We start from the raw sequence: 72,089 nt of genomic DNA, 5'->3' as shown, positions 1-72,089 counted from the left end.
ATAAGAACAAACCTTACCATCTTTAGAAACAAGGATTTCAGAAGGCAAAGAACTGTTTCGTTCATATTTATTCATATGCACACCCCCTGCTCCTTCTCAGTAGGTATTCAAAAAGAATTCCATTTATTTTACTCATCCTTGCAGGGATGGGAGGGACCCTCACTCTTCAGAAGACAGGATAATGTCTGCAATCCCAGAACCCCCATACCTTGGGATTAGCCCAACTGCACAGAAGGTGACTTAGTTATGAGTTTATAGGACTTGGGGTGGAGAAGAAATTCAAGTCAGCATGCATTTAAAGATGAATCCAGCAAATTTGCACTTTCCAAACGATATGTGAACCAAAGCACAGCTATCCTTTTAAAATTTGCACTTACCTCAATTTTGCAATGCAGTTAACAAGCCCATGCATATATTAGGGGGAAATGTGTATTAAAATGAAGATATTAGTAAAAATTATATGCCAAAGTGCATTATGTTCGGGGAAATCGCATACAAAAATGTCTATGTGAGTCAACACTGCAAAAAAAAAAACACGTGCTTATCAGAAGAAATTCACAGTTAAATTTGGCCATTGAAAATCTGCATGAAAACATGACGGGATGGACTTGTCCCTTTCCCCATGCCGAAGTGGCACAGCGCAGCCCTGAGTGGGTCTCTTCATCCCTTCCTCATAGGTACTTTTCTTCACGTGCGTCCAGACTCAGTTCTAGTAATAAAAACAGACGCCTAGGGAACTCAAAGCCCACCCAAATTAAGCTGGGAAAGGAGAAGAATAGGCAAAGAAAGCTTGCCAACAAGAAAGAAGGTGTGTGTGTGGGGGGGGGAATGTGGAAACCAAACAATCCTGACTAATTTTGTGAAGAATGGCTGGAGGAGGAAAAAAATGAGTGGCGTCTTGGCTAAAGGAGGGGAACAGTGGAGGCTGGTCTGTTCAGTGCCCCAACAACCTCAGTTTACCATGAGTGAGGAAACAAGCCAGTGGAGGCAACTCAGTGCTCCAGCTGGTGCATTCACACTATGCCGACTGTCCCCCATCAAGGTATGCAGCAGAGACACTCATTGGAGGGAGGTCAGGTCAGTGGAGCAGCTCCACCATGCTGTCCACTACTGTTTTCAATTACAGAGTGCATTTGAAGGGTTCAAAGTGCTTAATGCGCATTGTCTCGTAAGGTAGGCCAGTATGATTGCCTCCTTAACACAGAGATAGGTTGACTGAAGCTGAGAGAACAGAAAGCAGAGCTTAATACTGCCTGCTGTGGTGATATTTGACTTCTCAGCTCATACTCTTAGCTGTAATGATGCACTAACATGAGGAGTATAACAATATATGGCTTGGAACACCATGTAGGCCGTAAGTTGCCTACCGTGGTCTGTGAGATAAGTGCTTCAGAATGCAAAGGCTGTAAACTTTGGTTTCTTCAAATTATCAGGTCATGCTTCTTTGTTTCTATATTTTATTTTCATACCAGAACTGTTAATCTTTTCAGCTGTGCTGTAAACCTGTCATTGCTAAGGGCCTGTTTTGGTGGAATTCTTTATGCAGCACAGCATAGCACGGAATATATTTTGGTTTCAGATTATTAATTTGTCAAAACGTGAGCCAAAGTAGGATGTCCTCTAAAGGTTTCTGATGCTTTAACGCCAATGCATTTGGATCAGTTTCTTTTATACCAGACCAGTGCCTTACATGTGGAAGAAATCATGGATGTTAGAGTAGGGTGCTTTTTCCTTTGGTACATAAACTTGAGCAAACCTTTGACAATGACAGGACAATCAAAGACGTAGGGTTTCCAGCTGGGCAATTAATCCCAGCCAACCTTACCATACAGTGATCCTCAAGAAAATCCTCAGATGCCAACACAAGCAAACTGAGGGCCAGTCGTTTTCCACGTCAGAGCCTGCCAAAAACCCAGATGTTGTGGCTTTAAATAAAATATTATCAATGAAATGTCTAGGCTCCTAAGCCATGGCAGTTTGTTTGTAGGATTCCCTTGAAGCTCAGGTAAACACATGCTTGGTGATGAGTTCCTTTTAAGGGCAATTTATTGTTGTTTGGGGGGTTGCTTGTTTGGGGGCTATTTACAACCACTCTTTTCTCCCTTTAGTGCAGCTGCAGTGGACTCTTGTGTCTGTTTCATTTCTTCTTGAGTGAACCTAGACAATCAGGGACCATGCACAAAACATGACAATATCACGGGGCTATGTAATAATAATATATTTATACCCCGCCCATCTGGCTGGGTTTCCCCAGCCACTCTGAGCGGCTTCCAACAGAAGAAAAAAAAATTCTTAAAGATTAAAAGCTTCCCTAAACAGGGCTGCCTTCAGATGTCTTCTAAAAATCTGGTAGCTGTTTTTCTCTTTGACATCTGATGGGAGGGCATTCCACAGGGCGGGCGCCACTACCGAGAAGGCCCTCTGCCTGGTTCCCTGCAACTTGGCTTCTCGCAACGAGGGAACCGCTAGAAGGCCCTCGGCGCTGGACCTCAGTGTCTGGGCTGAATGATGGGGGTGGAGACGCTCCTTCAGCTATACTGGATTGCGGCCATTTAGGGCTTTAAAGGTCAGCACCAACACTTTGAATTGTGCTTGGAAACGTACTGGGAGCCAATGTAATGTAGGAAATCAAATTCAACTGTGAGTAGACACCATTAATTCTATTAGACAAAGGAGAACATTTCACTTATTGGTGACATGCTTGATCCAAGTCATATAGAGATACGGTAATTAAGAATCAACACGATAAATCGTGTCCTCCATCACGGAGAGCATGTGTTGGTGGGGCGGGGAGCCCTGGAACTACCTCCCTGTTGTTGGGACGGGTCTGTTTGGGCTGCCACAACTCCTTATTGGTTGTCCCTCAGGTGCTGGGGTAGAATTTGGCTTAGTGGGTTTGCAATTGGCAGTTGAGGGGCTATTTATACCGCTGCACATTGTGTGGAGACGCTTCTTTATCACGACGTACATTGGATCTCCCACCCACCCTCCCTATTTTGGGATCATTCTTCTGACCTTGCTATGCCTGTCTAGAAGTTGTCTGTTTTGGAGCAGGGGCCCGGGAGGAATTGGCTGGTGCCACTTGGTTTTTGCTTACCTTGTAGCAAATAGTCACAACTTTGTAAGGTTGGCAGTTAGGCATTGGTTCTAGGTTTTCTGGAGGGGATGTGGTTGGCTGTTCCTGCCCCGCCAATGCTTCTGCTTGGGTATTCCATTAAAGGAATCCAGGGGCTCGCCTTGCTTTCGTCCAAACCCCGTCTCGGGGCTAGGGCCATGCCAGAGCCCCTGGAAGCATCTGGGGTGAGCTGAGGGACTGAAGTCAGTTCCGTGCTCCCCTGAATGTTTTCCCTTACTGACCTCTGCAAGACTGCAGTTGTCAGTCCTGTTCCTGCCCCTGTGCAGGTCCAGGTAGTCACAAACCAATGGCTAAGCAACCACTCACAGTCTGTAATCCATAAAGTTGTGGCCAAAATTATGCCAAAAACCTTAAGCAAATGTCTGCTTCTATTGTGTCTTCATTCCTGGGGGTGGTTTTGGGGTTCTCAACACAGAGCTGAAGAATTGCTGGAAGAGGATCCCCTTTTTAACTTTATTGAATATTTTACAAAACAACCCCATCCTTCTACATTTTAAACTTAGCACAAGTTTAAATCTTTAATAGTTAGCCCCCCCCCCCTTGGGAGCTAATTGAGATCTGTCAGACACCTGAACTGAAAACTTTAACACAACAATGTATTACTCATTGTCCATTAATGTCTAGAATATGGCTTTGGATTGGTCAATACATCATGGAACCCTCAAGAAATAGTCTTCATATCGCCTCCAAGTGAGCACCTTCACATGGAGAATCTCTGACTATGTTGCATTTGACCCATCCCAGGACTTTAATTCCTGAATTTATTCACATTGAAAATAGATTTGCATTTTTATTTTGTAACTCTTCTGTGTTATTGCTTGGCTTTCTTCACTGTTTATAAGTTTTTCTATGCTAGTTAATAAAACAGCCTAAAGAAATACTAAATAAGCCTGTAAAGGTAAAGGGACCCCTGACCATTAGGTCCAGTCGTGACCGACTCTGGGGTTGCACGCTCATCTCGCATTATTGGCCGAGGGAGCCAGCGTATTGCTTCCAGGTCATGTGGCCAGCATGACAAAGCCACCTCTGGCGAAACAGAGCTGCACATGGAAACGCCGTTTACCTTCCCGCTGTAGCGGTTCCTATTTATCTACTTGCATTTTGACATGCTTTCGAACTGCTAGGTTGGCAGGAGCTGGGACCAAGCAACGGGAGCTCACCCCGTCACAGGGATTCGAACCGCCGACCTTCTGATCAGCAAGCCCTAGGCTCAGTGGTTTAACCACAGCGCCACCTGGGTCCCTAAATAAGCCTGTAGATGCATTTAAATACTAATAGAATGTTTTTTCTTGTTTTCTTGGAAAAGAAATTGATTATTTGATATGGACAGATGTGGAGTTTTGCATAAAAGTCCTCTGCAGTCTTGAAGAGCAAGGATAAATATTGACTGCAAAATGTCTAATTGCTTTTTATTTCATTCTGTTCACATAATTGTCCTTCCTTGATCTGATTTACATAACAATTTCTGAATACTGGGTAGAAATCAGCTGTTTGAAAAAGAAAAAGCAAGAGACTAGTTGTTACTAATCTGTAAGCAAATGCTTTAGGGGGGGAAGCCAAACCCTGAGATCTAGACATACATGTGTGCACAGCAGTAAGCTGTGTTAATGCTACTATTTACTGGGTCTTAAGGCGCTTACTGGGCCAGGTGGCACTGCGGGTTAAACCACTGAGCCTAGGACTTGCTGATCAGAAGGTCGGCGGTTCGAATCCCTGTGACGGGGTGAGCTCCCGTTGCTTGGTCCCAGCTCCTGCCAACCTAGCAGTTCGAAAGCACGTCAAAATGCAAGTAGATAAATAGGAACCGCTACAGCGGGAAGGTAAACGGCGTTTCCATGTGCTGCTCTGGTTTGCCAGAAGCGGCTTTGTCATGCTGGCCACATGACCTGGAAGCTATACGCCGGCTCCCTCGGCCAATAATGCGAGATGAGCGCGCAACCCCAGAGTCGGTCACGACTGGACCTAATGGTCAGGGGTCCCTTTACCTTTAAGGCAGCTTCATATGTCACGTTGTTAGAGGAATACCTAAAATGTTTTGTAGATGTATAAAATATAGTCATATAAAATTAGTGCAGGTCACAATCATGAGAGCAGTATGGGTGATTTTCTGAGAGAGGATGGATTTCAGAAGTGCATGGAGGAAACGGCTAGCACTCCTTCAGTCTCCTGTCAGATGACATATGTTTCTTTCCCAGAATACTCCAGCCTCTCCAGCCTGATGTCCTCCAGTTATTTCGAGTCTCTCATCAGTCCTGCTCTTGAGAAACATGTAGCATCAACATGTAGCATCATTCTATTGTGCCGACCTGTGAGAAATGGTCACTTCCACTGGTAGCTATGAATGCATGGCTCTGCTCTACTATGCTAGCTATGTTCTGCCTCCATGCTAGGAGTCAGTAATGCTTCTGAATAACAGTTGCTGGAAACCACAGGAGGGATGAATCCTTTTATTCTCAGCTCCTGCTTGCAGGGTTCCTACAGATATCTGTATGGCTACTGTGGGAACAGGATGCTAGATGAGCCATTGGCCTGATCCATCAGGATCTTATTAGGTTCTTATGAAAAAAGAAAAGTGTATTATACAGATATCCTCATTGCAGAATAGGATTACCTGCAGCTTCTTGGTGAGTGTATCCTGTGTATGAAACAACCTGTTGAGAAGGAGCAATGTGACTTCCAAAAATAATTAATAAAGGACTACAGCTAGAAAAATGATTAGTTACCATTGTATTCAGATGCAGTGCAAGCGGTTGAGAACATTTCGGGACTACAGATTAAAAGAGCTTTGCCAGCCTGTCTCAACTCCATAACTAAGTCATCAAAATTCTCTTTCAGTGCTGCCCCATGAATCTGATTATTGCCTTACCTCTTATCACAGAAAGACATTTTTCATCATATACAAGCATGTTGGGATGATGGATACAACAGTGCTGTCAGAAACCTAATTTTAGTAGAGATATATGGCTTGAGAAGTTTAATAGTGAGATCATCTAAACTTCTTGAATTGCCACTTGATATGTCAAAAGCTGTTTTGACACCTAAATCTGTCTAGTTATTTTTTTTTAAAAAAAATGCCATCCATTAGAGTAGTATTGAGACATCACAGCATTTACTGTAACCAGTAAAATCTTGATGAACATTCATATCTGTCAAACCTTCCTTCCCACAAATCCCACACTGTTTAGGTTAAATGGTAGTTCGGTGTGACCTTGAGTTTGTTTTAGATTCAGCTCAGAGATAGTAGAACCATTGACCTCAAACTCCCTCATGCATGCAAACAAATAAAACATGTACCCAAGACTCATTGAATTTTTTAAATAAAAAGGTGGGAAGAATAAAACATCCAACAGACAAAAATAATCAACTGTTAAAGTATTTTCCTATTCACACAGTAAATGTACAGATCCAAAGAAGTGTCCTAAGTGTCATTTATGAGGATAAGTCACATTTCCTCAAGTCACAATGACAGTATTTGTCTCTTGAGGATGCCATGTCCCTTGCATATGAATGGTGGTTCCGTCCAAGGACCTTGAAGCTGTCCATCAAGAGTTAGCACCTGGGCAACAAGTTGAATGGGCACATGTGTCACTTGGTCATAGTCTTCATCATATTGTGCAATGCACATTGGCCACCCGTAGGACATCAGTTATATTCTGAAGGATCCCTCCACTCTCAAGATGAAGTACGTGTGCCAGTGTGGTGTAGTGGTTAAGAGCGGTGGATTCGTAATCTGGGGAACCGGGTTCGTGTCCCCGCTCCTCCACATGCAGCTGCTGGGTGACCTTGGGCTAGTCACACTTCTTTGAAGTCTCTCAGCCTCACTCACCTCACAGAGTGTTTGTTGTGGAGGAGGAAGGGAAAGGAGATTCTTAGCCACTTTGAGACTCCTTCGGGTAGTGATAAAGCAGGATATCAAATCCAAACTACTCTTCTTCTTCTTCTTCTTCTTCTTCTTCTTCTTCTTCTTCTTCTTCTTCTTCTTCTTCTTCTTCTTTGTGGTGTGGGGACTGAGAAACATGTTTCAGTGGTAATTTCTCACATATGAAACTCCCTCACTATTGAGGTGTGGCTTCATCTCTTTATAGTTTAAGGCAACTGGTTTTTGGTGGGTGTTTGGACTCGACCTATTTAGGCAAATGGACTGATTGTTATTTAGTGATTTGTTATGACTTACCGTGCTGTTGTAGAAAGGATTGTGTGGTTTTATTCCCTTTGTCCTATTTGACTTGGTTGTAAATTGCCCTGTGACTTATGCAAAGGTCAGTATATGAACAATCTAAATTAATAATAAAATGGTGGCGTTGGTGGCACAATAAACTTTCAGAAGTCACAAAATGTGGCCTGGGTGATAGGGTTGATTTCACAATGTGCAAAAGTGGCATAAGTCCAGATGATTTGTCATTAGCATATGTACCACCTACTTAGCATTTTCCAGTGCTTTGTCTGGCATAATGTTTTATGGTGCTAGTTTATAGAAATCTGAGACACTACCATCCCAAGAACTTTCTTTTATTGTCACAAGCACTTTAAATGTCTTTTAAGTATGCTGAATGTGACGAGTCAGAGTGGGGCCTGCAGATACGTTCTCCGCTGATTGCTAAACTCTGTAGATTTACTATGCAAGCTCTCATTAAATACATCACAGTGCACATGGGACACTTTAAAGGATCATTATTATTGCTGTTTATTGGTGGTTTATATGCAGCATAATGTACATGCACATTGGAGTAATTGCTTTCAAAAGGGAAAAAAAGTCCCACTCCTCTTTAAGGGATTTTTTATAGGGAAGTGAGTTGCTTAAAACTAACAGGCAGTGATGCATTTCCCCTCTGGGTCCCCCCAATGTATTTATCTCATCTCCACCCCCCCCCCAAATTTCTAATGCTTGATGGTTGTTGTTTTTCATGCTAAACTTGTCACAACTTTAATCGAGACAAGCTGTAAATTTCACTCCATTTATTTATCACAATATTTCATATTCAGCTATTTTTATATGACTCTTTGATGGGGCAAAACAAATGTGTACCAAAAAAACCCCCACCCTCATTAACTCTAAGAGGCACTAGTAAATCAAACTCTGATTGCTCAATATAGGTGTAGTTTTGATAGCAATAAAAGTCTGAGTTACAGTTCCAAAGACTGTAGAATTCCAACAACTAGAATAAGGCTATCAGTGCCTATTGACCAAGATGGTGATGTGCTATCTTCAGTATTGGAGATGATATGGCTCTGAATGCTACTTTTCGTGGAACACAAGTGGATAGAAGGCTGATGCACTTACTTCCTGCTCACAGACTTCACATAGGCATCTAGTTGTCTACTGTGGGAACAGAATGCAAGATTAGATGGAGTGCTCATGAGATCAAGAAGGGTTTTTTAATTGTTGTTGTTCTTATGTTTTGTAAATGCCCCCCCCCCTCCAATTGCATAATTAGTGTTATTAGCTGTGAGGGGGAAATGAGCACACAGACTAGAGGGGGAAATGAGCACACAGACTAGATTTCAAACTGTATGGTCCATCAGAAGGAAACTGATTCCAGACATAATCGCAGGAGGACATAGAACATGTCATATCAAACCAAGGGCTCATTTAGTCTTGCTTTTCATTGTTGGGCAGAATTGCTGCTATTAAGATGAATGTTTTACCCAAGATGTTATTTCTTTTTCAAATGATTCTGATAATCAGAGGAACAGGACAATTCAAAAAGAGTGGCAAAAAGTTTTATCAAAATTTGCCTGGCAAGAAAAAAAAACGAGAATAAAGCATAAACCAGGCTTCCCCAAACTGCGGCCCTCCAGATGTTTTGGCCTACAACTCCCATGATCCCTAGCTAACAGGACCAGTGGTTGGGGAAGATGGGAATTGTAGTCCAAAACATCTGGAGGGCCGAAGTTTGGGGAAGCCTGGTATAAACTATTAATAGATAAAAAAGAAAGAGGTGGATTCTCTATGTCAGACTTGAAGATTTATTATGAGGGGTCCAGTTTGTGTTGGTTGAAAGAGTGGATAACATTGGAGAAAACAGATTTGTTGGACTTGGAAGGTTTTGACAATAGATTTGGGTGGCATTCATACTTATGGTATGACAAAGTGAAAGTGCATAATGATTTCTAAACCATATGATAAGAAAATCAATTTATGACGTATGGGATAGATACAAAAATTTGCTGGAATGGAAAACACCTAGGTAGTTATCCCCAACAGAAGCATTGACTGTTAAAAAATTAAATATGGAAGGGAAATGGTGAGATGTACCTATGGTGAAATGCTGATAGAAACAGAGAAGGGGTGGAAACTTAAACCATATGAACAAATGGAGGAATGGTTACGGGTTGGTTGCAATATCATCAAATAAATGATATATTTAATGCTGACAAAAGGAATTGTGGATTTGAAAATAATAAATCTAAATTCCAAATTGAGTTACTGGATGGAAAAGCTAAATTGTTGTCAAAGATGTATATTTTTTTGCTAGAACGGTATATTAAGGATGAGGAGGTGAAAAAAGTAATGACGAAATGGGCTATATATTTTGGGCATAATATCCAATATGAAGCATGGTCAAAATTATGGAATCAGAATTTAAAATTTATAGCATGTACGGTCTTGAAAGAAAATGTTATGAAAATGATTTATAGATGGTATAGGATGAAAACAAACTATGCTGCAAATGTAATAACAAGGATGGAGATTTTTACCATATGTGGTGGACTTGTGATAAGGTGAAAACTTTCTGGTAAATGGTCTATAATGAGTTTAAAAAGATGTTAAAATATACCTTCCCAAAAAAACCAAAAGCATTTTTGCTTGGGTTGATGGGAGAAGAGATTGCTAATGCAGACCAAAGACTGTTTATGTATGCTACCACTGCAGCAAGAATCTTGTTAGTCCAAAGATGGAAATTTAAAAAATTGCCAACGATTGAGGAATGGCAGATGAAGATGATGGACTATGCAGAACTGGCCAAAATGACTGTGAGGATTCGGAACCAAGGCGATCAGAAATTCGAAAAAGATTGGAGTAAATTTATTGAATATTTAAGAGACTTTTGTAAAAGTTTGAAGACACTAACAAGACTGACATAGTTCTTCTTCATAGTTCTTGAAACATAAGGCAATAATTAGTCTCTGACCATAAGCAATAGAAGGACTCAATATGTATTAAAAGACAGAAACTGACATGAGGAAACAGAAAACCAGCTGAAAGGAGGAAAGGAAGTCACGAGCTCAATGTATTTAATTGATTATTGTAATGTGGTGATATTTTATGTTTTATTAATTTAAAAAGAATAAAAATTAGATTTTTTAAAAATAAAATAAAATGCAACTTCTTTTCTCATTAATTGATGGAGAACAGTAGTGGAAAACTCATAATGCTAATCACAATTGCCCTCTACTATAGTTTTTCTTCTGGTTAACAGTTAAAATGAAAGGAGGTAGAATCTGAAAGGAGAAAAGTAACATCCTAACAGTGTGAGGGGACCCAGGTGGCGCTGCGGTTAAACCACTGAGCCTAGGGCTTGCTGATCAGAAGGTCGGCGGTTCGAATCCCTGTGACGGGGTGAGCTCCCGTTGCTTGGTCCCAGCTCCTGCCAACCTAGCAGTTCGAAAGCACATCAAAGTGCAAGTAGATAAATAGGAACCGCTACAGCAGGAAGGTAAACGACGTTTCCATGTGCTGCTCTGGTTTGCCAGAAGCGGCTTTGACATGCTGGCCACATGACCTGGAAGCTATACGCCGGCTCCCTCGGCCAATAATGCGAGATGAGCGCGCAAACCCAGAGTCGGTCACGACTGGACCTAATGGTCAGGGGTCCCTTTACCTTTTACCTTTAACAGTGTGACTACTCTCTGCTAAGATACGGGTAGCCAATGAGGTGCCCAGCAGAGGTTTTGGACTACAATTCCCATCATGCCTGATTATTAGCTTTGCTGGCTCCGGATGATGAGTGCTAGATGACAACAGCAACTGGAGGGCACCATGTTAGCTACCCTTACTCTAAGCAAACTTACTGTAGTTAAAGACGGAATTCAGGAAAAACCCAGCAATATAATAAGACAATCTTTTAAAATAAATAAATAAGTCTGTTCATTTTTCATATGAAGCATTTAATAGATTTCAGGGGAAAGTGAATAAGATAGGAGGAGGAATGAAATGATGCTGGGAAATTGTTAAACTGCTGGTGACAGCATTCTTCGAGACTTCAAGGTCATTTATGAAGCTTGCCACCTACTCAGGACCACATTATCAAGGAGGCCATCATTTCAATAATGTTGCTTCCTTTCAAACAAAATGAAAAGGATGCTTTTATTACAGGCAAGGGAAGACAGAATAGAGGCAAGGTAAGATCATAATGCATAATAATCATGCTTATGTGGATTAGGAATTGTATGCGACAGAAAGCTGCTACTGTTTCCTCCTGCTTGTGAAACCTGCACAGGATCCTCCTCTGTGTTCTGTTCAAGGTGCTGTTAAGACTCACTTGATGACTCGAAACATTGCAATTCTGTGAAATATGGCAGAGTTGGAAAGGATCCCAAGGGTCATCTAGTCCAACCCCCAAGATGCTGCTTATTGAATGTTCCTTCCAATGCTCTCTAATCCTTCTCAGAAGCCCTGCTCTTGGTAGTGTTGCTTATTAAGGTGCAGCCTGTTGGTCCTCTTGAAACCTGGCAGGGATGCGGGTGGCGCTGTGGTCTAAACCACTGAGCCTCTTGGGCTTGCTGATCAGAAGATTGGCAGTTTGAATGTGCACAACAGATTGAGCTCCCATTGCTCTGTCCCAGTTTCTGCCAACCTAGCTGTTCAAAAGCATACCAGTGAAAGTAGATAAATAGGTACCACTGTGGTGGGAAGGGAAGCAGTGTTTCCGTGCACTCTAGCACTTGTCACGGTCCTCCGTGTGCCAGTAGCAATTTAGTCATGATGGCCACATGACACAGAAAGCTGTCTGAGGACAAATGCCTGCCTTTGACTGGACTTAACTGTCCAGGGGTCCTTTGCCTTTTCCTTTTTACCTTGAACCAGGCTCCACGAATCAGATTAGTAACATAACTAGCCTTTGTTCTTCATTGCCCTGACACCTGAAAGGATCTCTATCAGTGTAATCAATATATTTCAGGGGGTTAAGAAGTCTCCGGAACACCTTTCCTCTGCCTATTGTATTCCACAGGTGCATGTTGAAATTAAGAAAGTAAAAAGGGTATCAAGGGAAGAGTATCAGGCAAAATAGAAACAGAAAGCTATCTCATACCACTGTCCCTCTAGCTCAGTCTTGTCTCATATACCTGGCTCTGGCTAGCATGTGGCTCCTGAACCTCCTACCAACCTCCATTTTGCCATCAGTACCAAAAAGGTGGGAAACTCCTACTTTAGGGAAGGAGTCAGAACTACCCCCTTTCCCACATGAGCTGGGTTCCAGAATGTGTGCGTGTACAGTTTCCTGTTGTTTAGTCGTTTAGTCGTGTTGTTTAGATCTTCTTGCAGTCCATGGGACTTTCAAGAGTCTCCTCCAGCACCATAATTCAAAAGCAACAATTCTTCAGCGATCAGCCTTCTTTATGGTCCAGCTCTCACTTCCATACATCACTACTGGGAAAACCATAGCTTTAGCTAGACGGACCTTTGTCGGCAAGGCGATGTCTCTGCTTTTTAAGATGCTGTCTAGGTTTGTCATTGCTTTTTTCCCAAGAAGCAGGTGTCTTTTAATTTCGTGACTGCTATCACCATCTGCAGTGATCATGGAACCGAAGAAAGTAAAATCTCTCACTGCCTCCATTTCTTCCCCTTCTATTTGCCAGCAGATGATGGGACTAGGGGCCTTGATCTTAGTTTTTTTGATGTTGAGCTTCAGACCATATTTTGCACTCTGCCCTTTCACCCTCATTAAAAGGTTCTTTAATTCCTCCTCACTTTCTGCCATCAAGGTTGTGTCATCTGCATATCTGAGGTTGTTGATATTTCTTCCGGCAATCTTAATTCCGGCTTGGGATTCATCTAGTCCAGCCTTTCGCATGATGAATTCTGCATATAAGTTAAATAAGCAGGGAGACAATATACAGCCTTGTCATACTCCTTTCCCAATTTTGAACCCATCAGTTATTCCATATCCAGTTCTAACTGTAGCTTCTTGTCTCACATAGAGATTTATCAGGAGACAGATGAGGTGATCAGGCACTCCCATTTCTTTAAGAACTTGCCATAGTTTGCTGTGGTCGACACAGTCAAATGCTTTCGCATAGTCAATGAAGCAGAAGTAGATGTTTTTCCGGAACTCTCTAGCTTTCTCCATAATCGAGCGCATGTTACTCTTGATTTATTTAAAATGTTATTCTTTTAACATTTTAAATACATTCCAGTAAATCAGTATTTGTTTGTTCATTCCTTGAGGTTATCCCCCGTCTGTGATATATTGTGGAATAGCCTTCTTCCTTTTCTGATTCTCTATGGTGTAATTCTACACATGCATTCCTTTGATTCTACAAGTAAGAAGTTGTGGTCATAAAATATATCACATATATACTATTTACTTAAGGGCCAATTGTTTGTTTACTGACTGTGAACTTGTAAGTGAAACTGTTAATCCTGGGATGCTCTAGTAAATAAACCAGATCTGAAAATAAACAGATTTTAATGAATAAATCTATAACGTTTGAGGAATTACTGTGGATTCAAAGCTTTTTATGAGGCACTGGAAACGAAAAATAATGGAGTGTTTATCCACAGTTAACCCAACAAATAAGGTTTACAAACATCTGATATGTGTGGAGTAGATTCTTGGTTACTTAAAAATTATGGGACTTTGGGGGAAGCTATGGATGTTTGCTAAAAGAAAAAGAAAAGCATTAATAAAATGCTACTTTTCTTGGAAATATATTTTATTGGAAAAAGAAGAGGATGGAGTTGCCAGTTTCAACAACCCATGAAACAATTGAAGCAGTTATCTTGGGCGGTTTTTTTTATTTTTAAATGAGAATAGAGTTCAACAAAATAACTCTCACTTGGAAGATCAAGGAGGAAAGGAGGGGAGAGGACCAGGTGGCTGGTGGTGAGAAGCAGGTGTCAAATTATCTCTAGATTTGAACTGTCCATGAATAATTCAAAAGCATCTTCTTTTGGCAGGTGCCCAAACCACCAACTCTATACTCTCTGCAGATAGTGCGTATAGCCCAGACTAGGAAAAATATGCTGTGATATTCATATGCTGTTGCTTCGTATGCATGTCAAAATAGATTATCTTGTGCCACATAAGAGTTGATGAGACAATGTCAGTTGCAAATGAGAGTGTTGTGAGTTTGGGATGGGTTAAGCTGAGTCTCTTCCAATTCCTGGATCCAGCAAGGATTCAATTGTTTTGGGAGGACAGGGGGCAGGAATGTGTGGACTCCCTGGTCCTGAACATAGCTGCCAAGTTTTCCCTTTTCTCGCGAGGAAGCCTATTCAGCATAAGGGAAAATCCCTTTAAAAAAGGGATAACTTGGCAGCTATGGTCCTGAATGGGGTAACTGTGCCCCTGAAGGACCAAGTGCGCAGCCTGGGAGTCTTTGCCTACTCACAGCTTTCCATGGAGGTGCAGGTCAATTCTGTGTCCAGGGCAGCTGTCTACCAGCTCCATCTGGTACCCAGCCTGAGACCCTACCTGCCCACAGACTGTCTCACCAGAGTGGTGCATGCTCTGGTTATCTCTCACTTGGACTACTGCAATGTGCTCTACATGGGGCTACCTTTGAAGGTGACCCAGAAACTGCACCGAATCCAGAATGAGGCATCTAGACTGGTGACTGGAAGTGGCCGCAGAGACCACATAACACCGGTCCTGAAAGACCTACATTGGCTCCCAGTACATTTCCGAGCACAATTCAAAGTATTGGTGTTGACCTTTAGAGCCCTAAACACCCCCATCGTTCAGCCTGGACCGTGAGGTCCAGCTCCGAGGGCCTTCTGGAAGTTCCCTCACTGTGAGAAGTGAGGTTGCAGGGAACCAGGCAAAATGTCTTCTCGGTAGTGGCGCCCACCCTGTGGAACGCCCTCCCATCAGATGTCAAGGCAATAAACAACTATCTGACTTTTAGAAGACATCTGAAGGCAGCCTTCTTTAGGGAAGATTTAAATGTTTGATGTTTTAATGCGTTTTTAACATTCTGTTGGGAGCCACCCAGAGTGGCTGGGGAAGCCCAGCCAGGTGGGTGGGGTATGTATGTATGTATGTATGTATGTATGTATAAATAAATAAAATGTTGGAATAGCCAGGTCAGCTTATTGGTGAGCTAATGGCCCCCTAAGTATGTATCATTAAGGTAACAAAGAGGCTTTGTGCCAGAGGGCAAATGGGTGGGTCCCCCAGCCTCACTTGGCTGTTGATGAAAAGGACAAGGTCCAGAGGTGTGTGAGAGAGAGCTAGAGTAGGAACAAGCAGAAGCCTGAGAGGGAGAGGCATGCTAGATTTCCAGGGCTATGGCAGAAGAAAGACCCTCTTGGGGTGCCAATGCTGTGAGCCCCTCCAGCGTAGACTCGAGTTGTATATATGCATAAATCAGAAAGACGACACAGTCTCTGCTGTGCCTCATTCCAAGGAACCTGAACCCTCGGTAAGTGCCTGGAACCTCACACTGTGTGATGACTGGGGTGGCATGAAACACTACCCCCCCAAAAAAACTTACAACTATATTAAGCAGAGCTAGATGCCAAGAGCCCAGCTCCTGATATAGCAGACAAAACATGGAGAGATGGGGGGGGGGCATAGCTCATTGGTAGAGTATCTGCTCTGCATGCAGAGCTCCCAGTTCAAACCCTGAGTACCTCCAGGTGTGGCTGAAAATGTGCCCTGCCTAGAAGTTTGGAGTGCTGCTGACAGTCAGTGGCACATTCAAGCACACACACAAATGCACACAACCCTCCTTTATACATGCATGCATTCTCTCTCTCTCTCTCTCTCTCTCTCTCTCTCTCTCTCTCTCTCTCTCTCTCTCTCTCACACACACACACACACACACACACACACACACACACACACACAATTTAAATGGGGAGACAGATGCACCAGGACAATGTTCCTCAGAGGACAGCTGTTTCGTGGGCAAGAGACATGATTAAATGAGGGCATAGATGTGCAAGAACCACACCCAACCAACGCTATTTTTCTAGAAAAAGAGGTGCTGGAACTCACCATGAATGCCCCCTTTGTCCTGCACCCAACCATCTTTCTCTCCATCAAAACACAAAATGCTTTCTCTGCTCTTCTATGAGCAATGTGAATACAGGGATCTTGGCTGAATCTGGGATTCTGGAGAAGAAGTCAAAGCCTTCTTCCACCAGTGCTCCCGAATTAGACAAGATTGCTTTCCCTGTACTGCTATTAGCAGAGATCCACCATGGATGCAGGATACACATTTTACAGTCACAAGTATGAAAGGAGATTTCATACAATCCTTCAATCAGAATTCAGCTTTCAAGGACCGAGAAGGGCTGCTGCAGCCCCTTTTGTTGCTGCTGCTGTAAAATCCATGCCAAACAGAATATATATATATAGAAACCACCACCCTTAGACAAAAGTCCAGTTAGGATGTAATGCTTAGCAGCTAAGTCATAGAAGGAGTTCAAAAGTTGTCCTTACATTTTAGATTAACCACAGCTTGCTGTGTCATCTGGACTCAGACAAGCTACAATTAATTTTTAGGTATGGTTAGTGGAAATAAGTCTACTTCAAACCATATATTAAGAAGAAGGTTTCACCCAACTGTGGTTATGATAAACCACAGTTAAGGGCCGAGAGGTAACGTAAAACTGTCTAAAATGGAAGCAGAAATTTCCATTTCTTTCCTACGGCCGCATTTGGCGGGGGGGGGGGCAAGAAAAAAGTATGCAATGTGTGGTTTAGCTTTTGTCCTCATAACACAGAGAATCTGGTTTAATGTAGCCTTCCCCAAACTGGTGCCATCCAGGAATTTTGGGCTACAAAACCACTTCCGCGCCTGCGTCGGAGGTGGAGTTGTCAGCGTCACGACCCGACCACGCGCGCAGGGGCTGAGAGCTCAGCCCCTGAGCGATTGGGGGTTCCTGCCCGCATCATTCGAGGGCCGACCAATCCTGTCGGCCGGGGGGGCGTGTCCTGCTTCCTTTAAGCAGGTGAAGGGTGGCAACCTGCCCTCTTTCACCCTGCTCACCAGCTGCATCGGTTCACTTGGATCTTTGCAGCCCCTTATTGCTCTCTCTTTGTTCGCTTTGTTTTTCCTGCCTTTCGTCGCTTCTTCTAAATTCTCTGATGTCCCTAGCCTGCTTTTAGACCTGCATTTATGTGGCCGTTGCGGAGCCGCGCTCCTCGCTGGCAGCCTCTTCCTTTGTTCGCCTTCTCCATCCCTCATCTTTGCCTCATCTTTGTTTGTTCTTGCCCTGGGCACTTCCAAGTGAGGTAGTTTAGTTTTAACATTCTGTGTGCAGCCTATTCACAGTCTAGTGTTAGGCATGCCACTTTTTCTCAGCATTAATTTCCAATCTGTAAAATCCCATTGATTTCAATAGATTTACTATAAGCAGGACTAAGTCTGTATCCAACCCATTGTTGTCTTGTTGTGAGCTTTAGGTCTCAAAGAGAAAGCGCCATCTCATTAAAGAGGTACAGTTTACACCTGAAGGCAGCAAATTCATATGGCACTGGCTATTGATTTTTTTTGCAGAGTAATGAGGTCCAGCATGGAAATTGCCATAATCATACTTTATGATCATCACACACACACCTATACTTGAAATCTAATGATTAGAAAAGGTCTTTTTTCAAAAATGATGGCGGTGAAGTGCAGACTTAAATTACGGCAGGAAGATGTGTTAGGCAATCGAATGGGTCATTCAGTTCTCAAATCTGTATTTTCAAGTGAGGCTGGCTGAAATTTATAAAAGGAAGACAATTACAAGGCAGCTGTGACCAGAATATTTAAGAATAGAAAAGCCATCTCCCTGAATATATTATGCTGTGTACAAATTAAGCAACTGCCACTAACGTTCTCAAGATGACCAAGTCCTAAATAAACTAAAAGCCAGGAAGAAAGCCATTTCCATTTCCAGTGCTCGATTTATTTATGTTTCTGTGCAGGAAAAGAGCTCTCAAAAAGATCAACCAGCACAAATACATGCCATGTTTGGCTACACATGTTCCATTAGAAGATGCATCACTCCTCTTAGAGATAGAAATAAGCCAACAATATAAGAAGCATTGTTCTTTGATACACTTTAAGCAACCAGTGGCCACATTAATAAAGCCATAATCAAAGGGTGCAATTCTGAAGCTAATTTTCAACAGTCCTCATTGAAAAGTGGATTTAGAAATGTGTTTTTTGGATCAGGATTTTTATAGTGTACTTTTAGAACAAAAATCGGAAGCACAAAAGCAAAGGGACAGAACAAAGTAGACACTAGAATTAAGCCATTTTGCCTAGCAGTGAATTCTGCTGTTTATTAATTTATTAGAAGAATTGTGTGTTCTCTGTGAAATATAAAATGAAATCTGAAAAAAGAGAAGGCAATTAGAAGCATAGCATTAGTTCAAGAGGTATCTTCCTATTTTGTCCATAATTATGGTTTATATAGGCAATTTATTATTTGCGCTAGGATTTTCTATTCATTTTCTTGGTAACCAACATGAAAAAATATTGCTAGTAAATACTGTCATGTATAATATTCATCTTCACAGCAATTACATTCAAGGCCTTGGCATTTTGAAAAAGGGCAAAATGTAGTGTACCAACCTAGATGGTGATAAATACATTGATTTTAGAGGTTTGTCTTAAAATGTTTTCCAATTCACCTGATTTGATGTCCAGTTTTGGCCTTTAACAGGAACTCTATGTGGTTATGACTTGAATAGTTCAGAATAAAACAGGTCTGTAACCACAGAAGGAGGTGAAATAATATAAAACAGGCTAATGCAAAGTTATCTGACCTAGTCTTCTGTATGCTGCTATGAGATAGATAGCTTATGATTAATAAAATAACATTTAACAATGACCATAACAGCCACCCACATATGCAGCTGAATAAGGACATTTCATTTGCAGATTTCTTGATGATCAGCACCTAGAACATCCAGTGACAATTCACAACACACCGTGACATCCACAACGATGCTAGGTATATAAGCTGCTACTAGTCAGTTGCAGTTTTAGCTTGATTATTGCAGTTTTCAATCACCATTTGCCCAAGGACACAGAACAAGCACCAGAGCTTTAACATTACTTTGAGAAGAGTTGGAACTCACTGGAGTTGTAAATGAAAGTTTGAATTGGCCATCAATAACAAAGTGAGAGATTTACATGGTTCCAGACATGCAGTCCCTTCTCTAAGGATGGGCCAGTGCAGTCCTAAGCATGTGTAGAAGTAAAATTCACTGAGTTCAATGGGGCTTAATCATAGGTCATTTTATATGACCAAAAAATAAATGCTGAATGCAAGGACACAAGGAAACATAACAACCAAGCTTTTGAGTCCAGGTGATGTGGAGACAGCCTGTCCTGGATGGGATTGGGTTCCCCTGGAAGGAGCAGGTCCGTCGCTTGGGGGTGCTACTGCTTTCAGCCCTGCCACTGGAAGCTGGAGTGGCCTCAGTGGCTAGGAGTGCTTATTTCCAGCTGTTGTTTCTTTTGCTAGCTATGGCCACTTTGGGACAGAGATGTCTTGGTCCTGTTACACTGTGTTCTGATACCTTCCAGATCAGATTATTGCCAAACACTAGAGCTGCCCTCGAATACATGTCGTAAACTTCAACTGGCCAAAAGTGCAGCAGCCAGATTAGTAGCTGGGGTTCCCTTTGAACTCATATATCCCCTATTGGGACGTGGGTGGCGCTGTGGTTTAAACCACTGAGCCTCTTGGGCTTGCCAATCAGAAGGTCGGCGTTTTGAACTCCTGTGACAGGGTGAGCTCCCATTGCTCTGTCCCAGCTCCTGCCAAACTTGCAGTTCGAAAGCAGTGCAAGTAGATAAATAGGTACCACTGCAGTGGGAAGGTAAACGGCATTTCTGTGCACTCTGGCTTTCCTCATAGTGTCCCGTATGAGTGTCTGTTCTGCCCCCTACATCCCATTGCACCAGAAGTGGTTTAGTCATACTGGTCACATGACCTAGAAAGCTGTCTGTGGACAAATGCCAGCTCCCTTGGCCTGAAAGCAAGATGAGCGCCACAACCCCATAGTCTTAACTGTCCAGGGGTTCTTTACCTTTTACCTTTACCTATTTAAAAACTTCTGAGATGTTCCCACTAGGTGTTTAAAAAACCAAATAATGTAAGCCCCAAACATTTTAAAGACTGCCTTATTTCTTACAGACCTCAGTTGATAAGATCAGCAGAGGGACGGGCTCTTGTTAGTTCCACCATCCTCGGGTGTCTAGGCAGTTATTTTTCCACAAGGGCCAACATTGATGCCAAAATCCAGCACTGCCTGAGCTCTGCAAATACTGCTTTCTCCCGATTGAAGTGCAGAGTGTTTGAGGACCTGGACATTCGGAGGGATACCAAAATGCTTGTTTACAAAGCTATTGTACTACCAACCACTTATTATATGCTTGTGAAACATGGACCACTTATAAACGCCATCTACAACTCCTCAAAAGATTCCATTGGTGGTGTCTCTGAAAAATTGTACACATCACTTGGGAAGACACACAAACTTATATCAGTGTACTGGAAGAAGCAAAGATCACCAGTGTTGAAGCAATGATTCTTCAACATCTTCAACAGGACCCACATTAGTTGTGATTTTATTTCATTTTAAGCTGTATTTTATATTGTTGTTCTGGTGAAGGTCCCGCAATAATGTTCTTGTTCTTGTTGTTAAATGGAAGTCGCAACTACATTTTTGAATGTAAAGATTTCCTTGTTCAGTGGAATAGTGATTGGCATTTGTTTGAAAAATGAATGAAACACTAAACAAAGTGAGATCCATTTGCTTCACTCTTTTTAGAGAATTTCTGCAACTGGCAAAAGTGAGAGTGCACACATATTTTTGCAAATACTGACTGAAAGTTTCATTTTCATCATTTTACTTCTTTGAATAAAACCAAACAGCCACAACAGCAAGCAATTAGTGTCATGCCCAGGGAAATTGTGCTATTGAAAACATTTTTTCAGATTATAGTAGCTGTGTGCGCATTGAGTATTTATGGGTTTAACATTTCATTGTGCACTTTTTACAGATTTTTATTTTCATTTGTCAGCCATGAAATGTGAAAATTAGGAGCACTTATAAGCGATTCATTAGGTAAAATTTCATATAATTAGATTCACTTTCCAAACCTCCATGTACGGTTGGATGTTAAAGAAGAGAAGCATAAATACATGCTTGCAAATGGGATACTTAGCATTTGGTCATAAATAGCTGCAAAACTGGAAGTACACATATGACTGTAAAGTTTTTGTAACTCAGCCCACAATCCTATACTCACTTACCAGGTGGGGAAAAGGGACTTGATTCCAAGAGGGCAAGTATAGGATTGCACTGCTCATTACAATAATTGATGCAAAACAGATTGAGGCACTTATGCATTTAACACTTGCATAAAATACAGAATGTTAGCAGTTTGTCCTCTTACCAAAGCTGTATGACCAAGAGAATCTTCATCAGACCAAAAAAAATTATCTATGTAAGGCACATTAAGAAACCAGTCGTGTTTATGCTTAGATTTGATGTTTCAGAGATATAGTGGTTATTATCAGATTATTATATTATAATTACTGTATCATTGTAAACAGCCAGTGTCCCAATTTCTTCTCCTTTTTGTATGGAGTCTTTTCGAGTTTAAACCTGAGACAAGGAAACATCTTTTTACAGATATTTGTAAAGAGCTCTGGAGCTCTGTTTGTTTTTGGCTGAAGAGCAGGTTAAAATTTATTTAGACAAACAAAAATAATCATTCCAGTGAATATTAAGAGATACACATCATTGGCAAGTGATGAAATATTCTATTTATAGGAATGATAGATTTTAGTTTATTGAATGGGAATCCTGACTTTGTAGGGAAAGACTGACCCTGCTGCTTCCCTAAATGTATCAGTATATTAGAAATTCAATGAGACTTGGGATTTCTCCCTGAAATTATGACCCCATAGTGCCTTTCTGTCTTAGATTTTCGGAGCAAGGGAATAATTCAGTTCCATTTCTCAGCAATAGGAATTAAGTTGTTGTCGTTTAGTCGTGTCCAACTCTTCGTGACCCCATAGCACGCCAGTTTCCTGTCCCTTTCAGTGAAAATTCCTTCTGAAATGCACATTAATTTTATTAATGAGTCTGTATTGGGTTGTTGTTGTTTAGTCATTTAGTCGTGTCTGACTCTTCATGACCCTATGGACCAGAGCACGCCAGGCACTCCTGTCTTCCACTGCCTCCTGCAGTTTGGTCAAACCATTTCATCCTCTGTCGCCCCCTTCTCCTTGTGCCCTCAATCTTTCCCAGCATCAGGGTCTTTTCCAGGGAGTCTTCTCTTTTCATGAGGTGGCCAAAGTATTGGAGCCTCAGCTTCAGGATCTGTCCTTCCAGTGAGCACTCAGGGCTGATTTCCTTAAGAATGGATATAGGTTTGATCTTCTAGCAGTCCATGGGACTCTCAAGAGTCTCCTCCAGCACCACACTCAAAAACATCAATTCTTCGGTGATCAGCCTTCTTAATTGAACAAATTTTCTTTTTCGAAAAAGAAAAAGAAAGGAAGATTATAAATAAACTAAGGAGACAGTATGAAGAGAAAATACAACTGGAAAAAATAGAAACATAAATATATAAATGACTGCAGGTTGCTTTGCAGTTCAGGAACAGCGAAAAGCTAAATGGTTACTGCTGCCCAGTCTCATTGTAAGAAATTGCCATACTTGAAGATTTCGTACCTGCAACCTTATTTGCCTCTCTGGATAATTGTCATAAAATTTGGGTGGCCAGTTTTCAAAAATACCTACATATCATATTCACCATCCTCCTAAACCACCCTATTCTGAGTCTAGGCCAACATTCTCCAACCAGGTGTGCTCCAGCTGTTTTGGGCTACAGTGCTCATCAATCTCAGCTAAGTAGGTAGGTTGCAAAGGTTCTTCAGCAGAGTGTGGAAAGGTACCTTGAAGGTACTGCATTAGCATCTGGGTCACACAATAGCATTTTCGAAAGACCCTACCCCTTAGATGGAAAGAGAAGAAAAACATGCCATCTGTATTCATTTTCCAACAAAAGGCATGAAGTTGAATTTTACCAGTTGATTAATATTTCGCTTTTCAGGACTGTGGAATGCAGTCCTATAAAGATCCCTGCATTCTCTTCTGACACTTTTATTTCAAGACTATTGTTTATATCAGGTGAAAGACTAACCCTGTTTAAACAATATAGTGCAATGCAACTACGTGCTTTTCTGTTTGCTATAACTTTATGATGATAAACCATCCCCTTTTACTTAACTCTCAAGAGTAACCCAATACATTCATTTCTCTAACAAAGGCCAGTACTAAAATGTTATGCTGAAAAATCACAGAAGGATTATTAGCGTGCTGAAGCCGACAGCATTGGAGAAATTTAAATACAGGGGAAACAAGAATAATGAGAATAGCAGGCCTATATATTCTGTCAAATTGAACTCTTTAGCTTCCCAGAGAAGGGAAATGGAAACATTTGAGATTCAAAGTACAGAGCCTGGGAACCAATAAGGAAGTTACCTGCAAACTAGAAAGGAAATAATTTCCACTGGCGAAAATGGGCAAGGGAGGACAGTGGATTTCTAGGGCAAAACAAATGAAAATGATTCTTCAGGAATAGTGTTATGAGTCCCAAGATAGAACTATCTCTGGCTAAGAGGATTTAGAAGTAACAGGAGAGAGACACTTAAAAGTCAGATGCAGAGAAACGGCCACATTTGGTATAGGAATTTTAAAATGAAGGGCTCCCGTGGGTCTATTCTATGGCCACTGCAGCACAATAATTTGAAAGGCTCCAAGATTCTCTTAAGCTCATTGTAATCTTGGTGTTGTTGGAAGCAGACACTGGAGCCTGGGTTTGCAGTCTAGCAAGGCAAACTCAGGCCCCCTTTGGCAGGGAAGAGTGTGATGGGGTCATTTCCCCAGGTTTTAAACATGGAGGGCGCCATAATGACATTGACAAATGGTACACTTCAACAGAGAAGAGAAGGAAGAAGGCAGCAAATGAAGATCCCACCCTTGAGCTTCTTGGAGCCTCAGAAAGGTCCCGTCTTTCAGTTATTTCTAATATACAGGGGAAGGGTAGACATTGTGAATGAGAGTGTCTTTCTATAATGTTTACCTTGGGGCATGGATGATTTAGCGAGAGTAACAGATGCCTCTACTTTTGACTTCCTAATCTTCCAAACTAGCAAATTACATGTCTACAGAATAAGCTTTCTAGGAGCAGATGACCCAATGTCATAATTATTACTGCAGTTGAAATGTGTTACAGAGGAAGTCCAAAATCTGGGGAATCTCAAGATTCACATGCTGACAACACCAGATTAATTTTGTCAATGTCCAAAACTATATACAAGTAGGTAGCCGTGTTGGTCTGATGTAGTCGAAACAAAATAAAAAAATTCCTTCCAGCAGCAACTTAGAGACCAACTAAGTTTGTCATTGGTATGAGCTTTTGTGTGCATGCACACTTCTTTAGATACACTGAAACAGAAGTCACCAGATGCTTATATATAGTGAGAGGGTGGGGAGGGGTATTACTCCCTCCAAAGCTATATATACATTGCCACATTTTCTGTACAAGTGAAAGTTGGCATTCACGGCTGCTAGCATTCACTGGTATTTCATTGATTTTTCAAAGTAGACCTTGCAAATCTTCAAGACACCTGCTCTCACAATGGCTGGCATTTACATACCACCATTCATACATAAATATTAGCATTCTTTCACTTATCCACTGCAATATATTGCATAATTTCTGATCAAATATCCATAGATGTTTTCCTGTTGCCATTTTCCTTCATGTGTTATTCCTATGCTAGCATCTCATCTCCCAAGCACACCTCCTCTGATACACCACCCCATCTGCACAGATCTTGGTATTTCTGCACAAATTTTGTGCAGGAATTCTAAAGGAATTAGAATTCGAATTTAGAATTCCTACATTTCCTAGAATTCCCTTCACCAAAATGATAGAATAACCCTGATTATCAATTATTTTCACATCAGCATGTGTTCAAAACAAGCAGCACCTATCTGCAGAAGATTTAAGCATGAAATATGGCAGGAGAGTGCAGATACATAAGTAATAAAATGAAATAATGAAATAATTGTCTGCAGGAGAGAGAAATATATATTGTTTTAAAGAAGGGTCCCTTGGCTGTCAGCCTCCTTTGGCTGGGATAATATGTTCACAGGCAGTTGTGGGCTCACCTCAGGCTTTTACAGGTGTCTATTCAGACATTATTTGGTTTTCTGTGTTATGCATCTGTCTCTAGCTGTGGCTCTAGGGTCTTTCCACATTGGCAAACATATGTGAAACATAAGCATGATTAAACCTGGTTCCAAGCAGGATGTTGTACTATCCTCCCATACAGATGTCATATCATGTTCATTAGGTTCATTAGGTTACAGAGCAATCTGCCATTTCATGCAAGAAGAAGCTAAGTAAGTGGTAGAGTTACTGTCATAAGCTAAGGCATGGCAGGGGCAATATCAGGATCCATGGAGGCTGAGGTGGTAGCATGTTGGGAGCCATGTCCTCCTGATCTCATGTTGCCATCAACTCACAGTGCATAGTAAAAACAACATAATAAATCCACATGTACCGAAAGAGGCCTGTTTCTTATGTCAAAACACCCTCACTGTACATACAGATTCAAGGGGAAAGGCCTCAATGTTTTTGGGACTGGGTAGAACCTTGGAAAGGCACATTGGTCTAAGAAGATATTTATACAAATGCTGGGCTTTCCCAAGCAAACAACCACATAGCATCTGATGTATGTTCTGCCTTGCATCTAGGTGAGCCTCACAATGAATTCTTTCTTGGTTTCAATTCCAGAATGAACAGTGAATTGACAGTGTGAACTGGATAGAATGCCTCAGGTTTTCCCAAAGAGATCTACTGGGCACCAATGCGAAGGGTAAGGCAGTGCCCACAATTTCTTGCTAAAACCATTTATTTATATTTCAATTAAATGCATGATAGGCTTGAAGAGAATATATAGTATATCAGGGATAATCAACATGGTGCTCTGAAGATGTTGTTGGACTACAACAGCCCCAGTCAACATGGTCAATAATCAAGGATGATGGGAGTTGAAGTGAAACAGCATCTGAAGGGCAGCACATTGGCTACTCTATGCATAGGGGTTAAGAGATTAATCTGATCTTTAGAATTAAATATGAGGTGGTGACAAGAAACTTGTGCCTGTTTGGTTACCTTGCAGTCGGCCAAGATCTACACATGACCATGCGGCTACTTATATCCACCATAAAATAGTATACAGCATTAGACTTCACTAATGTTAAACCTGAGGAAGGCATGCAACGAGACGGAGAACATTTTTGGGTGAGTAAAAAAAACCCAAATCCCAGCCTTTGTTTTGTTGCAAAATATATATGAATTGAAATGGGTAATACGTCAAAATTCCAAGGCCTTCTCCTTGCCAAATTCAAGAAGAGGATGAAGGAAACAAGTTCAAGCCTGGGTAGCTCAGTTGGTTAGAGCACGGTGCTCATAATGCCAAGGTTGCAGGTTTGACCCCTGCACGGGACAGCTGCATATTTGGGTTGGACTAGATGGTCCTCAGGGTCCCTTCTAACTCTGTGATTCTATGAATCTGTGGACTGTCCTATGAATCTATAAACAGAGAAGTTTATACTGAGTCAGACTATTGGTCTATCTACCTCAGTGCTGGCTACACTGACTGACAATACTTCTGCATGTTTCCATGCAGGGGACATTCCCAACCCTACCTGGCTATTGAACCAGATATATTCTCCGTGCAAAGCAGAGATGCTCTGCCAATGAGCTGAGGCCTTTCCCTATAGCGCCATAAAATGAGGAATGATAACGTTCCTTTCAAAGTATTCCCAGAAGTACCAGTCATTCAGATACACACACTGCCAGTTGGGGGGGGGGGGTTAGAGATAAATTACCAATGTAAAGTAACTACCCATAAAGTGTGTGTGCGTGTGCGTGTGTGTGTGTGTGAGAGAGAGAGAGAGAGAGAGAGAGAGAGAGAGAGAGAGAGAGAGAGAGAGAGATGGATCAAAACTCCCACATTGTACCAGCAGCCAGCAGCTTAACAGCAGTTCAGTCGAACTTTCAGTTCTGCAAAGCTGATGCAGCAACTGAAATGACTCGTCAACAGCTGACGGAGACCTGCCTGGGTGTTCCCTTTCTTGTGGTTCCCTGGTTATCCCAAAATGGCTGGATGTCAAGGAGATCTGAAAGACTAGAACAAAAAGGGGGAGAAATAATAATAATAATGTTGAGATGGCCGATTATTTACATGTGTGGGAAATAGTTCTCTACTGAAAAGTGAAAGCAGGAAGGGAAACACCATCGGTGATAGGAAGGGCAGAGGAGTTCAAGGACTTTTCTCTTCAAGCATCATAAATTAAGCATATGGAGAGCTGCTGCTTGGCCATTGATGGCTGGTCCCACAGCAACCTTCGTGGCAAAATTCAGTTGCATTATTTTGCAAGAGTGGCTACTCATATGACTTATTAGGGGCCACCTCGAATGTCCCCCCCAAAAAAACACCCTTAAGGAAACATATTCAGTACTGTACATCATGACTTAGGGCCCCTCCAGAATGGGGCCACATCTACAAGATATATTTAAAGGGCTTTAAACAGTCATGACTTCCCACAGAGAATTCTGGGCTGTAGTTTGTTAAGGGTGCAGAGAGTTGCTAGAAGACCCCTATTCCCCTCTCAGAGCTACAATCCCCAGAGTGGTTTAATAATGAATCCCTAGTGAACTTCTCCTTAGTTCTCTTAGAATGACAATAATGGATCCCTAGTGAACTTCTCCCTTGATCTCTTAGAATGACAATGTCCACCTGAGAGGTGCCAGAGCTAAGCAAAGCATTTCCTGAGAGATGGGAGGGAAATTTAAAAAGAGGCCATCTGCAGCAGTAGATGAAGTGTGATTCTACCCTTTGACAAAAGAGGGAAATCGACCACACTCCAACATATTGCTACAAATTCCTGCCTTTAAACTAGTGACTGTTCTAGCCACTTCATATGAGCTTGGGCGTAGCCAAGGGGAGGCAGGGGGGGCAGCTGTCTCCCCAGTCACTAAAAAGCTATACAAATCCATACAAATATGAGGTTCTCCCCCCTCCTACAGAAGCCTGCCCCTCCAACAAAAATTCTGGTTACACCCATGCATATGAGTGAACCTACATTGCGACCTATAGGAGGTGATTCATGGGGCAATGGGAGTAGTTAAAATGCAAATACTGTTGAATTTTTGTGACATTTCTCAGGAAACGGTTGCATTATCTTTGTTTCATCGTACAAATCTAAAGTGTGGAACCACTTCATGGCGACCTTCTCAAATGAAGCAATACATCAGTAGAATATTCAAATAGCAAAATAAATAAATAAATAAATAAAGTTTTCCCCCAACTGCATTGCTGAGACAATTTTTCGTGGCGGATAAACTGTTTTAAAAATGATTTTGCAAAGAGTTTTGCTTGTACACTTACAGAGTGTACAAATACATTACTTCTGGTAAATAAGCCACCATAGCCGCTAGAGGGCCATGAAAAATCATGTCCCTTGTCTACCCATGGTATCTGAAGACAAAGGGGCACATTGGTTACCAGATGTGGAATTTCTGCATGGAATGCAAATTACCTACCACTGAAGTACATCCTGCCCCTTAATGCAGGTTTTTGGAAAAGGCTGCACATCTCTAACTAAATACAAAGAAATCCAACAAGCTATTCATGTTGCTGGGAATTGGACAAATGTTATCCCTCCCACTCACCCACCCACCCCCTGGGCACTTTGCAAAGCAGCTCATAAAAATCCTCTTATCTAAAAAAAAAGGTTTCAGGGATTATTTTATTAATAAACCCATTCCTGGATAAATTGCATCAGTGAGAGATTTTCCTCAGTAAGGATTTGAATAGCACCATGAAAGACCATATATGCAAATTCAAATTGTTGTTGTTGTTATTGTGCTAGCTTGTCCAGTGCAAGTTATTCCTCATGGAATTGCTTCAGTGAGTGCAGTATGAAAGAAAAGTGTTAGTACAGCAATTATGAAAGCCCCTGGTAAACCTCCTTAATTAAAGCTGTGTTTAATTTTATAACTAATTATGCAGCTCTGGAAATAGTTCTAAAGTGTGTGTGTGCGTGTGTTTAAAAAATGTTGCGTTCCAGCAATGTGCCAGATAATTATTGCTCATCCAGAGAATAAAGCCTTTTGGCCAGAAACTTAATATCCACATGTAGCTTAGATATGCAGTTAAACATTTATATCCCACCTGCTTTATGTTAATTGCAGGCAGCTTAAAACAAACTATGGTAATCCGATCAATCAAATTGGATTTAAACTACACCACAAATACAATTATGATAAATTTGATAATGATGCCAACTCGTGAAGCTGATGGGAAAACAGAGGGCATTCACCCACCACCCAACATATGAAACTGCATACACTTACCTAGATCTAGTTAGACCAGTATCACCACCTACTGTGACACTGAATCTCCAAAGTCTCAGCCAGGGGTCCTTGCCAGTTTTCCTGCCAGAACTCCTGGAACTGGTGGTGTCCAGGATTGGACCTGAGACCCTATGTATGTGAAGCATGAGTCCTACTGCTGAACCAGGGCCCCAGAGAATGCTGACTTAGGATGCATTCAGACAGGGGCATATGCAGTGGGGAATGGAAGGGGCAGGCCACGCCAGGTGCCACTCTGGGAGGGGTGACAAGATGGCCCCTGCCTCCCCCCAGCTGTAGAGCAGCCGAGGGCGCATGCAGTCAGTATGGGTGCCGCTCTTGCAGCGTCCATACAGGCTACCACTCTCACACGCCATCCATACAGGCCATCTGCACGGCTACCTCTCGCACGGCGATCTTATGGGCTGCCACATGTGCACACTAGAAATTGAGACAGAAACATTGGCATTGTAACCAGGAAAATGAGTGTAATGAACCCCGTTTGTGAATGCAGCCTTACAGACAATATTGCTAGGAATTAGGGATGCCAACTTGAATAAAGTATTGGGGGGGGGGGGAAGCTCCCTCGGCCTCTGCACCATCCTCCTTCATACCTTTAAAAGTCCAAAAAGTGTGATTCCCAATGGAGGTCAGGGCACCCCAGCAAATAAATGGCTTTAGTTGCAAGAATCTTGCAACCACCACATTGCTATGAGACAGCTATCTATGCTCTGTTTAAATATCCCCAACAAATGCGAGCCCGCCATCACCCGGGACAAAATGCTCCATTGTTAAGCAGCTCTTGCTGTTAAGAAGTTTCTCCTAATATTTAACCAAAAGGATGATGCTTTCATGCCTTGAGGTAAGTAGGTCAGTGAATGATGACAGCTGAAATTTATGATGTATTTTATAATCAGCACTAAAGCTGGATAGACTGGGGGAGTAAATCAGTTGTCAAGTTGATTTGACCATACACAAGAGTCCACGATAGCCGTGGTGTGTTATGGAAAGAGGGCTAGTATTATAAACAACAACAACAACAGTGATTTATTATTGATGCTTTGTACATACCAAATTCTGAAACACCATATCAATAAATTTGCAGGAACACAGCCCCCACTGCTATGGTGTCAATGCAATAGGAAACATTACAACATCATTATATTCCTCCATGTGCCAAGGTCTTGATATTTATAATTCTACCCTCTCTAGTTTTATAACAGCAATTCATTTCATCTTCAAAAAGAAAAAGAAGAAAAAGGACTGCATTTATTCTAGACTGAATTCATAAGCTTATCATTCTTTCCCTTGATGGTTTGGGTCAATGTGATCTCTGGTGGCACTCCACTGGTGTTAACAAGGTGTCAACACTTAACAGTGTGTCGTCAAGAATATATTTAGGTTCTTGTGTTGTTTCAAAGAACAACTTTCTTCTCTGGGAAGGGCTAAGAGAGCTTTCAAATGTAAATTGGCTTCTTCACTTCCTGATGACAGGCTAGCTCACCCCAGGTGGTGATTCAGATGCATCATGTCTGATGTTTTAAGCAGGGGGAAAGTGAGTTAGGAATCAGGATTAGCTGAACATTTTGCTTCTAAAGATGCAAGACACAATTCTTTCAAAAGAATGCACTAACAGCTCAAGTCACCAATCTATACTTCAATAACATAATAAACGTCCTCAGCTTCTTCCAAGTATCTGCTGGCTGGCTATTGCACTTCCCCGATTGACATTGCTTTCTGATCAGTTTGTGATACTTTAAGTCAGGCATCCCCAAACTGCAGCCCTCCAGATGTTTTGGCCTGCAACTCCCATGATCTCTAGCTAACAGGATCAGTGGTTTGGGAAGATGGGAATTGTAGTCCAAAATATCTGGAGGGGCCGAAGTTTGGGGGTGCATGCTTTAAGTGTAAATAGAATTTCTATGAACATACAGCGGTTGGACTAGAACCTGAGAGAAATGGGTTCAAAACTTAATGGGGTGACTGAACTTGTCCCAGTTATTACTCTCAGCCTGCTCAACCGCAAAGGGTTGTTTTGAGAATGATCAAATGAAGGGGAGGGGAAAAGAGAAGAACCAGGAAGAAAATTAAATGCTTAGATTTGTGTTCTCCCAGACATTTAATCTTTATCTTAGTATTACATCCTTAGACTGCATAAGCAATATGGGTTAAAAAGGGGGAAAGAATGATAGATCAAAAAACATTTTTTAACAATTTCATTCATCTCATTCATGAATTAAATGCAGGTAGGTAGCCGTGTTGGTCTGAGTCGAAGCAAAATAAAAAAATTCCTTCAGTAGCACCTTAAAGACCAACTAAGTTTATATTTTGGTATGAGCTTTCGTGTGCATGCACACTTCTTCAGATCTGAAGAAGTGTGCATGCACACGAAAGCTCATACCAAAATATAAACTTAGTTGGTCTTTAAGGTGCTACTGAAGGAATTTTTTTATTATGAATTAAATGATAAGCTAACATCCTACTCATCATATAATTTCAAACACTAATAAAATGGAGGGGTTCTCAAATCACAATGGCATAAATTACATGTTTTGCTGCCTTAGTTAAGAATAATGTATGCAAGTCAACCCCCATGTAGAACAGCTTCTATTTATCCAAAGTCAGGCAGGTTCAACATTTTGTCAATATAAGAATCACACATTGTTCAATGATTTTTGAAATTAAAACAAGTGCTTTTCAGATGTGCAGAAATCCACATTTCATCTCACTGCAATTTCAGCTCTTGGCCTGATGTCCTCCAAATAAATTCCTGTCTGCCTGTTATGTATTATTATTGTCAAAGGTGCTGAAAGCTCAGTCATAACATCTGAAGCTTGAACCAAATCCAAAACCAACCTAACCAGATAGTTTTCACCAGAGGGTTTTTGAAGTAGGGCCAAAAACATATTCTAAAGCCACCCCAACTGATGTTAAGTGTCTTAACATCAGACCCGAATGATTATGAAAATCCAGGCTAAACAGCCTAAGATGTGTGCTTAGTATGGAAGTTGTTCTGTTCATCATCAATTAGACAGGATTTTTGTAATGATGAAAGATGTTTAGGATATCATTCCTCCAATTCTTTACATCTGTCAGGGTAAATCCGTTGTTGACATTAATAATTACACTGGGCACCATTCAACAGTATGAAATGCTAGGCACACCCACTGTATCCCAACTTCTGGAAAGAAATTTATGCAATGACACAACACTTCAGTAAATGGAGAATCTTACCCACAACACACTTGCATCTCCTGCTGAAGAAGGTGTGTTATGTATTCAGACTGACAATTCCTTTGTCGATCTTCACTTTTACAATTCAGAAGGGTGGCCTTTTGGTGTCGAACCCCCTTTTTGCCATTGCAGCCCTTCAATGGGCACCCTCAAAATTTGCCATGAGGTGGGCTTTGCCAGTATTCGCACACCGTTGTATCACACGAAACACTTCCAATCAGCCCTATAGCAAAGCCACAGAAAAAACATGGGGAACTAGGAATGAGAGACAAGTGTCTGCACTTCTCAAGAGACCTTTGTTCATAAGCACAACATCTTAGCAAAACAATGACGAGCATCTCTGCCACATTAGTTGTTGCTATTATTATTATTATTATTATTATTATTATTATTATTATTAGCTGCTATTATTATTTTACCAGCACCCACCCTTCACCAGCAGGTCCAAGGTAGGTTTCAACATTTTAAAATGCAGTGTTAAATGCAGTGAAAGCAACTTTTACAGGAGTAGGGTGGATCCTGAAGACACACACCTCAAGTGTCAAAGAGCATTCACCAAAAACTGTATAGTGGAGGTGTTAGGCACATCTCTGTGGGGAGACACAATTTAGGGGCTGCCATGGAGAATGCGCTTTCTTGGGCCACCACCACCCACAAAAATCTGAGGGTGGCAGAAGTACCATGTGGGCACCCTCTGCTAGTCTAAACACCCAAGAGGCTCTGTGGTGAAGGAGGGCTATGTTTTAGACCTCCACGGAAAACTAGAGGGGGGAAATCAAAGCCCAATTGCCTCCATGAGGGACCCAAAAGGGTGGACATTTGCCCCTCAGGCCATTTATCTAGTTTCAGATTGTTAACTGGGAATTCTTCTTTCGTTCAGATTTCAATCCAAACAGGAGAAGAATCAAGTAGCTCAGTAATTGCATACTTTCTCCTTGACGCAAATATTCTGAAGCTAGATTCTGCGCCCGAGTCTGTTAACGTTTGTCAATATCTCTACTACAGACATGCTGCTCTTAGTGATCGTAGGTGAGTCAGCTTTCATGGCCCTATGGTCTCCCTAATCCTCTCCAAAGTTGATAAACTGTGCCTTCTCCATGTCCAGGCTCACAAAACCACCTTTTTTATTATTGTGATTGGTCTACTTTTGGTCCTGCCCCTTTGCTTCTCTTTTCGCTTGTCAAATGGCAAATATATTTTTCTTCTGCTACTACCATTAACTGTGTTCCAAGCACCCGGTTCTCTCCTCTAGTTCATCAGAGGATTTTCAAATGAAATTAATAAACTAGATTAATAACTAATCATGGTAACAAGAAAGAGTAGGAGAACATAACTAAAACAATGGTTTTAAAAAGAAATTCTAGTCTTATTCTGTGCAATGAATACACGGGATTGCAGTATTTTTCATGACCTTACAATAACCCATAAGTACAGCAGGCAGCAGGCCAAAGCTAGCAGCTTTCAAGGCTGAACTGAATTACATTTGTGTCAAGAAGATAAAGATGCCACAAAATCCCCTCTGAATGCTTTCTTGTCATCTCTACAGGGGGAAACTCTGTTTCTAATCCATAAAGTCTTCCCTGCATTCTTTGTTTTGAAACCAAAAAGACAAAATCCACCACTTGTCTCCATCTGCTTTTTTTAAAAAATGATTTGCCATCCTGTAACATTATATAAGATGGCAAGGTGGCTTGCTGCGGATTTGGGTGTGTGACAGGCAAAGTTATTGTTAATATTACATAGAGCATATTCTGCCTAACATGTCATTTATCTTGTAGTAGTCCCCCCCCCCCGCCTGCTTGCCTAATGTTTTCCTCTTGACATGTCTGTAGTGTATAAACTCATTCCCTAACTCTTGATTTTCAAATCTGTTTCTCTTACCCTACTATCCTTTTTTTAAAAAGCCTGTTCTTTAACTTTACTACTCTAAATTGTAGATTGAGTGATTTCACATGCTATCATACTTTATACTGTCTGTTTTTAGGATTGTGCAAAGCCTTCCCTTTTTATTTTTGTTCACCTTTCAGGGCATTGGCACGACATGTTCAGTACACTTATTTGCAAAAGCAGATATGGCATTTTGCCACAATGGGATTTTCACAGCCCCTGAAACATTATGGTGAGCTCTTGTTATATCGCCTGTCACTCAAAATCACAGATGTGGCTTATTCATTGTTCCCCATTTAAGAAGAGAGACCTGTTTTTAATTACAGATTGTGACCCCATTCGAAAACACAGACTTCTAGCTAGGGATACAGGGCAAAAATGCATATAGCAGTGTATAGTATGCACCAAAATATATCTATTAGTTAAAATAATGTAAAAAGGTTTCCTATTAGGGAAAATTGCTTTGCAAAAACATGTATATTAGGTAGAACTGCATACAAAAACAGGTATATTCAGAGAATTTTACACTAATATGCTGTTGAATTTTCATGGGGTTATTTATTTATTTATTTTTAAAAATGCTAACTTTATGGAAACGTGGAGAACCAAAATTAAGACTGGAAAAAATGATAAACCAAGAGAAGCTGAAACTGACAGATTTGCCCATCCCTTAACAATTTCCCTGTCACAAAAGCACAGGCCTCAGAAATTGCCATTTCGAATCATAGCTTGCATACCTTTTCGCTGTGGACCAAAAATACTATTCCCATAAACTATTCCAGATCTGTAAAATAGAGTTGGCAATATTATTTTATTTGAGGTTGGGGGGAATCAGCTAAGTTAAATGGGGAACATACAAAACCCCAGTAATATATGGGACAAGCCAAATGACAAACATAGTCTTAAATATTCTCAGTGGTACTTAATACCTGAAAACAATACCACTCAAATATACACTCAAATATAATTATTGTATGCATGAATATAATGGCTTTGAGTGTCTATATCTCATCTGTCTCAATATCTCACATTATTTATTTTCTTGTTTTAGTCAGTATTAGACCAACACTCTTCTGTGCACTGTATTCCATGTTTATTCTTTTCTCCTGTTGATTTTTCCCCCTTCTGCAAGGTCAAGATACAATATAAAGGTCAAAGTAGAAATGAAGCAGTGTCAGTGAAAGTAAAGATATAATCATAGGTTATGCTTCAAGGCAGGTGCTTGTAGCTGGCGGTGGAGGGGGCATTGCGGCCAACAGAACTGCAGAAATAACCCATGTTAAATATGTGGCTTGTGGATGTACAGGTATGTGTATGAAACATAGTAACTTCATCATCATGAAAAATGCTACATGGTAGGGACTAAATCTAGGCAACTTCCATTTATGTATCTGATGCCAAACATGCTGGTTCTTTCTACACTGTAAATAACTTTGTTTCCCAGAGTGCCACCTTGTACTATTTCGTAGAAGTTGCCAGAGATTTGCCACAGTTGCATTTTCTCCCAGTCAGTGTGGGGGCATTTTAATTTTTTTGTCTCTGGTGCACGTTAGAGATGGTCAACTCTGTGTTGCCAGCGTGGTGTAGTGGTTAAGAGCGGTAGACTCGTAATCTGGGGAACCAGGTTCGCGTCCCCGTTCTTCCACATGCAGCTGCTGGGTGACCTTGGGCTAGTCACACTTCTCTGAAGTCTCTCAGCCCCACCCACCTCACAGGGTGTTTGTTGTGGGGGAGGAAGGGAAAGGAGAATGTTGGCCGCTTTGAGACTCCTTAGGGTAGTGATAAAGTGGGATATCAAATCCAAACTCTTCTCTTCTTCTTCAATTTTGGTTTCTTATTTTTCCAAGCTTGACTTCAGTTTGACACATCTCTGCAGCACTTTTGTTGAAAAATAAAAGTCCTCAACCCCGCAAATTGCCAGCATTTAAGTGTGCATTTCTCCTGACGGAACACATTTTTAGTGCAATTTTGCTCAGGGTGCACATTTTTACGACCAGCTTTCTCTAACACAAGACATTTTGTATGTTACTTTCACTAATACAGGTATATGCATTTTATCCACACTTTCCCCTGACATGTGCATTTCTATACACCGGGTTGGGGGGGGGTGGCTGGCTGGGAAACCATATTATAAAATTTGGATAAATGTGAATTTTAAAGGATAGCTCTGTTTCAGTTCACATATTTTTTTTTCAGAAGTAGGTATCTGAATGAAACCATTTTTCCTCCCATCCTTATTGTACACACCATAGGAGCCACCTCCTAGGGGCCAGATGGTCTTCGCCCCCCAATAACATATGGCTGCCCCCCCCCAAGTTGATGGGCATTGCCATTCAAATGGTGTGTGAGCACCGTGTCTTGTGATCCATTATGCGAGGCTGGGCTTACCTGTTCCCCCCCCCTCAATATTTTATTCAAGTTGGCACCCCTGATACACACTGAACCTGGCAGAAAGACTCACTGAAGTTCTTCAGAGAAGACATAAGATTGTACTTCCAGGCATCATGGAGTGCCCAGCCTTCCATTTTATTTACTACAGCTCCTGAGTTATATTTTGAACTGTTGATAACAGACTTTATTTTTTAACAAACTTTCTTCTCATGGGTCTTTCTAGTCGGTTTTATAATCAGCTGCTATTATAGATTAACATAATGCAGCATATGGCAAGTGGTGAAGAGACTTCCATTTTGTATATAATACATAGGTGGTGTGGGGTTATAAGAACATCTCTAATTTATATGTGGAGACTATGAAGAGTATGAAAGCCCAGTCAAAATTCCCAGGACATTACCTTCAAAATATGCTTTTAAAAAAAAGAAAAAGAAAAGAATGAATGAATGAATGAAAGTATGAGCAGACAAGATGTATACTGCAACATTTTACTGGGCATTTCCACTACAGTGGTACCTTGGTTTCCGTTCCGGAAGTCCGTTCTTAAACCAGAGAGCCAGTGTGGTGTAGTGGTTAAGAGCAGTAGACTTGTAATCTGGGGAACCGGGTTTGCATCTCTGCTCCTCCACATGCAGCTGCTGGGTGACCTTGGGCTAGTCACACTTCTTTGAAGTGTCTAAGCCCCACTCACCTCACAGAGTGTTTGTTGTAGGGGAGGAAGGGAAAGGAGAATGTTAGCCGCTTTGAGACTCCTTTGGGTAGTGATAAAGCGGGATATCAAATCCAAACTCCTTCTTCTTCTTCTTAAACCAAGGCGTACTTTCCTATAGCAGCGGGGGACTCAATTTACACACTCAACAAGAAGTGGTACATGTTCTACTTCCAAGGCAAAATTCACAAACCAAAACATCTACTTCCGGGTTTGCAGCATTCTTAATCCAAGTTGTTCATAAACTAAGAGGTTCTTAAACCAAGGTACTACTGTATATCTCTTTAAAATCATTCAGTCATTCACTTTTAAACCTGTTAGCAGCTTTTAATATCTCCAGTAAGACATGAAAGAATAGCCACTTATAACCATAGCATGGCCAGGTAAGGCATTAGTTACTCCCTGTAGCTTAGTCCACATGGAAAAATTCCACATCTCTACATGATTCCAAAGTGCTAAATGTGCATGATCCTTGCTCATCATATTCCCTGATTTAGAACGTCCATTTGCCATCTAGAAGTACTGTTTTGCTGTGTGATGAAATACTTGATCAAATTCCAGTATAATACAATGCCATTGATTCTGGGGTCTGTGTTTACTCAGAAACTCCTTGACAGGCACATATCCCTGCGGAGGATATGAGCACATCAAGAAATACTTTCTTAATCCATGATACATAAACAGAATTGCCTTCAATCCTATACTGATAAATAATTACAAGAGGGAATTTGTGTATTTGTGAAGGTAGGAATTTAGGCTATGATTATTTTGCTAGAAATTCAGTCTAATGAGAGTTATGGAAGACAGATTTTTAAATTTTTGTTAGAAAACAATAGAGAAATATAATATAATATTCAACTTGTCTCTGTTTCACAAATTGCTTACATTTGCTCTTTCAGCAGTTTTTTCCCCATGAAGGTATAACTACTTACTAGTCTGCCAATTTGATTTTCAACAGTTCTAATACTATTTCTGCTCCCAAAGTACCTGTCCGGACTCCAGAGCATCTGTGCCTTGCTGGCAGTTAGGGAAGTGGGTTTTCATTACCAGCACCTTAACAGCTGCTCAAAAATCCCAAAGACATGACTTGGGCCAGTGTACTGTTCAGAAAGCAAGCCCAAGCTCATAATAAAATTATATAAAATATGGCACTCACCTAAGCTTGTACAGATGTTAATAATCACATTAACTCAATTCCAGACATGGAAATGTGCTTTCTGAATGTCCACTGTATGAGGCCACAATAAAAAGGAGTAGCAACATCTGAAAACTAATATTTTGTGGGTATTTAGTGAAATCTTTCCATCAGCCAACTTCAAAATTACAATGTGTCGAATTGAAGTAAGTTGAGAATTTCACACACAGCAGGGATATTCAGCAACAATCATCAGTACAGCAACCAGAGAAACAAAATATGATATTCATAGTAATGAGATCCTTGAATAATTCTTTACGGTCATTAAAAGCTAGAATGCGAAGAATAAATTTCAGCTAAGTAATACCAGTAGGGTTATTTTAAGGAGAGGAGCTATTATTGAGTCAGAAAGAATGAACAAGACAAGAAAATAAATGTTCTTACATTTTCTAAATGGACTATTAGATGTTGTTCACTAGCTACTGAAGATGTTCCTGCTTCCCTAAGGAACTATTACCCTTATCTCATACTATGCCTGCCACTTGGGGATGTTTTCTCTAAGAAGGAGAATCTCACTTTTCTAGCACCAGCAAATATTTATCACAAAGTGTTTTAGCTCACAGGTCAAGCAGTTCCAGCGGCTAATGTGAATAACAGCCATTTGCATGATGCAAATAATTAAAACAGATGGTTGGTTCAGAAGCTGTAAAAGAAAGAAACATAAAAATAAAATAAATGAGCCAAGTTTGCTTTCCAAAGTGGATTAGCCCAGAGGAATAGAAGCTAATGCCCAGCTAAATTATTTCCTGGAGCAGAGGTAGTCATTGTAATGCCCTCCAGTTGTTATGCGCATCAACCCTGACCATTAGTGTGGTTGTAGTCCACAACAGCTGGAAGCACCACATTATCTCTGTTCTGGAGTGGCTCCCTCACACACATCCCTATACCCACAATTCCAGGGGCATCCCCATTCATTTCCTTCAAAGAGGATGCTCTGGACACATAGAATAATACAGTAGAACCATTGAATTGTAGAGTCAGAAGGGACCCTGAGGCTCCTCTAATCCAAAACCCTGCAGTACAGGAATCTCAACTAAAGCATCCATGACAGATGACCATCCAACCTCTGCTTATAAACTTCAAATGAAGGAGAGGCTACCACCTTCCACAGAACAGCTCTTACCATCAGAAAGTTTTTCTTGATTTTGGTCAGAATCTCCTTTCCTATAACTTGAAACTATTGGTTTGGGTCCTACCCTCTGGAGCAGGAAAAAACAAGTTTGCTTTATCTTCCATGTGACAGCCCTTTAGATATTTGAAGATGCCTAAACTAATCTAACTCCCTCAACCCTTCCTCATAAAGCTTGGTTTCCAGATCTTTGATCATCATGGTTGTCCTACTCTGTACATGTTCCAGCTTGTCAATATCCTTCATAAATTGTGGTGTTCAGATTTCACTTTTCATTTAAAAATGTTGCTTGTAGGATCCCAGCCATACACCGTATGGATTTTCCATACACATCTCTACATACACATTGACTTATGCACAGTGTGTGCAGGTTTGTGTCATGGGCCTGTGTTCTGAGTCCTTTTAATACCTTGCAATGCCCCTGGTATTAAGCAGTGACAAATTTTACTCAGTCACTTTTGTCTTTCCATTACATGTCTTTCCTGTAGTCCTGAATCCCTGGAGATAAGTCAAATATATTAGAGTGTTGGTTTTGTTTAAGCAGGGCATGGAAGAGTAAATGCTTCAGTTCAATACCCCATCAAACCACCATCATCTAGCAATTGAATTTGACTAAAATATGCAAAATAAATTATGAAGTTGCAATGTGTTGAGTGAGGATAAGATAAGATAAAGAAGGCAACTCAAATTCAAGCCTTTACTTTCTGTCTTCCAGACCAGCATCTTGCTAGTATGTTTACACCTAAACAAAGATTCATATTGATGGGATAATTCTTCCTCCAACTTTCCTGTGACAACAACATTTTCCTGCTTTCTGAATATGGAGTCAAACCCTGGAATAGATCTTTGCCATTTGCTTGCTACCCCCTGTCCTTTCTTCTATTCTAAAACCCTGTGGGAATTCCATAACTCCTTCTCTAACTTTCCATTGCCACCTACAGTTATCATCTGGATAGAGCCATAAATTAGAAACATGCCCTTCAAGCTCCAGGGATCCTAGGACAGAATGAAAGTGTGATGAATGTACATTTGTAACACATATCCTTTACATAACCTAGGGATGTACTGCAGATAAGGGAACTGATTAGTCAGCATCCTAAGCCCTTTGATTGGTAAGGGCAGTATGATGGCCAGGAAACAGACTCTATAGCAGGGATGGGGAACCCATGGACTTCTAGATGTTGTCCAACTCCAATCAGCCACCAGCTAGCATGGCCAAGTGTTTACAGGTGGGAGATACAGTCTAATAACATTCAGAGCAGGCTCTCCAAAACTTGGGTCTCCATCTGCTTTTGGACTACAATTCCCATCATCCTAGACCACTAGGGATGATGGGAGGTGTAGTCCAAAAACAGATGGAGGCCCAAGGTTCTGTATTACAGGTTCTGTAACTAATCATCACAAGCAATATCATCATCCATAAAACTTTAGCAAGAAAGGCCCAGCTGTATATCCTTAAACAGAGGAAAGAAAGAAATTCTCAGTGCTGTTCTAAATTATTATTCAAAACTACGTTATTACCACAAAATTATATTAAAAATCAACAAAGGTAATAAGTGGAAATGTTCACTCCACTTCAGTAGTTACACAGCCTCCACCTGGGTGACTGCATAAAATTTATTGGGAAGAAAGTTAAGGGGTTTTGCTCTACTAATACCACTAAAATTCTTTTTAAATTTAAAAGTTGCTTATTACCATAGGAACCCCCCAAACATCTGGAGAGACCTCTATTGGCTACCTAAGCAAAGGTATCTGCCAAAATCCTTATTCTATTCTCACAGGCAGAAATTAAGAAAGCAGACGTGTCCAAGTTAAGTCATTGTATTACTCAACCTTTTGCTGTCCGCAATCTTGTTCCAATTCCAATTCCAGTCTAATAAAAATGACTCCTTAATGTTTGCAAAGCATATAAAGCCCCCTATAAATGACAAGTAATTAACATTTATAAACAAGCACTGAAAGGGTTGCACAGCACAAACATACAGATACTAGGATGGTACCCAGCTCTACCTCTCTTTCAAATCAGAACCAGTGAAGGCGGTGAAGGTCCTGTGTGAGTGTCTGGGGGCGGTTGGAAGATGGATGGCGGCTAAGAGATTGAGGTTGAATCCTGACAAGACAGAAGTACTGTTTTGGGGGGACAGGAGGAGGGCAGGTGTGGAGGACTCCCTGGTCCTGAATGGGGTAACTGTGCCCCTGAAGGACCAGGTGCGCAGCCTGAAAGTCATTTTGGATTCACAGCTGTCCATGGAGGTGCAGGTCAATTCTGTGTCCAGGGCAGCTGCCTATCAGCTCCATCTGGTACGCAGGATGAGACCCTAGCTGCTCGCAGACTGTCTCAGCAGAGTAGTGCATGCTCTAGTTATCTCCCGCTTGGACTACTGCAATGCGCTCTACGTGGGGCTACCTTTGAAGGTGACGCGGAAACTACAACTAATCCAGAATGCGGCGGCTAGACTGGTGACTGGGAGTGGCCGCCGAGACCACATAACACTGGTCCTGAAAGTCCTACATTGGCTCCCAGTACATTTCTGAGCACAATTAAAAGTATTGGTGCTGACCTTTAAAGCCCTAAATGGCCTCAGTCCAGTGCCGAGGGTCTTCTGGTGGTTCCCTTGCTACGAGAAGCCAAGTTACAGGGAACCAAGCAGAGGGCTTTCTCAGTAGTGGCACCTGTCCTGTGGAACACCCTCCCATCAGATGTCAAAGAGAAAAACAACTACCAGACTTTTAAAAGACATCTGAAGACGTTGCATAGGCTCTGGTTCGACTAGCTCCCTGCACCGTTGCAGGTAGCGCTGATCCAGGGTACAAACATAGGTCATCCTAGGGTGAACACCTGGATAGGCGGAAAGCTGGGAACAGACTATGTCTACCACCCAGATGTCTCCCTCGACTCAGGCATGGGCACAACCCCCTCACAGGGTTGACCACACCATTGAGTCCCTGGATTCCTTTAATGGAATACCCCTTCACATAGGGATGGCGAGACCGTTCCTCCATCCCTATCACCTGAACCAGTGCCTATCTGCAACCTTACAAGTTGTGATGGTTTGCTATGTGGCAGGAAAAACCCAAATGGCACCAGCCAATCAGCCAAGTGGGGAAAATTCCTGCCGTGCCCCTGTCTCAACGACAGACAACACACGACGGCATAACAAGGTCAAGCGTGCAAGTCCTAAATATAGGGAGAGGTGGGCGGGTGTTCCAATGCATTGACCAAAAGAGGAAGCTCTGGGTCACGTGCATGGGTATATATAGGTGCCTTGATCCGTTTAGCCTGCATCCCATTGGCCTGATGAACCCTGCATCGAGGGACCTACCAATTGGGTGTTGTGGCTATCCAATCATACCCACCCACAACACAGGGTTTGGTTGCCAGGTCTCACCGCAACACGTGTCCTCTTTAAGGCAGGACACAATTTGTTTAAGTAGATGTTCTGAAGTAAGCAAGTATTTCTGTTCTCCCCAGTTTGCATTTCCACTTGGAACAAGCCAAACAAAAATCTTAGAGGAAAATATGCTATAGTTGTACAACAGAGAGAGAGAGAGAGAGAGAGAGAGAGAGAGAGAGAGAGAGAGAGAGAGAGAGAGAGAGAGAGAGAGAGAGAAAGCCACGCATAATGTTAACATTTGCCAGTCTTGTTTTACAAATGAAACCGTAACAAAGCCAAATTATTTAAATAGGTTTCTTGAAATCCTGAGGAAAAATATCCTTTTCAACAAATGAAAAGTTAGAAGTTGGCAGCTACAGCTGTATTGGAGCAGTATGTCATCAGACATGGCTCCTCCGAGATAACTCAAACACATGTGTTGCTTGAGGTCACTGTAAAGAAGCTGCTATTTTTTAAAAACCATCCAACAGTGCTACTACTTGAAGGACTGCTTCACTGAATACACCCCTTGGCTAACAAAGGACTCCAGTAAAATATTTATGAACCTTCCACATTTGGGTTGCAAACCACAAAGACCCACTCATGAGGTCATGTGCAGAGCGTGTGCCAGGGTCTCCAACTGCAATGGTCTTTTTACTGCATTATCTAAAAACTCCAGTCTGTTAAGATTCTTAAGAGCTAATAGCCCAGGTTTTCTGCCATCTACTCCTTTAAAAATATATCCAAGAACATGTGCTTTAGACTCCAAGTTTAAACTTTTCAACATTCACACAAACAACATCCTTTATAAACATGGCTCTTGAGCGTGCAACATGGGTATGTGGGAACTCAGGTTTATGTGCACTTCACAAGGGATCCTTGAATATATTTGCTAGTGAGACAGGAATCTTTTACCTGGGTCCACTATGCACTGCCCCGAGCATGTGTCTAGCAGGGTTCATCCAAGGGAACAACACAAAGAATAAGCAACATTCATTTTGGGGATGGAACTGTGAAACTAGAAGAGAGTTAATGCAGAAATGTCTAGGCCCCATCTGCAGTGCACATTTAAATACTCCCCCCCCCAAGAATTCTGGGATCTGCAGTTTGATAACAGTGCTGGGAGTTGTTAGGTGAGGCATAGGCAAACTTGGCCCTCCAGATGTTCTGGGACTACAACTCTCATCATCCCTATCTAACAGGACCAGTGGTCAGGGATGATGGGAATTGTAGTCTCAAAACATCTGGAGGGGCGAGTTTGCCTATGCCTGGGTTAGGTGACCGCCTACTCCCTCCACAGGGTTCCCTGGAGTTCCTTGGGAAGAGGAATTGATTGTTCAACCACACTGGAAACCATAGCTTTGTAAGGGGAATATGGGTCTCCTTATAACTCTTAGCATCCTTAACAAACTACAGTTCTCATGATTCTTTATGGGAAGCCATGGCTGTTTAAAGTGGTATCATGGTGCTTTAAATGTCGGGTGTGGATTGGGCCATAGTCCCGTTGATGTTTGCTATTTCTACTTGGGAGACACTCTTTAGTGTTACCTTCCTACATGTCTGATATTGTTGAAAAGTGGACAGTTGGTGTAGATTCCTAACCACCACCATCCCTGCAAAGCTCTCATTACCCCACACAATATTTTATGTTAAATGCATTTCTTGCTGACTATGCATTGTACTGTGAATTCTGGCAAAAATATTGTTTCAGGCTTGCTAAATAACACACCCTCTTAATTTCCCTCTCCCCCGATTATTGTGTAACTGAGAATAAATATGTGGCAGCCATATTGTTTCAATCCATTGGAAAGTTATGGCATTAACAGTTTTCTTTGCTCACTTAGTAATTGATTCCAGAGAGACAGAAAGAGGACAAATATGTTACTGAATATTTTCTAGGTTGCTGTATAGTCCATATGGCTAGCACTGCAGTATACACAACATCCATTAAGGTCAGTAAGTTTTATTTTTTATTTTTGAACACAAAAATAAAAGCTTACAGAGCCAGGAACAAGTTTACTGTTATATGACTTTTCCTCATTGATAGAAAACATTTATTTTTCAGAGTATGAAGTGATGGGCAAACTGAAGCAAATGTTAGAAGTGCTTTTATAAACATCAAACCTCCAGCTGCTGAACTGCATCCCATCTATCTGAAAGCATGTGATAAACCACAGCTGGAGTTTAATCTCACAAAAGTGGTTTTGTCCACAGTATCTCAGCTTTTCTGCTTCCTGTTCTGGCTAGGACACGAAAGTGTGAAAGAACAAAATATAAAGTGTGTGTGTGTGTGTTCTTATTGCTTCAAGATGCATACATTGGGCTAGTTTACAGGCTTGAAAACAGCCTGGTTTATTAGAGGAACTGCCGGTGGATTGCAGGAGCCCCCAAGCAGTAAAAAGAAAAGAAAGAGTAGAGGAGGAGAAGTCTGATCACACCAATGGGCACTGAACATTTTAAAGAATTACAGCAGAAGCCAACAGGAGAATGAAGCAGAAATGAATTCCTTGGAAATTCCCACTATTCCTGATGTGCGCTAAAAACTAATACACATAATGATTTATTTTCCTACAACAGTTCAGTTGTTCAATCTCAGACTTGTTCCTTGTGTGACATAAAGTTATATGAATGTCCAAAGATAGAACAAGTTCCTGCCTAAGAAAATGTGGAAGAGCAGTGGTAGGAACTAAGAATGAGTTCACACATGCATCAATCATTACTTGGTGACTTTAAGATTATGTGATGACCTGCATAAATGAAGCAACCATTACTGTACATATAAAGCTCCGCAGACAAAATGTTTATAATCCCAATTCACTTCCAGGGCCCTCCAACTAACATGTAGGCGTGAATCAGTTCAAAGACCTTCAAAATCAGGGCTGCGATTGTACATACAGTTACATAGTAGAAAAACCCACTGAACTCAGTGGGGTTTATAATTCAAGAAACATTCTTAAGAGTAGGCTTATGAAACACAATTCATTAATAGGTAGGGCTGATATATGCTTGGATTTTCCCAGACATTACCAGGATTCCAAAGCCAGAATTGATGTCTGGAGGGAATTTCTGTCTTGGATCTTATTGCTTTGTCCTGGATCTTATAAAAAAAACATGTGTGTGTGTTGTTGTTGTTTTGGCATTTCTGTAAAAAAAGCTCAGCAACCTTGGGGGGGGGGGTTGCTGGCTTTTACTTTTGGAAATATGGCAACCCTATCAGTGGCTCAACCCCCACCCAAGGAAACTAGGTGCCTCTATTTGTATGTCTGGGCAAATGCATGAGTAGCACAGGGGGATGTAATGAAAAAAATCACATCTGTTTCATCTCATACAAATAAAAGAAATGCAACATGAAAAAACTATCTGTTTTTATCAAACACAAGCATGTTATTTCACAAGTTTCAGATAAGAAGTTTTGCTGAAAATACCAGGAGCACAAATGAAAATCTATGACGAAAGTCCTATTCACAGATCCTCTTGAATGCAGTTGCTATAAATTGCACTATGTACTTACTTGTCTTATGAGCTGATTTCCAACTTGGAATCATTCTTACTTTTCAGGATACAACTGGCCTCACACAGCAGCTAGCTTGTCAGCTGTCGTATATTTAATGTATCTTTAAGTGGCCTGCAATGGACCAGTCCACTTTCTTGACTGATGCTGGATTGATGCCCCGCTAGGCATAGCTTTCGTTTACTCTGTCTTTCTTTGGGAGTTGATTTGTCTTGCTGCAAAAGTGTTGCATTTCTACGTGTTGTTCCTAATAAAGAGGAATTTGTTTAAAAATCTACTTGCTTCTGCTGAAGGCAGACCTGAAGCTGAACCTTGAGTGCAGGGCTAACCAATGTGGTGCCTACAATATAGTGCCCACAAAAAGTCACAATAAACATCCCCTCAAAAATTGACAAGGCATGAAAGGCCACTTGCTCTTACTGCATTGGTCCTGTTTACATATCTCAGCCTCCTCTACACACTACCATGGCAACCACTGTGTGTTATGCCACACTCCCATGGCCACCATTAAGTTACTGGCACTCATGACACTTTCTCAAAATTCAAAATATGCCTACTGGCCCAAAATGTTTGGTGACCTCTGCTTTAAAGGTGTGGAAGCCTAAGTATTCCACCCATGACATCCATAGGGGAAGCAGAAATATTATCATCAGCCAACAATTCAAGAGTGGTCTATAGCTCAGTTATAGAGCAGCTGCTTTGAATACAAAACATTCCAGGTTCAAGCCTTTGCATTTCCACTTAAACGAAGACTGGAAGCTGCTGCTAGTCTTAGTAAACAAAAACTGGACTAGATTGATAGACTCTTCTAGTATACGGCAGATTTTTACATGCTCTCTATGCTTTTATGGATTAGATCCCCCTCCCCCCCTCAGCAAATAATCTCAATCAAAATCCTAAAGGAAAGGGGAATTCAACAGTAAAATTTCAGCCTAGTAATGCAGCTCAAGTAATTATACAATTATGCAATTATTGTAGGAGTGTGGGATGCGGGTGGCGCTGTAAGTTAAGCCACAGAGCCTAGGGCTTGCCAATCAGAAGGTCGGCGGTTTGAATCCCCATGACTGGGTGAACTCCCGTTGCTCAGTCCCTGCTCTTGCCCACCTAGCAGTTCGAAAGCACATCAAAGTGCAAGTAGATAAATAGGTATCGCTACAGCGGGAAGGTAAATAGTGTTTCCATGCACTGCTCTGGTTCGCCAGAAGCGGCTTAGTCATGCTGGCCACATGACCTGGAAGCTGTACGCCGGCTCCCTTGGCCAATAGAGCGAGATGAGCACCGCAACCCGAGTCGGCCACGACTGGACCTAATGGTCAGGGGTCCCTTACCTTTACCTTTACTGTAGCAGTAGCATCTTCTCCTTTCACCAATTAACTTTTTAATAAACAGTAGGTTATCTGTAATAATCGTTTCCTCTTCAAACAAGTATAGGCCATCTTAGAACAAAGTTATAATAAGAAAAGGTGGGAGGAGCTGAATAAGTTTAGTCTACAGAAGAAACAAGTTAGAGGTGATAGGATATCCATCTTCAAATATTTGAAGGGCTTTTTCAAAGATGATGGAGTAATTTTGTTGCTGTTCCAGAAGGTAGGACCTGAACCAATTGGTTCAAATTACTGTACAAGGAAAGAAGGAGTTAGTAGACTAACTATTAAGAAGAGCTTCCTGACAATATGAGCCATTCAACAGCTGAACAGGAAAGTGCTAGAGGCTTTAAGAAGAGGCTGATAGTCACCTATCAAGGATGTTGTAATAGATTTCCTACATAGGCAGGAAGTAAGAACTGATGATATTTGAGATTCCTTCCAATGTTTACAACTTTCTTTCTCAGATTCTGACAGTACTATTATAACTTAGGGCAAATAAGTGCCAAGGAAACTAGAGTTTGCAACTTCTGTATCTGATAGTTGAGGCACAGACTCAAGAGTTACAGGCAAGATTATTGCTTCCTCAAATGTCTGTACCAGCCTTACATTTCAAAAAAGTAACTCAACATGCAAATAAGTCCCACCTCAGCGATTTAAATTCTCTGTGGCACCAGTTTGCAGGCAGTGTCTATTTCCCACCACAAGGTGGCTGCCATTTTGAGGCATTTCCTAAAGGTTTGCTCTAGAGCTCTAGTTAAATCTCAAATCATTTATGCTGATGTAGTTTCACTGTTTTCAATGGCAGTAAATCAAATAGAGATTAGTGGTCTCAGCTGTTTTTTGATTATAAAGACCAACTGTAGCATAATGCCTTTTTCGTGCTGTAATCTCAGACAAACCTAAACAACCCGGCTCAAAATGTACATCTTATTACATTCAAAGTGTGACAAAGGAGCTCTTCTTTCTCCAATGTCTTTTATTTAAATCACCCTAATGGAAGAAAGCAGCTTTTTAAAGCACAATATCGGCAGCACGCCAAATTAGAACTGTTTGGTTTCAGTCAGTAGCAAATCTTCCAAGTTGCATTCAGATTCTGTTTACTGACTAGATTCGTAGATACATAAGAAGTTTAGCTGAATTAATAGAATTATTTCACAGTAAGCAAAGCTGTGGGTACTGGTGTGCATAACAATATAAAGAAAAGAAAGCAAAAGAGTGTATCAAACAGTGGATTAAATGAAGGTTTGTATGTGGGAAAACTGACTGGCTAGCCTCATGAAAACTGTATGGTGAAATAAAGGAAGAATGGGGGAGGGTCTGACATTTTGGGTGATTTTGTTCTTAATTTTTTTTCTGACTGTATTTTGCGTTTGTAATAGTTTGTAAATAAGGCAGAGGACTTTAGCCAATGCAATACACAACAACAGATACAACAGAAATAAATAAATTTCCATGGAATAGCGATGGCACCCAGTAGCCACAAGACTCAGTTTTCCATCTGTGAAATAGGTGTGTGGCCTATCTCACAGCGGTAAGTACATATTCAATAAACATTTCCAACACTGAATTGTGGAATAAATATCTACAGTTATATTGGCTGTAATTTCTGCACACTGCTCTGATATTTTGCAATATGAACAGTTTATCAATATTTTAAAGGAAAATAAATAAAAACTCCATCTTGTCTCCTGTGTTCACTTAAAAATGCTTAGTTATCATGAGTATTAACGGTGCTTAATCATGCATCATGGAGCACAATTGCAGCTTGTACCAGTTGTGTAAGCATGAAAGGGGACATCTCTTTCCTGACACTGGAAAGACAGTTTCCTCTGTTGCTTATTTTCTCTCTGCCTTTATATTTCTCCCTGGCAAGATATTTCATTTCACACTTTCTGTTTCATTTCCCCCCACTTCATGTCCATTAGATTTTTCTTCCTGGCTCTTTTTATCAAAGCTTTTCCTTAGAGGAACAAAACTCTAATAACTCAAGCTTGAGTTGACATTTCACACACAAGATGTTCAACTGGGTTCAAAATTAGATAAAATGAATTCACCCATCCCTGCCCAATAGCAATCTTTTTCAATGCTCCATAAGTCATTTCCCCCAGTCCCACTGGAATTGCACTGTGCTCTTTAGCTTACGTGTAAAGCATGAGGCAATTCCTAGAATCACAGAATTGTCCTACTGCAAGGGACCCTGAGGGAAACTTATTTATTTATTCAGATTTAAAACAGCTCAGCCCAACATTCTTCTTGGCTAATTAATCTTTTGTGCTTTGTGCTGTCCAGAGCTTTGTAAAGAGCCCAGTAGCTTATGCTCATCTCTCAGAAAAACAGGGAGCTGCCTTAAAGCACATCAGACCATTGAGCCATCTACCTCAGTATCATCTACTCTGACTGGCAACAGCAACCCAGGATTTCAGTCAGGGAAGTTTCTCAGCGCTATCAAGAGATGCTAGGAATTGAACCTGTACCTTAGGGAAGGAAACAATGTGCTCTACCACTGAGCTATAGTTCTCATACTCATTCCCCCCCCCCCATTGTTTCACCAGAGTTGTACAGTTTGGTACCTTGGTTTAAGAATAGCTTAGTTTATGAACAACTTGGATTAAGAACGCTGCAAACCCAGAAGTAGGTGTTTTGGTTTGTGAACTTTGCCTTGGAAGTAGAACATATTCTGCTTCCTGCTGAGTGTGTTCCATTTGTAAATTTAGTCCCCCGCTGCTATGGGAAAGCACACCTTGGTTTAAGAACAAACTTCCGGATCGGATTAAGTTCGTAAAACCAAGGTACTACTGTACAGTATTCACTTTGATGAGGGGAAAATAAATTCTCCAAAAGGCAATACTTCTGGGAAAAGGTAACAAAGGTAACAATTTGGGTGTGTGCGTTCGTGATGTTGCATAATTGTTTGCCTTCTCTTAACTGAAGAAATGTTGCTTTATTAATCCTTTCATTCCTAGCTTGCCCTTCATCATAAGAGTTCAGTGCATAGGATACTTCAAGTTACAATTCCTAAAACATGAGACTCTGAGGACTTTCTACATTATCAATTACTCCACCGCCATTCAACCGCAATATACCTATAACTGGCAACTTACTTCCACATATAAGCCCTAGTAGCCTGCAAATGTTCAGGCAAACAAATGGCACAAAAATAGTCTCCACAGCAGACACAAGGGAGAATATCATAGACCGGGGGGGGGGGCACCACAGAGAATACCTTTTCACAAGTCACCTATTTAGATCACACAGGGGTCATCTAAGCTAGTGTAGTGATGGATCATGTCCTCCTTTAAAGAGGGCACGTGTTGCGGTGTGACCTGACAACCAAACCCTATGTTGTGGGTGGGTACGATTAGATAGCCACAACACCCTATTGGTAGGTCCCTTGATGCAGGGTTTAATCAGGCCAATGGGACACTAGCCAAACTGATCAAGGGACCTATATATGCCCATGCACGTGACTCAGAGCTTCCTCTTTCGGTCAGTGCATCAGAACACCCACCCACCTCCCCTACTTTTAGGGCTTGCACTTTTGACCTTGCTATGTCGCTGTGTGTTGTCTGTCATTGGGACAGGGGCATGGCAGGAATTTTCCCCACTTGGCTGATTGGTTGGTGCCACTTGGGTTTCGCCTGCAGCGTAGCAAATCGTCACAACTTGTAAGGTTGCGGATAGGCTCTGGTTCAGGTGATGGGGATGGGGAAACGCTCTCACCATCCCTATGGGAAGGGTATTTCGTTAAAGGAATCCAGGGACTCAATGGTTTGGTCAACCCTGTGAGGGGGATGTGCCCAAGCCTGAGTCCAGGGGGACATCAGGGTGGTGGACATAGCATGTCCCCGGCTTTCTACCATTCCAGGTGTTCACCCTAGGCTGACCTGCGGTGGTGCCCTGGGCCAGCGCTACCTGGAACGGTGCAGGGAGCTAATCGAACCAGAGCCTATGCAACCACTCACCTGATGTAATCAATAAAGTTGTGGCCTAAATTCTGCCAAAAAGCAAACCAAAATTCGAGTCTTGTGTGAATTTATTTATAGGGGGAGGTTTAAAGGTCTAAACACCAACCACCAACCTAGATGGTAGTGATGTTTTACAAAAATTAGACAAATACAGGAGTGTAGGTCCTCAGTACAAGATGGTGCAGATCCATAGCAGGGAATCTGGCTGGCAATTGTTGAAATTAAATGGAGCCCTGAGTGTGATATAGGGAGCCTTTTCTTATCTAGCAATAATCTCCACCATACTCTCCCATGAACCAATTAATGCAGCGTGGCATTTCTTGAATTCTATTTTACTGGAGGTGGCTATTAGTCATTTTGGCCCATTGGTTATCTGTCCTTGGCAGTTGTGAATGTGGCTTTCCACACAGATCAGCACATTGATCAATGGCATTCCCAACCGCTTCAGTGATCAAACACAGCAAGTATTGGCCATAAAAATCCATATGTTGAAGCTGGAAAAGCCTATAAAAGTAGACCGAGAGCTGGAAGATGGAATAACTGGGCTATGGAGGCTGAATAAACTCTTAAGATATACTCTATCAACCATGTTATTGAGCATCTGAAGTAAATTGAGCTTATAAAAATGCAGATATGGTCCCAAACAAAAATTGCAAATGATACTTGATGAAATGAGCCAATGGTTCATTGATTGCAGAAGTGCTTCCAACCAGGAGCCCCTAGTTTTAATGCAACATATAAGACAACAGGTTTGATTTGTTGCAGCTGTTAACTAGTGTGATTGATTAAGTTAAATAGGTAATACTTATTTGCCCCCTAGTGCAATAACTTGCTTTAACTGGGACACCTGACTGTTGTTAAGAGTCTGCACAGCTCATAAGCAAACAGGATAGGAGTGTTTATATAAATGGACAGGAGGCTTTTCTCTATAATGATGTAGAATGTTCAGTACAAATCCAAATTCCACATTATCATTTTTTACATCATCATTCTTCAAGCAGGAACCCATGAAACTTTGCAGGGACATTTTTTCCCTTCCATTGTTGTGGTATGGAATAGAATGGTTACCTATTTTCCCATTCATTATACACTTGGCTCAGCGATGCAGACCTAAAATTCACATATCATGTTGCAGCAATTAACAAATGTGTCAGATTACATTTTATTCCTGCCAAGAATGCTTTTCAACTCCAAATGGAGTTTTTATGCATTAAAAGTATGTTATATATTACTTAAGATACACTAAAGTTACATACAAAAAAAAATGATAGTTGACCCCCCCCCCACAGGCAAATCATAGTTGGGACACTAATTACCAGCTTCCTCTATGAAACCTTATTAAAATTGCTTAAATTGGGTCATGTTGTTTTGCACCCTGTGAAGTGCATGCCAAGTGAAGACTCTAAGGCAGGGGAAAGCAGCAGCACATAGCTTGAGCATCTAGATCAGGCACCCCCAAACTTCGGCCCTCCAGATGTTTTGGACTACAATTCCCATCATCCCTGACCACTGGTCCTGTTAGCTAGGGATCATGGGAGTTGTAGGCCAAAACATCTGGAGGGCCGCAGTTTGGGGATGCCTGATCTAGACAATGTTTCCTTTTCAAATTCCACATCATCTGCAGTACAACCAACCATATGGCAGCCTACATTGCTGAGGCCCTTCTCTGTGTGCCACCATTTTCAGAAGTGACGTGGGTGTCAACAAGAGAAACACAGCAAGCTATCTCAGACCTTTGGCCCATCTAGCTCCAGATTTACCACACCAGGGAAGGGTAATCTTTGTTTCTCTCCATTAACAGGATTGGCCTTGCAGGCCAAATTTGACAGGAGGTTGGGGCTGCCCCCTATTACATCCCATGTGCACCTTGGCAATTCTACCCCAAGCCACTCCTCCTTTAAAATCCTCATCTCAGAGGTTTAAAAGGAGAGATAAGAGAGACTTGCAAATGCTTTTATGCAACCCCTGCATTCCCATTTTGGTCTCTGAAGGCTGAAAAAGGAGCACAAGGCTACTTTAAAGTGCTTTGCAAAAGCACTGTTTGAGGCAGCTCACATTTCTCCTTTAAGTGAGTGGGTCCTCTGCCCTGCTGCTATGGCTGCCCTCCCACTCAGTTAAAAGAGAAGCTCAAGGTGCTTCAAACAGCATTTTTGCACAGTGCCCATCCATCAGTTGAAAAGTGACGATTAAATACTGCATGCTCCTGTTTCACTCTTGGGAATAAGACACAAAGCCAATGTGGGATAAAATCCTGTCCTGCTGCCCAACAGCTAATGTCATGGGTGTGGGGGCCTGGTTTGGGGAAATGGCTTCATGGCCAAACTGGACCCCTGGTAAGACAAGGCCAGCCTATGAGCTGAAGGTTCCCCACTCTTGGTCTACACTGAGTAGCATTGATTATCCAGGATTTCAGATGGGAAATCCTTTTCTTTTCAGCAGTGGTGCTTTGAAAACAGAAAGCAATCTCCAAGGAGGCTGGTCCAGCTTTCTTTTAGATGTCTGGCAGAATCTTTCTTATTTACCCTGGCTTTTGAATTCTGTTATTCAATTATTTTAAATTGTTCTTGTGCATTATATCCCCCACCTGCCGCTCTTAAATATTGATGAAATATTGATGAAAGGCAATGTGATTAAATTAAGACAAATTCTAGCCAAACACATTCTCTGCTTCCCCCTCTTTGTACAGTTATTCAGCCTGATGCATGAAATTCCAGCCAGTAGCACCATCAGCATACAAAACAAACAAACAAATAAACAAACAAACTGCTGCGATTCCTAGCCAGGAAGGCAGATGTGTTTGTGTCTTCCAGCACCGTCCTAGGTGAAAGAGTGTAGATTCCCCAAACACAGGCAGTTACTTTCCCCTCACCCCGCCTCTGAGCTTTCCACAGCACCTTGTACCAGTGACGTGGGTTCAGGTGCAGAAGGCAGATGTATTCACAGGCACAGCTACTTTACAAGCATGAAATATTATATAGATAAGTTCCTTGCTCTGCTCCCCACGTTATTGAGTAATAGGTTTGAAGAGATTGCTATAAATTTGGTTTTGGCAGTAAATAACTGGCTGCAGAGATATCAGACAATTTGCTGAGCTTTAAATTTATACATAGAATGTGCCTTTTTCGCAGCAGAGTCAATTTGTTTTTGTAAGCACTGAAGAATGCCTAGATTATGGCACCCAGGCATCGATTCAGACCAGGAAACAAGTTGAACGGAATGTTTTTGTGAATTAGAATTGGAATATTGAGCAATACAGCCTGGCTCATATTTTATTGTGGATATCGAGCGTTTGCCACCTTCGCTTCCAAGAACTTTACAGGCTAATAAGGACTTTTGAAATAATTCATCTTCTCCAAATTATATTATTCTTTAGCACTTCTACAATACTCTCAGCTGTTTGATAGGGTTGAGCTGAAATAGGGAGCTTCCGCGTATGTTTTCAGCAGCATTGAACAGTGCTTGCCATTCAGTAATATTTCATAAGTTGCTGTAAAGGGTGTGAAAGTGTTCCCCTAACAAAGTGAAAGTAATGTGGAACAGGAAGTATTGAGATCATTCTCCATTGGCTTTGCTTGCCCTCTGTGATGTCATCACATAACAATTTTGACAACTGCAGAGCAAAGCATGACAAGAGGCGCTTGCAGCATTTTGATTTTATCATGTCGCTGATAGACTGGATCATAAGGATGAAGCTGTAAATGGGGGGGGGGAGAGAATGGCAACCAAAAAGTAGCAAATTAGTGGAGCAATGGCTGTGAAGAGCACACACACACACACACACACACACACACACACACACACACAAATCCTTTATTTTGGCAGGCTTTTGGCAAACTGTAATATGCAGGAGGGTAGTTGTGTGTTGTACCCTCTGCTATCTTATTTTATCAGTTGTTTTTGGTTTATTCTGCTTATTCTGTATTTATGTTTTAATGAGAGTTAGGATAAGTAGTGAGGTGGTTTAATATGTTGTTCTCCTCCCTGGAGAAGTATAGTGTGTAGACTTACTTAAAAAGATGAACCTGCTCAGAGGTAATTTCAGGTTCTCAGAAAGCACTTACGTATTTTCCCTTAATGAAACAACTGAATATTTGTAGCTCTACTAGAGACGCCTAAAAGCAAACACCTATTTGTTTGTTTGTTTGTTTTTAATTTAACAAAAGCTGCGTGCAAGTTAACTGCAAATAAAACTTCTAAGGCTGCAATTCCATTTTGGGAAGTCTCTGGAGAAAGATAAGGCTGGTGACAGGGAACTCCACTCATCCAGTAAAGCATACTAGCTGCATAAACTTAAGTCAATTCAAGATAAGTTTATTCAGATCCAATTGAACCCCTGGGCTTTGTCACATGATGGTATACCTTCACCCTAATGTGCTATCAAACCTTGTCATGATGCTAACATGTGAATACTCTTCTTACCATCCCATTTTGTGCCATTTACTAGAAGTAACAGGAGGGAGATTTCCATTCTTCCTGAAAGTGGTAGATAACTATATAGAACAACATATACATGATTAAATACTAAACGAAGTATTTTACCATTTTCAACACTGTTCTTAGCAGTTTTTAATTCCTGGCTGCTCCCCTCATCTTGATAATCAGCAGAATTAAATACTGGATATTGTTATTATGATGGATTGATTAAAAGGAAAAACCTAAAGAGATTCTCTAATAAATACAATCCAGTTCTATAATGAAATCTCCATGGGGGATCTATTCCTCATGTTTTCTTAATAAGAGTTTTAAAAATGCTAATTAATCCAAAATATATTAACCATTATAAATATTGCTCCTCTCATACTTTTCTCTGCCTTTTACATTTATTCTCATCCTCTTCATTCTGCTGGTTCGGTACATCTTGTAAAACCCTGACTTTTCTGTTCTTTCGTCAACTTACCAAGTTTCCATTGTGACATCTGACCTATGAATTCTCCTCCCCTGATATCCATACTTGTTGAAGCATACATATATCCATACTTGTTGAAACATACATATAACCCCCCCCCCCAATATTGGATGGAATGAGTTCTTTGACGGTATCTGCAAGAGGCTTTTTTCAATCCGGTGTATAAAGGATGATATAATCTTCTAGGTATCCTAGTCCTGAACTAAGATTTATTTAATTATTGTGTACTAATGTTGAATATATTTTCAACTTTTAAAATGAAAACTAAAGTTTAAACATTGACATCTTCCTCTCTTAAAAATATTGTTTTCTTCCTCCATTTCCTCTGAACCATCCAGCTCTTCACCTCCTATTTTCCATTTCCTCATTCCTCTTCTCCTCCTGTGTCAATGCTACATAATTGTTCAGTGTTTAGTTACTGAAGGTGCTGGTAGTGATGTTGATCCCTTCTTTGGCTTTGCAGATGACCTTTAAATAATTATTACCCTGGTTGTATTTCATTAAATTAACCTGATATAATCTTTAGCTTCATATTTTTAGATAATTGAGCAAAAGCCACATTGCTGAAAGAAATATACTTGAAGAGATAATTAGTAAACCAGCAAATTAAACATCAGCCAAGGTCAAATTCTCCCAAGTAATAAGGACTAACATTCTTAGAGCTTTCCCACCCTGCCATTTACTGTGTGTTTGGAGCTGTTTGCTTTCCTATTAAATTTGCGTAGTCCACATCACATCACCCTCAAACCCTAATCTTGAAGCTTTCCCCCTGTAAATCTGGATTGACCCAAGCAGGCTCCAAACTGTTCCACTTGGGGTTGCAGATGCTTTGTTTTGGTATTTTAGAGGGGTGGATCAATTGTCACTTTCTGCTACTCTGTTTTCCATGACCACTGCTTCTTCAATTCTTTCATTCCTTTTTTAGCTGTGCTCATAGTGATTTCTGATGCACTCTTGAATGGAAGAATAAGTCGTCTTCTTCTTTTTTTGATCTCTCAGATTTGCACAAAACCAGAAAACTACACAAGCAAACCACAATCCAAATTTTACACCAGAAACATTGGGCAGCAATCTGAAAAGTGTGTGCTGAGAATTTACAGTTGCTTTCATTCCTTTGCTAACCTGCTAATTACGGCATATCAAGAGCTTGTTGTTTAGTCGTTTAGTCGTGTCCGACTCTTCGTGACCCCATGGACCATAGCACGCCAGGCACTCCTGCCTTGCACTGCCTCCCACAGTTTGGTCTAACTCATGGTCGTAGCTTCGAGAACACTGTCCAACCATCTCGTCCTCTGTCGTCCCCTTCTCCTAGTGCCCTCAATCTTTCCCAACATCAAGGTCTTTTCCAAGGATTCTTCTCTGCTCATGAGGTGGCCAAAGTATTGGAGCCTCAGCTTCACGATCTGTCCTTCCAGGGAGCACTCAGGGCTGAATTCCTTAAGAATGGATAGGTTTGATCTTCTTGCAGTCCATGGGACTCTCAAGAGTCTCCTCCAGCACCATAATTCAAAAGCATCAATTCTTCGGCGATCAGCCTTCTTTATGGTCCAGCTCTCACTTCCATACATCACTACTGGGAAAACCATAGCTTTAACTATACGGACCTTTGTCGGCAAGGTGATGTCTCTGCTTTTTAAGATGCTGTCTAGGTTTGTCATTGCTTTTCTCCCAAGAAGCAGGAGTCTTTTAATTTCGTGACTGCTGTCACCATCTGCAGTGATCATGGAACCCAAGAAAGTAAAATCTCTCACTGCCTCCATTTCTTCCCCTTCCATTTGCCAGGAGGTGATGGGACCAGTGGCCATGACCTTGGTTTTTTTGATGTTGAGCTTCAGACCATATTTTGCGCTCTCCTCTTTCACCCTCATTAAAAGGTTCTTTAATTCCTCCTCGCTTTCTGCCATCAAGGTTGTGTCATCTGCATATCAGCCCTGACTGCTCACTGGAAGGACAGATCCTGAAGCTGAGGCTCCAATACTTTGGCCACCTCATGAGAAGAGAAGACTCCCTGGAAAAGACCCTGATGTTGGGAAAGATGGAGGGCACAAGAAGAAGGGGACGACAGAGGACGAGATGGTTGGACAGTGTTCTCAAAGCCACCAACATAAGTCTGACCAAACTGCGGGAGGCAGTGGAAGACAGGAGTGCCTGGCGTGCTCTGGTCCATGGGGTCACAAAGATTCAGACACAACTGAACGACTAAACAACAAATATTTTCCCAAAATATAAGATAAAAAACAAATAAAATAAAACTACAGCAACAGTGTTGTTGTGTATGGACCTATTAGCTCCATAAATTACCATATAGCATATATTCAACACAAAAAATGGCAACAATTTGTTGTTGACAAAGGACAGCTGGACATATAAACGGCCCCATTACCTCCAGTAGCTTGTGCTCTCATCAAACCTAAATCCGGCTCTAGTAGCAAGCAGAAAATCTGAACACACACACACACACACACAGCCACACTTTTTCCAGTTACTGATTATATTGCAAAGAATAAATAAATCACATTTCCTTTCCATCTCACCTTCCAAGAAAACTAAATAACACGTGTTACAATATGGCAAAATTAATACAAACAAAATGATGCAGTATACCGCTGGAAATAGAAGTACTGTAGTAGATGTGTTTAGTCCCATGGCAGTTTTGGGCAAATTTCATATTAATTCACAACAGCCTTGGAGCTTTCATATGTACACTCAAGTCTCTGTTGCCATTATTAATTCTTTTCTATATGATGAAAAATGAAAGCAAAGCTGCTTCTGAGATGCATCTCTAAAATGAATCAGACTCGTAAACATCTCTTCTGTAAATTCTTGGTATCTCAATACGGTGAAATCACATTCCTCTTAAGGATTCCATTGCCAACAATAATTTCAGCAAAACCACATCTGTTTTGGCCAGGGCAAATCTCTTAATAATATATAGTCCTTGATCATTTGCTAAGACTTATGTGGCAACATAGTTGGACTACATTATGAGGTTGTGCAGCAAAGTGTATCTTGCCATACGCCAATAAAGAGTCCAGTTTTATCAAACACATAGAATTCACAGAAGTCTAGATATTTTGGAGTCTGACAGACTATTTTGTCCCTGCAGCTTCAGTGAGCCAGTGTATTGGTCCTATCAATTTGCCTTGATTGTGTGGCCTCTGTCTATTCTTTGTTTTCATGACTGCTATCTTAGATGGAGAACCCTGCCTGCCGTTGACCTTGCATGTGTTTTTGGCTCCTTCAACCCTCTACTGCTCCCTCAGAATGCCTGCTTTCCCCTGTGCTTGCTCTTTGAGCATCATCTGCCACATCTTGTGCCTGACCTCCTGCTCATCTGGGACTAAATGGATTGCCCTCCTGATCTGCATCTGCTTGAACCTGAACTGGACCCCAGTTGCATCTAGTCTTAAGCAGCCAGAGGTATTGATTCTGTGTAGACAGATATGAAAGCAACTTCCACATCTACAAACATAACAGAGCACTTTCCTATCTGCTATTTCAGACTCCATCAATAGAAAGCAATTGTAATGCCCAACGAGGTGTCAAAACAGACAAGTTGGTAATCATACCAATGGATGCTGTGCTGTGCAAACATGTCAATTTGTCATGACTTTGAGCACCATTAATATGGTGAAGGAAAACACATTGCATCTCTTGATACACTGCACTCCATATATCCTATACTTGCTTATGAAGGAGATGAAAAATCTGCAGACACTGAGGGGAGGCTTCTGCCATTCTATAGGACAAAATGAAATTGCCTCATGGTGCTATATTTTTCTTAGTGTGACATAGCATATATTACAGAAAATGTCCCAAATTTTGTAAATATTGACAGACATATTTGGAAGTCTACATTTTCAGATAGTTTGTGAATGTATGAAAATGAATGTTGCTTATTATCAAAATGCAATAGGCACCATTCCTTCACTATACAGTATGCATTTTTTGGGTATGCTTCTCATTGTGGTGCATGAGGTGATGAGAGGTCCTTCTCTTCATTGGCCCCCAGAGTGTACAATGAGCTCACCTCTGAGGTGCACCTTGTGAAATCATTGTATGCTTTTCAGCAATTGCTCAAGATGTACCTCTTTAACCAGGCCTTGATTGGCTAAACGTTTTCACTGTTGCTGCATTTGCTCTTCTATGCTCATGCTTTGCCCATTTTATTCTTCTGTGCTCTTGGTTTGCTAATGTTGTTACTGGTTAGTTTAGTGGTTTTCTTTTTCTTTTTTTTAATATATTTTTTATTAATCTTTTATCAACAAAACATACAAAATACAAAAAACATCAAAATACAAAATACAAAAATACAATAATCAAACAACATATAACAGAAAAATATATCATTTCTCATCCATTTTAATAATCATTGTCTTCAGGCTTCCCCAATTCCCTACTATCTGATTTTCACTTTTATAAACTTCTATAGCAGTTTCTAAATCATCTTTCTAACCCATCATGTAATCCCTTTAAAACTTCAAAAGTAATTCATCTTGATATCATCTACCCTAATTTCAAACTTATAATCTTCTATTATTTCCCTAATGCCTTAACCTCTTTAGTTTCCTGGATATTCAAACTCTAATTATCAAATACATTCCCTATATACATTTTAAATTTCTTCCAGTCTTTAAAAACTTTGTCATTTGTCTGGTCCCGGAGTCTTCCTGTCAATTCCGCCAATTCCATATAGTCCATCATTTTCATTTGCCATTCCTGCTTCGAAGGCAATTCCTCTTTTTTCCAATATTTTGCTATTAAAATCCTAGCAGCTGTGGTGGCATACATGAACAGATTAACATCGTCCTTGGGAATTTCTTCCCCAATTATTCCAAGCAAAAAGGCTTCCGGTTTTTTCAAAAATGTGTTTTTAAACATCTTTTTCAATTCATTATAAATCATTTCCCAGAAGCCTTTTATCTTAGGGCATGTCCACCACATATGGTAGAATGAGCCAACATCCTGCTTACATTTCCAACATTTATTGTCGCTTTTGTGGTACATTTTAGCTAACTTGACCGGCGTCAGATACCATCTATACATCATTTTCATCAAGTTTTCCTTCAACACCGTACAAGCCGTAAATTTCATACCCTTCTTCCACAGTTTTTCCCACTCCGACATCATCACATTATGACCCAGATCCTTGGCCCATTCAATCATAACTGATTTTGTTTGCTCATCTTTCAAATGCCATTCTAGCAACAAATTATACATTCTGGACAAATTCTTGTGATCTGTCTCTAATAACTCCGTCTCTAATTTCGATTTTTCTGATTTGAATCCTAATTTTTTGTCTAGCTTGAATGCTTCATTTATCTGCACATACTGAAACCAATCGCTCAACCTATCTTTCAATTGTTCATATGGTCTTAACTTAAAGTGGTTTCCCACTTCCATCAAAATGTCTTTGTATTTCAACCTATTCTCATCCATATTTGTCCTTTTAGGTTTCTTTGCCTCAAGTGGTGAAATCCACCTAGGAGTTTTCCTTTCCAACAAATCCTTATATCTCATCCAGACATTAAACAATGATTTCCTAATTATATGGTTTTTAAAGCCTTTATGCAATTTCACTTTGTCATACCATAAATATGCATGCCAACCAAATGCATTATCATGACCCTCTAAATCCAGCAAATCATCATTATCTAGCAGAAACCAATCTTTCAACCAACAAAAAGCAGCAGCTTCAAAATAAATCTTTAAGTCCGGCAGGGAAAATCCTCCTCTTTCTTTAACATCAGTCAAAAGTTTATATTTAATTCTTGGCTTCTTCCCCTGCCAGACAAATTTAGACAATATCTTCTGCCATTCTTGAAAACATTTCATTTTGTCAACTATCGGTAGGGCCTGGAATAAAAACAACATTCTCGGCAAAACATTCATTTTAACAGTTGCTATTCTACCCATTAAAGACAAATTTAACCTCGTCCATACTTCCAAATCTCTCTGGATTTCTTTCCATAATTTCTCATAATTGTCTTTATACAAATTCAAATTTTTGACGTCATATTAACTCCTAGATATTTCACCTTTTTTACACACTTCAGTCCTGTGCATTCCTCTATATTCTGTCTCTCTTGTAGTGTCAAATTTTTATCCAATACTTTAGTTTTCCCTTTATTCAGCTTAAAACCCGCCACATTGCCAAATTCTTGAATTATCTGCAGTGCTCTCACTGCACTCTGTTCGGGATTCTGCAAAGTCAATACTAAATCATCTGCAAAGGCCTTTAACTTATATTGTTTCGAACCCAGTGGTTTTCTTTTATGGTACTATTATAATTTGTACTTTTTAATTATGGCACTTTGTAAGTCATGGGACCGTTCAGTTAAGGGTGGCATATAACAAACAAACAAACAAACTGCTGCCCTAAACTATGCATCTGGTATGCATTTCCCCCATAAAATACTCATTTTCGTGAACTAGTTTTGAACAAAAACTGCATTGTAAAAGTTGGAGAACCGTAACCCAACTGATAACTGCATGCACAAGTGTCCGACGAGTGAATTGCGTTGGCTAGCTTCAGAAGGTGGACTGAAGTAATCACTCCTCCATTCCTAGCTGGTGTATGGTATGTCTGAAAAGTGATGTATATACAGTGCTTTTTTCTATATATATATAAAAATGTTTAGGGTACTCTCATTTTCCTACTCATATTGAAATACTGCCCCTCAATACTCAGATTCACAAAATGTTTAGAGGTATGCGTACCCGCCAGAAAAAAGCACTGTGTATATCCATTTTCAGGCAGTCAGAAACTTAATCTGGAAATGCAAGCAATCAGTGGTGAATACCAGCATTTACTAAATTCCAGACATTTACTGCAACTATTGTACTGTATCTTAAATTAGTGTTACCTGCCACCCCAATTTCTGCCAAGTGGCAGCAAGAAATTCCAGAGATCTTGGCACTTAACCAGGGTTTGTGTTTCTTTGGCAAAAATTAGGCACAGTGGAGTCTACCTTGTCTTATAAATACGGTTTATTCACACATATTTTCACCTGAGTTTTATGGTCAGAGAGTTTGCAGCATTTACATTTAGTTGTCCTTGTGTTCTTGATGTCATCGCTGTCAATGATCTCCTGAACAGGAGAACTGGTTCAGCCTGTATTTTTTCACTGGTCTGGCATCTTCTCTTCATATTCCAGAAATCAGCTAAATTCCACCCCTTTACCAAATTTAGAATTATGGAGAGTCTGCCCTCCCCCAAATTTCATAACATTATAATAACATGTTTTTCAATTGCATCATCATACTGTGTAATGTATTAAATGACGGTTTAATCATTGACATTAGCAAGAACATGAAGAAATAAGTTATCAACCTATAAAAAAGCTTGAGAAGCACACCTATTACTATTAAGGGTGCAGTTTAAAGGTCATTGATCACACAAGCAACCTCATTGAATATGAAGTTTCCTAGAGTGCAAACTCCTTAATGTCACATCTAATCCAGTCAAAGTATGGGCCAAAAGCATTTTAACCAGACACAAACCACTCCAAGAGAAAACCGAAGCAAACTTGAATGACTTGACGTTTCATTTTCTCGGCCAATTTATTTTAAAATATAGTTGGCTGTAAACTTTGCCAGCGTTGCATTTAAAACCACATAAGTCTTTTCAACCTTCGTTCTGGCATAAAATATTTCCTGACAATAATTAAGCAGCAGACGTATACGAGGTGTCAGCTAATGAGTAGAGCCATTTATTTATATATCCCCCATACATATGCACACTGTAATTACATGAATTTAATTATAAGCAATGATAACTACTATCACTATTTTGTTTTTGTTTAAAAAGTTTTCTGCCAGTTGGAACAATGGAGGAAGGGGCATAACATTCTATGCGGGTAGTAAGAGCCCCTAGATTTTATTGCTCTATCCACCTTAATACTTCATTTTATTTTACTTTTATCACACTTGTATTCTACCTCTTTCTCAAAGCACCTTAGTAAAATGTGTGTATGTGGATCTATACACTTTTGTGCTCTTGGCTCACATAAATCATCAAACCTAGTGAGTAGAAAATTAGACTTGTAAACATGGTGTGTCCATCACCAGAGAATTGGAGTAAGTGGCTATAAGAAAAGCTTGCATGTATGGCAGGCATGGGGAATTGTGACCTCCCAGATATTATTGGATTAGAACCTCTATTATCCCAGGATATTGGCCACGCTGGCTGAGGCTGATGAAAGTTGGAGCAACATCTGGAGGGCCAAAGGTTCTTCATCCCTGATTGGCTTGAACTGAATTGCATAGGTTGCACTCTATGAAGCTGATGGGTGGGTGGTTCTCCTAACTTGAGATTCGCAGGGACTTGTATTCATAAGGATTCAGCCTCCAATGAATGGAGACAGACAGGGCAGTCTCGAGCAGGTCGGCCGCCCTGGCGCTGAGGGGCGGAGATCGCTCCGGCGCCCCCGCCCTCGCAGGGCGCAGCATGGTTTCCGCGCGGCTTTGCCACACGGTGCCCTGCCTACCAGCCCGGTACCCTGGCTCGCCGCGCCACCGGGGGTCTACCTAGAGCCGGCCCTGGAGACAGAACATGGTCATTATGGCTAGCAGCCATTCAGATCCTTATCTCCTGTGAATTTGTCTAAGCCTCTTTTAAAGCCATCCAAGTTGAGGACCAACACTTTCTCTTGTGGGAATAAATTCCATAGTTTAACAATGTTTTGTGTGAAGGAAAGCTTTGTTTTATCCAGAATCTTCAAACAATAGGTACCTATGCAAAGTTTTTTGAAGGTTGGTGCTCCTCCAACCCTGCCAAGCATCAAAACTGGAACACACCAGTAGCAGAGTGGACACCTCAGCAGAACAGATTTTGAAAAATAAAAATTGACAAATTTTTGGGAGTCTTGGGGCAGGGGTAAAAGCTCTCTTACGTGCCACAGGTTAGTCATTCCTGTTCTATATAACCAACCCCATTTTCATGACAGATAAGCTGGATGGAGACAGAGTGGTCGCATCTATGTAATGGGGGGCACTTTTAGGAGATTGTAGTGTGGCTTGCCAAATGAAACAATAAGAATAAGAATGATGATGTTCAGGTAATAGGTTGGTGTGACTGATCATACTAGGAAATTCTGAAGGGAATTTTGTACATTTTGACAGCGTGTATATGGATCAATATGGTGCAAATCTTGAAGGCCATTGTATTGGCTAGATTGGGGGCTATATTTGAGAATTTAAGCGCCCCCTTTTGCACACTCAAATATGTAAGTATATATTTGTCAGGGGAGCCATCTGGGATTGATTTTGGCCATGTAAAAGTACTTAAAAGTGAACTAAAGCAAACAAGGAAAGGGAATAGAGGCAGGTGATGTAATGTACAGCCCTCTAAAGGGGTGCATTAAAGCATGATTTATGTAGAGCCTACTAAGCCTTATTGTTTTATTTTGCAAGCCACACTACAATGTCTTAACAGTGCCCTCCACTACATAGATGCAACCGCTCTACATGCTTACAGCTTTTTTTGTCATGAAAATGGGGTAGAAGATATAACTGCAAAAGTGGGATGATCTAGATCAGGGATGGCTAGTCTGTAGCCTATAGGCCAAATCTGGTCCATAATGGGATTTTTACACCCTCCATCTTTCCCAACATCAGGGTCTTTTCCAGGGAGTCTTCTCTTCTCATGAGGTGGCCAAAGTATTGGAGCCTCAGCTTCAGGATCTGTCCTTCCAGTGAGCACTCAGGGCTGATTTCCTTCAGAATGGATAGGTTTGATATTCCTGCAGTCCATGGGACTCTCAAAAGTCTCCTCCAGAACCATAATTCAAAAGCATCAATCCTTCGGCGATCAGCCTTCTTTATGGTCCAGCTCTCACTTCCATACATCACTACTGGGAAAACCATAGCTTTAACTATATGGACCTTTGTCGGCAAGGTTGATGTCTCTGCTTTTTAAGATGCTGTCTAGGTTTGTTATTGCTTTTCTCCCAAGAAGCAGACGTCTTTTAATTTCGGGACTGCCGTCACCATCTGCAGTGATCATGGAACCCAAGAAAGTAAAATCTTTCACTGCCTTTATTGGGTAAGTAAGCCAAATATGAAAGGAGATGGAAACTGGGTTGTGCCAACAATAGAATTAGTCACTGGCACAGCATAACCTGCCCTTCCTATGTCAGCTTTCCTGAGGGACACATGTTGGAACTGAACTCAGCCGGTTTTACTTGATTGGGTCTCAGACGAAAAGTTGTGGAACAATATAGACAATTGGTAGTAAACTTGTACCTCATTATCACACCCCTTTACAACATAGAACATTACTTTAATGCTACATGGAATAATATCAAATTGGGTTCATAGAAGCAAAGTTGGAAGAGATCTAATGCCCTTTGTGAAGACCAGCTGAAATAGCTTCCATTCCATATGGTGGCTTCTTCGTGTTTGGGAAATTGCAGAATTTGTATCACATGGAGAATCTGCAAGTTGCCTTCAAAAGCTACCAAAAGCTTCTGGTAGTTGTGCAGAGACTGCAGATCCTCCTCTGATGGTGTTGGTGAGAAGGATGAATTGTATGGTCAGCAATGCTTCACAACATGTCAAGAGAAAGGTGGGGTTGCTCCACATGTGTTTGAAGTGACTTCCGTGCAAGTCTGGACCTCACTTTCCAACTTTTGGCAGAGGATTTGAAAATAAAGGCATACCTTCCCATCCCTGAGACTCCATTTACAGCTGGGTGACCCAAGTACAAAATATATTGTGTTCCATGCCAGTTGTGAAAGGACATTTAGAAGGACAAATGGTGGATACTTAAGTGATCCTTTCAAAGCTCTAACTGCTACTGAACAAACATAAATGCATTTAATGCTTGGGACTGAACATTATCTCCACTCAACCATATTAGTTTCAGTGCACAAATGCATCTTATACTGAAGAATGAGGACCTACATAGCAGAAATACAAGGAAGGGAAGATTGCACCCTGACATTAAAAATATACATGGCTGTGATACTACACAGACAGGTAAGTGTTTTTTCAGTGTAAGAACATCTTGTTACTGAAAAAAATCAATGCTTTCTCATTGTCAATTTGATTAACATAAGAAATTCAAAATTATACATACAATAAGTCAGATAAAAATAACTGATGAATACAGTGGGTTATATACAATATAGTAGATGTTTATGATAATAGCATAATAATAATGCTAATTAATTATGATTGATAGTGTAAGAAATTTATTTTCAGGATTACATATATGTACACTATTATAGTCAATATTTCAACATATTATGCCTGTTTGTGGAGTTGGGACAGAATGGAACACTTTCCCCTTCTCCCACTCATCAGATAGAAAAGGAGACTTGTTCTCCCCCCTCCTGCCCTTTATCACAATGTTAAGTGGGGGTGGGGGGGGGAGAGACCCAGGGTACATTTTCTCTGGGCTATCCTAAAACCTCCAAGTGCACTTTACTCTTCTTCACCCCTGCAATTTCCCCTTTCCCTACCAATTTTGTCATGGCAAACAAGTTGGCCCAAATGGGTGTCTAGGTGTGCTTTCTACAATCCCAGTTCCATCACCTCCTTTCCCATTCAAAAATCCAATTCTCCAGCTTGGTAGTGCAAGCACATCATCTTTGAGAGAAGCTGTGAAGAAAATATTTGCATGTTAATAAGGCATCCCAGCTCCCTGATGTATGGAATCTCCTGCGGTGAAAGCAACTGAGGAACTCGGCCTATTAATCTTCATAAACAAACATGGAGGGCAAGCACGAGTTCTGGATGCATTCATTATTCATCAGCCATGATCAATGCGCTCAGTCTGGGAATAAGACTCTTGTTTTATTGCAGCCCTTTCCTTATTCCACCTAGACCAAAGAACTTAAGATGCCACATGATGCATACATGATAAATTACAACTGTTCGGCTCATTGTTGTATGGTTATCTCAGCAACAGATTATCCGAAACTGTCACAGAGAATCGCACTGTAACTCTCACCCTAATCTTTCTCCTTTCTCAAAAGAGCAATTGTTCTTACTAGATGCAGTGATAAATTACTTTAAAAAGTATTCATGTTCTGTTTTGGAGTAAAAAGTTATTTACCATGTAGAGAAGGAATTTCCTCAGAGGCTCATAGATTTCAGAAACTGCAATGATAATGAGAACCCTTAGAAAGTCTCCAATATGAAAGTGCTTGTGTGTACTAGTAGGGCACATGTTGTCTTTCCATTGGGGAGACCTGGTTGCAAGTCCCACCTCTCTCATGGACCTGTCTCCAATCAATACAAAACTGAGACCCATCTGTGGTGAGCGAAATTGCCAGGAAGACAGCACTAGGAACTTGGGCATGTTTGGCCTGGAAAAAAGGAAACTGAGAGGAGATATGATAGCCATCTTCAAATATTTCAAGGGCTGTCACATGGAAGATGGAGCAAGCTTGTTTTCTCCTGCTCTGGAGGGTAGGACTCAAACCAATGGCTTTAAGTTACAAGAAAGGAGATTCTGAATAAAAACATCGGGAATAACCTTATGACAGTAAGAACTGTTAAACAGTGGTTGTGAGGTTGTGGATTCTCTTCCTTGATGGTTTTCCAGCAGTGGTTGGATGGCCATCTGTCAAGCATGCTTTAGTTGAGGTTCCTGAATTGCAGGGGGTTGGACTAGATGACCCTTGGGATCCCTTGCAACTTTGCAATTCTATGAAGCTGCTTTATGCCGAGTCAGATATGCTGAGTCATATAACTCAGTATTGCCTTTACTGACTAGTAGCAGTTCTCCAGGACATTCCCAGCCCTATCTGAAGATGCTGGGCATTGAAACTGGGACCCCATGCTTGTGCTGTATTTATATGAAAAGAGCAGTGTTGGCTCTCATTGCTCCTTCTATGTAAATGCCAAGAGAGTTGACAAAGGGATAAGAATATGAAATCTTTCTATGAATGCTCACATCACCACCCTGTGTCATATGCTACAAAGGGGATTCTTTCCATGTGATTTAGTCTTCCAAAGGACAACAGGCACGTTCTTTATTCCATTCTGGATGCAAAAAAAGGGGTTAAGAATATGTCTGCAATATACTTTTTCCAAAGTTACTGAATGCTGGTTAATAACAATCTGAGAAATGTACGTGATCATTTTGCTAGTTTCATAATTGGCTAGAATATCTCAATTGTACAGGTGCATGTCCAAATATGCATTTGTGCTTATTACATATGATAGTGTATGCACAGTTTCCCTACATGGAACAGTAGGAAATTGTCAATAAACCCAAATTCTATCAAATCAGCCATATTTAGGCCTCCTCCCAACCTTCCCTACAAGAAGATATCTGTGGCAGTGACTTGTATCCAGAACATCTCTCTTTTCTACAGTGGGATTCTCTCAAGTACCAATCATGGTGTTGCTTTGGTCCCTTCATATTATTGATGCCTGGCTGTCAGATTGATCAGTTATTGTGAAAAATCCTTTTTATTTCCCCACAGTGATTTGTGTAGTAAGCCATATCCTTACATTGCAAGCCTATAAAGTACATATTCTCCCAGAGCACAGCACAAATGATTTGCAAGACTTGTCTCTGAAGGAAGAAGATGAAAGTGCAAATACTGCAGATATTACATAGTAAAAGTGGAAACCCCAACACTTTTCAATTGTAAAGTTTCAGTAATCCAAAAAAGAGAGATTTGGTGGATCAGACCAAATGTTAAGTCCAGTATTCTTTTTCCCCACATTGGTCAAACATGTGTCCATGGAAAGCCCACAAAAATGTCCTGAAGGCAAGAACCCCACTCTCTCATTGGTATTCAGAGACATACAGTGGTACCTCAGGTTACAAACGCTTCATGTTACGGACTCCGCTAACCCAGAAATAGTACCTCGGGTTAAGAACTTTGCTTCAGGATGAGAACAGAAATTGTACTCCGGCGGCACGGCAGCAGCAAGAGGCCCCATTAGCTAACGTGGTACCTCAGGTTAAGAACAGTTTCAGGTTAAGAACGGACCTCCGGAATGAATTAAGTTCTTAACCAGAGGTACCACAGTTGTGTCTCTGTTCCTTGAGATAGCATATAGCCACCATGATTCAGAGCTATTGATACCCTTACTCCACATAAATGTCTAATCCTCTTTTAAAGATACAATTGCCAGACATATAATCTTGCTAAGAATGTAGACTTGCTAAAGAAGAATCAGCATAGGTTTACCCTGCTCTAAATAACCTTCAGTGTCAGTAAGAAGATGCCTAGGTGTGAACCAGTAGTTCTTTTCCGCTTGGACTTTGAAAAAGCTTTAGGAAGAGTTCTTCACCAAAGATTTATGAGTAAGCTTAGTGACCATAGCAGAAGTAAAGCCTAAGCTAACGTTTCTGCTAGCTAGGTTTGCACTGTAGCCCTTGTCAACGTAGCTATAGATTAGTTTATATCCCCTTTGCAAAACTGGCTTAGTCTAGATTTCTGCAGCCTGTCAAGGATTCACTGTTGCAGCAAAACTGGGGGAGAAAAGTTTCTACATATGTAGTTCCTGCTTCCAAGGATTCAGTTCCAGAACTGTACATTTTTACATTCTGATCCCTACATATCCTATCTGTGCTCTTGTTTCTGATTGTTGATCAATTTAATATGTAGGTAAAATTTTCTTTTCACACAAATGCTAAGCTTGGCTGTCTGCTTACTTGCTAACATTGATGTTTTGCCACTGGGGCTCAGAGG

Source organism: Zootoca vivipara, chromosome 9 (assembly GCF_965207765.1).
Source record: "Zootoca vivipara chromosome 9, rZooViv2.hap1.1, whole genome shotgun sequence".
In the NCBI taxonomy this organism is placed as follows: domain Eukaryota; kingdom Metazoa; phylum Chordata; class Lepidosauria; order Squamata; family Lacertidae; genus Zootoca; species Zootoca vivipara.
The sequence above is the reverse complement of the archived record's forward strand: the minus strand, read 5'-3'. Positions refer to the sequence as shown.